This window comes from Pipra filicauda, unplaced genomic scaffold, assembly GCF_003945595.2.
Source record: "Pipra filicauda isolate LSUMZ 115617 unplaced genomic scaffold, ASM394559v2 scaffold394_size754893_pilon, whole genome shotgun sequence".
Taxonomy (NCBI): domain Eukaryota; kingdom Metazoa; phylum Chordata; class Aves; order Passeriformes; family Pipridae; genus Pipra; species Pipra filicauda.
In genome coordinates, this window is record NW_024104525.1 from 600,650 (window position 1) to 672,738 (window position 72,089).

The following is a 72,089-nucleotide window of genomic DNA, read 5'->3' on the forward strand; positions in this document are numbered from 1 at the left end:
GAAGAAGTGTGCAAATGGGTTGAAGAGTGAGTGACAGCTTACACATGCAAAATCTGTGAGGGGAATTAGCAATCTTAAAATTATGTGTGATTGATTACTGTGCATAAGTTTTTCATTATTAATGTGAAAGATGTGCATGAATTTAGTCTTTGTCATCTACACATCATAGTTTGAAATTCTAAATGCAATCAAAAAATTCCATAATTTATGCAGTAGTGTTGTTTTATGGGTGTTGGCTCCTGCACTTTCTTTTCACCTCCTGCACCTTTGAAAATGAGAACCTTGATTGGTTTTGGTAACCAGCCAGACTTATCTGCCAAATAATGGTTTCCAAATAGAGACTTCTGAATGCAGGTTATACTGTGTTAGAAAGGGTGTGGGAGGCATGAACTACCTCATTTAATAATAAGATAATAATTACTTCATTAATCTATAAAGATAACAGCACAGATTAATAACTGCTTTTATATGCATGGCTGAAAGCATACTGGTTTTGAAAACTAGTGTGATGGCAAAAGGGAGAAGCATTTATTCATGCTCAGAGGTACTTGGTATAACATAAAACACAATCTTAGAGTGGACTGCATCACTCCCCACTAGAAACAAACTTTGCGTTTCTAATTTGGCTGAATACAACAGAGGAAGAAAAATCTCAGTCTTTTTCAGCAGTGATAGAGAATTATATCAATTCTTTATGTCTCATACTGTCAGACTGTTTAAAATTTAATAATCAGAAATGTAGAAGAGCAGTTGAAGTCTATTATTCCTGGACAGTAATACTGAACAGCAAATAAAATATGCTCTGAAGTCACCAAGAGATTATTTTCTGTCTTCTTACTAAAGACATACTTGTTATTTCCCAGTCTGTACTGAAACCAGTTCAAATCATTAAATAATCATAATCAGAATAATCTCAAACTGGACTTTTCTCGCCAGGCAAATGTCAAGGCCAGAACCAAATTACTGAAGCCTTCTATTTTAAAATGTATGCACAGCGAGGGATGATCACATACAAAATGCAGAAACCATGTTTGAAAGTGTAAACATTATTCCACACTAGTTTTCTATATGCTTAAAGTAGATTATTCTAAAACTTCATCATCTCTTTTAGGCATGTATAACAGTACAGGTATCAGTGGACTTACTGTTGCCAAGATCTGGAATAATGCTTCAACCAGATAATTTTCTCTTTTGACAAATATATTAAATGTGCGTCGTGTTCATAAAAGCTCTTCGTAGGGCTCTTTTCATTGTAATTCTAATGTGGACTGAGGACATGGAATGTTACCTTGGCAGAAGCACAAGTTATACACCCACAACATCAACTAAAATAGGGTAGAAAAGCTATAGTTTACAACTCAACAAGAGCATGATAAATTAAGGTGTTTGCGTCTATACACAGAGAGTAAATAAGTTTAGTAGCTCATTCTCCTGCTAATATCCAACAAGTTATATGGTCATTTCCTCTATTTTATTAGGAACTGCAGCATACACTTAACCAAAAGAGAAATAGTTCCCAACATTCAATGTACAAAATTTTGTGCAAAATTTCTTCCTCTTTAAAAGCTCTCCAAGGGAAAAAAAGATACTTGTCATTTATTTTTATTGAAGCAAATCTCCCTTGGGAGTAAACATATGTGAGAAGGACAACTGAAGATAGAGAAGACCTCTGTGCCTCCAATTTTTGAATCCAAAGAAAACATCAATGATGAAAATTTTCATGCTGTGCCTCTCTAATTTGTACAGTTGCATACATTTAAGGCATACTTTCATAGAACCATAGAATACCCCCTGGACTGCCAAGTCAAACTGCAAACCTAACACTACCAAGTCCAGCACTAAACTCTGTCCCTAGGTGCCACATCTACATGTCTTTTAAATAGCTCCAAGGATGGTGATTCAACCACTTCCCTTTTCAAAGAGCTTTTTCTAAAGAGTAGAGATGCTGGACCTGTTTTGGACTGTGTCACATTATGCACACTGTGCTAGGACATCTATCATGAACACATCCTTCATGAAAAAAGCCATCTGAGGATGAAAGTGAGGAAATCTGGAGGAAAGGCAATGGTGATGTGTATGCAGATCATGTTGTCACACTCAGTGTTGATACAGCTCACTTATTTTTGCCCAAAAATTATTTCAATATGGCTTCAATATCCTCTTTCAGTGCTTACCATGCCCTGCTGAATCACTGAATCATAGACTTATAGAGTAGTTGGTTAGAAGGGACTTCAAAAATCATCTAGTTCCATCCCCCTTGCCATGGACAGGGGCACCTTCCACCTGGTTAATCAAAGGCCAATCCAACCTGGCCTTGAACATGTCCAGGGATGAGGTATCCACAACTTCTCTGGGTAACCTGTTCCAGTGTCTCACTGCCATATTGAAGAATTTCTCTTAGGTCTCCTTTAGATACTGGAAGGCTGATAGAAGGTCTCCCTGAAGCCTTCTCTTCTCTAGGCTGAACAACCCCAACTCTCTTAGCCTGTCTTCATAGGAGAGGTGCTCCAGCCCTCTAATTATCTTTATGACCTTTGTCTGGACCTGCTACAATGGATCCATGTCTTTCTTACGTTGGGTGCCCCAGAGTTGGACTCCAGGTGTGGTCTCATAAGGGCAGAGTACAAGGGAAAAATCACCTCCCTCAAGCTGCTGGTCACTCTTCCTTTGATGTAGCCCAGGATACAGCTGGCCTTCTTGACTGCAGACACACATTGATAGGTATAGCTTCTTGTCCACCAAAATACTCAAGTCCTTCTTCCTTGGGCTGGTCTCTGCCCAGCCTGCAATTGTGCTTCGGATTGCCCCAGTCCATGTGCAGGACCTTACACTTGGCCTTGTTCAACTTCATGAGGTTCACACGGGCCCACCTCTTAAGCCTGTCAAGGTCCCTCTAAGATGGCATCCCTTCCCTCCAGCATGTCAATGGTATCATTCAGCTTGGTGTCATTGGTAAACTTGCTGAGGGTGCACCACTGTCCATGTCACTGACAAAAATGTTAAGCAGCACTCGTCCCAGTACTGACCACTGAGGAATGCCACTGGTCGTTGGTCTCCACATGAATGCAAGTGTGCACAATAAAAAAATGTAAAGCAACCTTCATCTTTCTTACATTTTAACACCTGGTACAAAGAAAACATCTCTGCCACTGAAAGTAATGCCATTGTGAAATCCTTAAACTGCAACTAGAACAGAACTTGTATCTTTCTCACAGAAGGCCAAGAGCCTATTATTCCTGGCATCACTCCTCAGGCAAATATTTTTTTCCACGCTCCCGGTAAGATCCAGGATCCAAGATGCCTCACACCCTTCACTCCGATTCAGCACTAGGAAATATCAGATTTAACTTTACTTTGACAGTTACAGAGGGGGTTGACAGGTTTCACCAGCGATAACAATGCATGGCTGCCTTGCTAAAGGCCAGTAAGTTCAGTAGTTCACTTCAAACAACATCCACCACAGCTCCAACAGAACATTTTGAGATTTCAGGCCTGTTCTAGCTTTTTGGTTTCAAGTTTTGAATCCTTTCAGTACAGAGATTGCATAAAGACTCCTGTACCTCAAAAACTCTATTCCTGCAATTTAGTCTGATCCTGACACTTGAGCCCAGGAATGCTGCTGAGCCTTACATTGCTGTGCTGGTCTGGAAGGCCTCCCACTCAAGATCCCTGCTGTCACTTTCTCTCTAAAACCACTCTGTCATGACAAGGCCTGCCTATCGTGTTTCCCAAAATGTCACAAAGAAAATAAAAAAGTGAATCCCTCTGTTAATATAACTGCTATTAGTATAACTATCGTTGGAATAACTTTGGATACAACATGAAATTTTTCTACAGTGACTGAATTCACCTGCAAGAGAGCTAATATATGTGTTATGCATTTAATTTCTCTACACATACAGACTTTCTTCACTAAAATCACTCTGATATTAAGAAAAAAATGAGAAGGTAGGGCTGTACATGTAAAGCCCCAGACTCACTCAACAAGTGAGGGCTTAGGTTCTTTGCTACCCTGAGTCGGGAAATGTAGAGAGAAATGTGACAACATTTTCAGGAGGTTTAACAGGAAACTTCTACTGGGAAAATTGAGAAGATCAGGAACTCTGCAAATTTTAAAGCAACTACTCAATCAAAATAAAGCATTACACAGGGAACTGACTTAGCAAACTCTAACCTATCCAACCTTAAGTGACCTAGATTTTGAGAAGAGGAAATTAGGAGAAGAAGAAAAAGAGAGAGAGAAAGACAAAATAAGAAAGAAATAGCTACTGCCTTGGTTTGGTTCCAACATTGTCTCAGCTACTATAAAATCCAAGACACGCAACACATACATGCCTCATGCTATTGCTTTTATCTGCTCTGGTCTCTCGGGACCCTCCCCCAGGTGGGGTTTCTGGTGTACCAGTGGCTAACAGCCAATCTAGGGATGGCCTAGGGGCTCCAGGGGGTGTGGTGTAGAGCAATGCACTGTCCCACTTTTGCAGAACTTGCCCTGCTCCTTCTCCACCTTCCCCCCATACTTCAGTTGTTTTGAGTCAGTAATCATTTTCTCCAGTCTCTTGCAGTACAAATACCTGTTTTCACTCCTGGTCTTAAGGAAAAATAATAACTTTGATATTGTTTATTAGATATTTGACCAGGTTTATTTTAAGATGAAGATGTTCATTGTGCACACAAATAGCATTTTATTTTTATCAAGTAGAAGAGTTATATTTACACTCTTAGCCCAAAGTAAAATTCTACCCTTTGTTCAATCACTTAGAACATTAAGACTTCTTATTCAGACCTGATTTTTTTTTCTATCTCTAGGATCAGTGTAGCACTTAAAGTTTTGCTCTAATTTTACAAGTAGTATGTGTGCACCTGTAACATAAAGAGTTGTTTATTTTGAGTATTTTTGTTTCTCAGTGACAATAAGTTTATTTTCAATTTTCTCATATTCCTACTGACACTTGCACATTTTCTCAGCGACAACTATTCTCAGCTGCAACAGTACTCAGCTTCTATTTCACAACCTGTCAAATGACTACTCAGGCAGAAAAAATATCAACCCCTGTGTAGACTCTGTAGACTGAAAATTAGCCTACTCATAGTTATGTCTCCCCATAGAAATTACCAATTCACTGATTGCTGCAAAGGCTGCCAGCACTAGCAGGAATCATCAGTGATCACTAAAAAACCCCAAAAAGTAATGCCAGAAACCTCTACTTTATATGAACTCAGTAAATTTTGCCTACATTCATACTGCCCCACTGGCTGCACAGTCACTTATCTTCTTAATCTACTTATGAAACCAGTAAATGAGTGCATAAGCCCTGTAGTTTAAAGCCACAAGACAGGATCGCTTTCACCTAACTTTTGACATTTAGCCTTTCGACGTGATGTAGCCTTCTACATATGAAGTACCTAAGTTTTCTTTTTACTGGAGGCAGTTAATCATTTACTGATATGATTCATCTGATCTATGTTAGACATCGGTTTTAGGATAAATCTACAGCTGTTCAGAATAATCCTATCTAATGTGACTTTATTATAGAGCGGTAAGACTATTAGAGACTTAAAAATAAATGTAAATATTCGGGGGTTTTTTTCTGCAAGCATCCTTTGATGAAATACAAAAAATTAGAACTTTTAATGTCTTTTCTGACACAATATGCTAATATCAGAAAACTGCATAGATCAGACTCTCTGGGTTAATCAGGGTTCTCCATGCAGTGTGTGAGCCGGTGACTATTCAAGATTTTTAATTTCTGCTCAACTCACTCCTAATGATAGATATAAAAATATTATTCAGATGAATTTATTTCCTGGATTACTTTAAACGACAGATTCAATACAGATGAGTAGGAACATTCAGTTATATTTAATGTCTCTTATGAGTGGTTTGACTAGATGATCTGACCTCTTAATCAAGGATTTTATGATTCTGATGAGTTGATGCCTCTATTTCTTAAATATTAATGTTGACAATTTATAGAACTGTAGGATTTCTTTCACCAATGTCTTAAAATTCTGATGCTTCAATAAAATACCTATATTAATATGGCAGCAATATTTCCCTGCAGCTCTGCACTAAATCTAAGATTTCTTTTTAGTAAACATAATGATATCACATATCAACTCAATTTTAAAAAAAAATGGAAGCAAATCATTAAATTGGTATTTGGCTAGACAGGAATTCAGTTTGTGTAAGATTAGGTAACAACTGAAATTTGTTATGATACAACACGCGCAATTTATCCAACCCTTGTTTTCCAACAGTAGTTGACATAACTACTAAAATATTTTTTCTGTAAGTTTCCTGATTCAGTTTTATACACAGCAGGCAGAAATACCTGTTATATGTGAAAACTTATGAGCTGCTACAAATGGTGGAAAAAGCTACATGATGCTATATTTTTTTCCAGCACATGTGGTAAAGGAGAGATGAGCACAGGTGAGTGAATGCTATCACTTATTTAAGGCTCACATGCTGAGAGAGTTTTAAATGGATGTCCTGCCTACTGTAGTCAATCCATGTTAAAAGTCAGGCCATCTACTTTTTAACCCCAGGACATTAATGTCTAAAGAAAATAGTTTTCCCCAGTACTATTTGTCTAATGGTCTGTTCTGTGTCAGTTTTTATGCAGCTGGTCCTGGAAGGCTTTAGGGGGTCCCCACTTCAGCCTCTTCTTCAACCTTTCCTGTAACTGCTCTAGCACTTTCATTGTGCAATTATCTTGGAAATAATTGAAGACAAGATCTTGCCAATAAGTCTTAAAATAAAAAAAAGTCTACAGAAATTACTATTACTCATCTGTCTCTAGCTGGGACAGGGAGAGACAGTTGACCTACATGTAAAATTCCAAAGTAAATATCAAGGATGTGATTCTCTGGAAATTCATCTCCAACACAGTGTAAGATGACTGGGAGAAGTGGACCCTAAGGTATAATTTTTTCCAACATAATTGCTGTTGGGCTAATTTTTTGTGCTTATTACCCAGAATGATAGATTTTGCAGACCTCTTGTTGAATATTTAGCTAATATAACTACATAAGGAAGCCAGACATTCTGCTCAGGGTTCCAAGTCTTATTAGGTACCTATATGTATATAAATTATATGACACACATGTTGATTTTTTTTTCTATCTTTTGGTAGAAATTGTCTTGCTTAGCCTAACTCTTCGAGATTCTACTGACTTTCTTCAGCTTTCTGTTGAAAGTATATGATTCTGTTGGGGAAGAAAAACATACTTCATTATTATAATACTAATATTTGTATATATAAGAGTTAAGAGAGTTATGTTTGTGCAGGAAGTCTTAACAGCAGAACTTTTTTAACTTGTGTATTTGAATTTGTAAATTAAAGTTTATTAACAGGAAAACACTTCAAAATAAAGCATCAAAATAATTTACCATATGGGGTAGAAAAACCAGGGTTAAAAATAAAGCCCATATAAAGATGGAAAAGGATAACAAAAGGTTTTGAGATGCATTCAGCAGGGTATCTACTTCATCTTTTCTTCATTGCTTACCACCCAGCGTGTTCTTCTAAATCACAACTACGCACAGTTTATAAATTACTGTTAATTTAGTCAGCTATAAACTGCATAACTTCCCAAGCTCTGTAGGGTTTATGTAGATATTACCCATTCAGTATTTTGGCAGTGTGATTTCTGTAGGGGCTTTGTTATTGGTTGGGTAGTAGGGAGTCAAAGGTCTTTCCTGGAAAGCAGTTTATCCTGAAGGAGCTTTGTCTGAGGTACATGATTTTCTGTATGCAAGGAAGAAAACCCCAACCAAAAAATATGGAGAGGTCACAGAAACTTAGGTAAATCTAACATTTAGTTCTCATTCCATGGTAGAAAATAGAATGCAGCTTTACGAAAGCAATCTCTCACTGTTTCTTCCCTCACTGAAGACTATGGCTGTAAAGTTCTGTGATAAAAGGGTTAAAGGATTTTTTGAAATTTTTAAAATGTCAGCATGTTCCATATTTCTCCCTCCCACAGAAGAGAAAAGTGGTTCTGTAGACTGAGTCAAATTTTATTTGAACATTCAGCAAAGTAAATGATTACTTTGGATAACATTTTATAGTGATAAGATAACTAATAGACTTGATTGGAACTGAGTCAGCAAATAGTTTTGCTTTTTCCTTTACAACACTTGAGTAATAGAAATGACTATAAAATGCTGAGAATGGACAGCAAAAATGTGTCTATTTTTATCAATGTGTAAAATTCCAAGTCAGGAAGAAGTCCATCTTGCCTTATGGGTTGAGTTGTTATAATTGCTTATAATGAGATAAAAAGGTTGTTTAAAAAAACCCACTTCTGTCTCATAAATACCAAAAAATTCTAAATTTGTGTGGCTGCCTTCTTTCCCCCCAAAAGAAAAGGGTAAAATATTTCTGCATCTATATGTATTTGGGGTGATTGCATTTGTGTTTGTGAGATAATTGAAAGTCTGATATTTTTCCTGCTAATGAAATGCAGTTATTTGAATATCAGATTTAACCGAACTTCTGTATTTTTTATTTTTTCTCTGTAAACACATGAGAAATCATTACAACTGAAATAAAAATCCAAATACGCAGGAAGCATAACCACTTCAGGCAAGAGGAGCTTTCTTTTGTTTATTTATCATTGTTCTCCAAGATCCCAATCTAGACTAGACTCCTCAGTACTTGCAATAATGTGCTTTTTCCATTGTACTTATTTCCAAAGATATATCCACTATGCTTTCTAATGCATTGTTTCATATGTACTACTGTTTTTATGTATTATAATGTTTTATTGCACTTGTAATGCCTTTTCTTTCTTCCCACACAATTAGCTTTGCAGTGAAGCAAGAATTGAAAAGAAAAGGTGTCTTCTGACCACAGATGTTTTTGTCTCTACTGGACCGAATGAAATTAGTATTAAAATTTATTGTGAATAAGGGAAATATTCCATTCTAAGTTATGCCATATCCAGAATAAATAAACTCATTTTAGATTACCTAGAACAAGGACTCCACATGTAGTTTGATAGATTTTTTCACAGTAGGAAGCAAAAATTTCACAAGTGGAACATGTAGAAAGAAGGAAGTAGCAAGGAGTTAGATTGTTTGCAAATAATTTGTATTTTAGCTGAAACTACAGAATCTTTATACCATACTTCTAATAAAGGTACTTTTTAAAAGAACTAGAGGATCCCCCTACACATATAAAAATTTATGAAACCTCTTGGTTATGTGTATAGAATTTAGGGTCAAATCATCCTCTTTTAATGATTGTTTTGGTTTCTTCATTTGCATGCACTGGACATTTGACTCAATCGTCTGAAATCATTTCAACTTATTGTTAAAATGGAATTGTACATTCAACTCCATAGTGTAAAATTAGTTTGCTGTTTCACTCTTTTCATAAAAACAAGGGTTAAAATTATAAATGGAAAATCTTATCTCTCACAGTAGGCACTGATTTATAGGAAAAAAGTTATTTGGTCCCTTTTCAGTAATTTTAGCAGATGCCGAAAACATTTCAGGAAAGAAATTAAGTTTATGACATCCAAATACAGAGGTTAAAACCCTGGCCTCCTCCTCCTCAATAGATTTTTTCTTAGTTATATCTTATTTTCCTCTGGTTTATAAAGGTTTTGCAAGTTAGGAAAGAAAATTTCAAAGTAGAATAAATGAATAAATTAATAATTGGTTTGCATGATTCAAAACATAAACAGGTATAAGATAGAAATAAAATACTATTAATAAAAAAATTATTTTATCTAAGCAGTCTTAAGCTGTAAGTATTGCTAAGTCTGCTAGAAAGGCCAGATGTTGCATGGTGCTCAATTTGCTCTTAAGGCACACTCTTATAAACAAACAAATCAATTAACACAAACTCTTATTTGTTGTTGTTGTAATTCCTGCTCAATAGCTACTGGTGGTTTTAACTATCAGATCAAAAACTACCTCCCTGCTGTCACACAGAGAAAGGATGGTGTTTTCAAGCATAAAAGTGGGTATCTGTAAATGTTGCTATGTCATAAAGAGTTTCTTATATGGATTTTTCATACCTCACAAAAGGATCTGTTGCCATATTAGCTATTTTGGCAAAGCCCATCTAATGATAGCATGATCTATGTTAACAGAAAACAAACAAAAAAAGACCTGAAAATTAAGTCAGCAAGAATACGCTTTTTTTTTTTTTTATTGGCTACAGATATCCTAGTAAGCATGCTTGAGATTGCTCCTGGGTAGAGGCTAGTTGGCACAGAACAGTCCACACCTAAGGTAATAAATTTTGCTTCCACATTGTGATGACTGTATACAAAGCACCATTGGAGATGGTCCCTGTATGTTTTAAATACCAGCATGTTCCTGGGAATTTTCAGAGGAGTGCTAGTTGATATAGGATAACTACATCTTAGGAAAGGGTCAAAACATGATTAGTTATATTTCAGTGTTGGTCAGGATTTACTGCACCAATTACAACTTCTGTACCTCAACAAAGAATTTCTCCATCAAGGCAGTATTAATTGTGTTTATCAATGAACATGTAGGACTATTTTTTTTTCATACACCTAACTGGTGTATGTATGCTGACAGAAAATTTTAACTTAGACTGTGTTACATCTAATAGCAAAGATAGTACATGGAAAACCAACTCTGCAAAAACAAATCTAAAACACTTGCTCTGGAGAGATCATAAGTGGTAATGTGCCTTTTCTATGGATTTTTTTGGAAATGTTTACTTCTCTCATGTGCTATCGGAAGTTTTCAGACTAGCAGCCTGGGAGGAAGCAGTGTGTGGCAGTACCAGCGATTACAACAAAAGAAAATCAAGGCCAGAAACTAGCAGACAGTGTGAGAAATTTCCTGCCAAGCAGAGAATCTGGTAAAGCAAACTCACAGCTGGCTTCCTACTTATCTGGCACCGGAGGATATCAATGACCAAGACTGATGCAACTTTCACGTATAAGCATGAAAAACACAGTTAACATGGCAGTCAGTGCACTGGTAAAGTAAAAGGGATCCAAAGACAGGTGTTGTTTCACAGGAAAAAGCCTACAGTGGTGACTATCCACCAAAAGACATGACCGCCAGCCCTAGTTGGTGTTGACATATCAAGTCCTTTGATAGTAACTACTAACAAGGGTCTTCTGATGCTGGATGCCACCACCCAAGCCTCATACTGTAGGAAATGTCTGGTCCTCCTCCCTGATGCTGAAAAAAATGATGATGATGTCACCTGCAGGATATGTCCTCTGATACCCACGGTACTCATTCACCTGGCACTGCATTAGACAAGAAAGCGATCAACATTCATTGCACCTGAGATGACAAACAGGAGATGAACCTGAATTGCATAAATAACAGACTAAATTCCTGACAAGTGTGAGAAAGGGTATGGCTAACGCAAAGAACTCTCTGGAATATGGGTAATTATGATTTCTTCTGGCAGAAGAAAAGCTGTCTGCAGATTTGAACTGTTTGTTTGTCTAGGTTTACGTGATTAAAACCTCACCCTAGTAAACACAAGGAGCACAGAGGAATAATGACAGCTGAAGGAAACCAGTAAACTACATGGAGCCACCTGAACATTCTGGCCCAGGCCCTCCCAGGGCTAGCACAGGCATCAGCCCATTGTCCAGCTGTGAAAGACATTAATATGCATCAATGAAAGCTGGGGGCTCTTCTGCAGATCACTTTACAGATTGAGGGAGGTTACTACCTAAGGAGCGTGTACTTCTTATGGGATGCTGGGGAACATGCTGTGGAAGACAGTCTTGGGGTTTTTCCAAGACTTATTAAGGGTTGTTTAAGGAAAAGGACCAAAGGCAGGAAAAGAAAAGGAACAAAGTGGCTTGGAGAGGAGCCAGTATGGGAAAACAGAGGTAAAAGAAGGTAAAAGGGGCCAGTCACATGTGAAAAGCTTGCTGATCAGTAAGCTTGTCTGACTACCACAGTCTGTCCTTTGTTCGCACTAAACTCCATTTCTGGCTTCTTTCCTTGGTGAAAGGAAACCTAGAGACAAGATCAAGGCCCTTAGAATTGAATGGGAAGAATGAGTTCCACTTGGAAAAGTTTCTTGGATGCATAGCGCAGGTGTTTGGATGGGAAGTACCTAGGTGTTCCACCTAAATCTAAACACATATCAACCAATTAAACTCTATGTTTAATTGACCCCTGACAGAACAAGACAGGGGCCATCACTTTGACCAATGGACATTGAAATGACAACAATCAAGTGTTTTTGCTGGATCCACGGGTGGTGATATCTTTCTACTCTTATCCTTTCTTTCTCTTTCGTTCTTTCTCTTCTACATTTTCTTGAGTGTTATTTTTATGCTTTTATATTGTTATATTTCTAGAGATAATAACAGAAATGGCCTCATACATCCTTTCCATTGCCACCAAACTGTTCTAAAATAAACCCTATGTTTACAAACACAGTGTCGTTTTCACTCTAATTCACCCAAGGGGCACTATTAACAAGAACCTGAGTTACTCTTGCCTTCAGGGATAGGTCTTAACACCCTGTGATAAATTATTTCAAGAAGAACAATAAGAAGCTGGAGACACGCCACTGTGAGTCTCCCAAGATATCTAGTAATTTGCAGGTAAATGACCTATAAGAAAAGGTGAAAAAATTTAGTCTTGTTTGGTCTGGTGACGAGAAGGATAAAAAGAATTTTAACAGCTTGAAGAGAAGTTATAAGTATGGAACCAAATTCCATTTTTCAGTAACAGGTGGAAAAAAGCTCCAGTGGCCTCAAATCACTTGGGAGATTGATTCTGGACATTAGGACGAAATCCTTCCCCAGGCAAGTAGTGCGCTACTAAATCAGATTACCTAGAGAGGTGTTGGAATCTCTATCCTTGAAGGTTTTTCAGGCTTTAGCTGGACATGGCCTTCTCTAATCCAATCTAGCATTGGCATTACCCTGCTCCCAAAAGATATAATCTCCAATAAATGATTCCTAAAGAAGGAAAATCTAGTCTCTATTTGTAAGTTCTCTAACTCTTTCAGTCCTTCAACTATCCATTCCTTTTCAGAGAAAAGTGAACATCACATCAAACCTTGAAGATATGTTCTCATGTATATAAGGATGATTCCAGTGTTTCAGCTAAAATAACTTGTCAAGGAGATGCATTTGTAAAAACCTCAGTTTTCCAATACACATTCTCTGTGAAATAAAAGAGATTAAAATGCATTATTCTTTTGGAATGTCTTTAACAACCACAAGTTTTCTTCTAGTTCAACTCAATTCAAAAGACCACAACCACCTAATGTACATTTTCCATACTCCTCAGGTATCATCACAAAACTCTATTGAAGTAGTCTCTGATTTTAAAGAACTTCCATAAAACCCTTGAAATGTAAATATATCCTTCTGCTTTATGAAAATTTCTTACAGGTTGAAACCTGACAGAGAAGGCAAAATATTGTGGCTACCTAATGCTCTAAATGTTTTATAAAGCAATCCCCTTCTGAGAGTTAAGTATGTGACCTGGGAAAGGAAATGAACTTCTGTGTTTATGCTCACAGCTGATGCACACTAGAAAGGTCATTGGAGGTTGTAAAAAAATTAAACATACTATGTATAAAGAAGATCCATGTTAGTTCTGCAGCAGGACTAGAGTAGAGCAAAGACATCTTACATTTTCTTTCTTTTCTGAGATACAGGCCAAGGCCCAGAATAAGATTTTCATTAAAATGTGTGAATTTGTCTCTCCAAAGGTACATAAACTACTGTGTGAAACTTAGGAAATTAATGTTCTGCTAACCTTGTCTTCCTGTAAACAGAAACTTAGCACTTTTAAACTATTCATACTATTTCTGACTTAATCTTAAAAACAAAGGTTTAGGGGTTTTTTACAATGCTCACTGCTACAAATGTACAAACGTGCATTAATGTTAAGCAAAAAAGAGGAAATACCATTCTGCTTATTCAGGTAGGAAATAGACGGGGTCATCTTGAACTAGGGCCAGTGACTTCAGTTAATTATCCCTGCTGTTAATGCTAATGTTAGAGTGGTAATTATCATGTAACATCCATTGAAATTATTCCATGAAAACAATTTCATACCAGCTTGATTACCACCTGGGTTCTCCTGACTGAAATTTTTTAAGTGGTAAGCAAGGAAAAGTATTTAAAAACAAAACCAAAAACAAATAACAATTCAAACCCCAAAACTACAAAATAGACAGCATTCAATTAAGGACTCCTTGAGGGATCAGTCATTGAGTGACAAAAAACCAAAAATAAAGTTATACCTCATGTATGATTATGTCCCTCTGGTCATCGTTGTTTTATTCTGTGTTTTATTCAGAATATAGCAATAGTCTGAGGCAGATGAAGAGTGAAGACCTGATATGGTATGAGTCCTTTAGAGTCTGAGTCTTCATTATTTACACTGAGGAATAAATTATATTCTGATAATACCTTAGTTTTTAGAGGGTTGGTCAGTAGCCAAAATAAGGTTGTTTTTTTTTACAGATATGTAGAATATGCAGAAAACAAGAGTCAGCAGTAATAAATCTTACTTCAGAACTGAACATATTACCTTGCTAATCTATCAGGCTACCTGAACAAACAAATCCTGGTAGAAAACCTGCATGTCAAGGCTTTTAAACAAAGAACATAATCTTTCCACAATCATTAGGACAGAACTACTATTCTTATGTGAAGTTTAGCACCAACTGACAGGTCTTCTGTATTCAGGTGGTGTTAATTCAATTGCATGCAAGACCCAACCTAAGGGAACTTTTTAAGCTGTGGTTGAAGCCACAAAGGAGTGGAAAACAGCGGGTCTGTACGTATAAGTAAATGTTTCTGAACCCGTTCCTTCTTCACAGCTGTAGTTTAACCAAGGCTGCAAAAGATAATTTAGAAGGAATCAGTGAGTTCTCAGAGCCTTGTTTGATAGCTCAGGTAATTTAAATTCTGTAAAGACTCCAAAGTCCAGAGAATATGGCTTAGAATGAAAAAAGTCATACAAATCATAAAAAAGCATACATATAATAACAAAAAAACCCAAACTCCTTCTCCCTTATTCCAGGTCTAAATAAGATATAGAAAACCAGAATTTAAAATACATTTTGTGCACCCCCAAAATAAACATTTGTTCAACATATATTGGTAATCAAAAAGCAGATAGATGTAAAAGAAAACGGTAGAAAACATAACTAAGGATTATAAAACTAAATTTTATGCACTTACAATGACTAGTGTATTAATTTCTAGTTAGCATATTTCAGAAAGCTGTGAGACAACACATGGTTTGCAAAGTGGATGACAAAAGCTAAAGCAAATATTAGGTTACATTTATGATAAATGAAACTGAAAGGCTGATATTTAAACTAGTTTAAGGGAAAGATGAATAACAGAGGATATGACAATGCACAAAAAATAGTTAGACAAAGACAATTCTAGTATTCCAGTCTATATTTTTTACATTCTACAGGAAGAAAATATAAAATCTGGCTAACAGCAAACTGCCTTTACTAGCTGGATAAAAGACAGCAGCTTTCTTTACAATCTTCAGCTCAGCAAAACCCAGATTCTGCAACCCAAGACAAGTGCAGTTAAGGTACATGCACACGTAACTGTCCTATTTACCTAGCAACAGCCCCTGGGAAAATTCTACCTATACTCAAATTGTGCAAGAGCAGAGCAGGAGATTTGGTAAATATGTAAGTGGCTGAAGAGTGCTAATACTGCCCTGGGGCTCCAGTTCAGTCTGCCTATCCTGAGGTAAGTAGCTGAGGAAGTCAGGACTGTAAGTAAGTATCCTAAACTCCTCTGTAACCAATGATGAGACATAGGTACATGAAATATACTGCTAATAATTTTTGCTAAGATCTCTATTAGGTGTCTAAGGTAGCAAGTATTTGGGCACTTGTGTTTGTTCAGGTGCACAGGCCCTTGAGCACAACTTTAATTAAATGATTAAGAGAGAATTGTATACATACTTTTATTGTTAATATTGTGAAAAAATCCATATATTTACATGTATATTTGCCTAAAGTCATATAAAATTTTTGCTAATTAGAAATTACTAATAATATATGTATTTGAAAAAAGAGTAACACTGAAGACTTACGTGTGATTCTTATGCCAACTTCCGCTGTCTTGCACACTATGTTAGTGTATTATAGGAGATGTATTTGGAATTGTCTATGACTATAGAAGTCTACTGACTGATTATAGAAGCAGAGCTGAAAACAATGGTGTACGTCACCAAATATTAACAATTGTTTATTGGTTGTTGCAATACTTTGAAACACATATGTAAAGATCGGGGGCGTTTCTTACTCTGCTTTTTCTGTCTGATTACTGCTAAGGCATATACCTCAGAAATACTTCTGTTCTTTCTTCCTCAGTAAATTTTTTGGTTTAAAAATATTCTGAAGTCCTTAATTCTCTACTCACTAAGCTTTGATTTTCACTGAGCAAAAGGGTACTTTGAAGAAATCCTGATTACAACAATTTTATTATTTAGTTATTTAATTTTTAAAATTTACAGTATTTGATATATACACAAGATTTAGACTTGTGGGGGTTTTTTGCCTTATTTGCCAAATTACATGAAAACAAGAAACATTCTTTCTTCTGTCTAATCTTTTTTGGCAGATAAGCATTCAGCAGGTACCAGTCTAACAAACTAAATACTTCCTGTGGCACTTTCAATATGCCTTTCCAGAAAATAAAGTGGTTGCCATACTTAAAGACCATCAGAATGCTTACAAAGGAAGTTGATAAAACTGCCAATAGTTTTACATAGATTTTTGTGGGGGAGGGATAGGAGGAGGGGACTGTATTTTGAAGAGACCCCTTTTTTTTTTGTGTTTTCAGATAACACTATATGCCCTATTCAGAATTAATATTGAGAGAACACATGAAGGTGCCTAATTTGAAAGGTACCAAATAATACAGTCTTGGTTGGCATGAAGAGCAGCTCCTCAGTAGTGACTGAGAAAGTCTGAATCCTCTTTAGGGCTACTATACTGACTGCTAACCAATATAACATTTTGAACATCAATGATTGAAGCAGTAAATCTCTTGCAAATTCTGTCTTTGCATGCAGCCGGCAATTGAAAATGTTGCTGAGTCACTGGGCAGTGCTCTGCTTAGTCTTTTAACAGCTCATTTATCATAATCCTACAGAGACATAACCTGAAGTTTTCAAAAGCCTCAGACTGGATTTTGTTTCTGGCAATTTTGATGCTTGATCATTAACACCTGGAACATGGAGTCAAGGAGAATTGTGATAAACATCGAACATTAGTTGAATATCATAGGCATTCCCCCTTGTAAAATGCCAAAAATAAACCAAAAATAAAACTAAGCAACCAAACAAAACAAAAAAAACCCACTAGTCACCAAACCCCCCACCTTAAACCACTATTTTCTTATAAAGGACATCTTCCAAACTTCATCAGTCTCCTTCCTGAGCTTTAATGCAATATGAATTAATTTGTATAAACACTCTAGAGTTTTCAGTCCTTTCTGTAAGCTGGATGCTAAGTATTTTGAATTGAGCATCCAAAATCAATATTTACAAAATTAGTGCTTCTGAAGAAACTAATGTTCACACTGGTATTGGTCATGACCCACTGTTTTGAAGAATCCATATAACAGTGCCCTTGTAAAGATCACACAGAAACCAGCAACCAAGTATAGAAATAATAAAACCAAGTGTCTGAATTTCCATCTCTGTTGTCCTGCTGAAATCTGTATAAGTATTATTGATATCACTTGTAATTTCAGAAGTATAACAATAAATTAATTCATCTGTTTCTAGAGAATTTTCCCTTATGGAAAATCTTAGTAAAAACCTGGTGCAAACACAGCCGCTTGTATCGTACTTCTTTTTTGCTGTTTGCGGCAAAGACCAACATTTGAAAAAATACTCAGTTATGGATTTTTTTAAATATTTTTTCCTTTTTCTATGATAAAATATTACACTGTTTAATGTAGAAAAGCTTCAACTTCCTTTTAAATGTACTCAGACTCAATTACTTCCCCATGAGGTAGAGAAAACTGCTGGATACTTTGGTTTCCAAAGTAACAAAGCATGCATATTCCTAATAAGATCATAATTGTATTATTATTTTAGTGCTGTCATAACTGCTAGGAGTTTTCTTCATCATGTTTAAGATCATGGCAGTGTTGTCATGACAGTTACTGAACAACAGTTCAATACGAATCACAGAAAATATTGTAGCTCACCAAAAATTTTAAAATTAATTCTTATGTATTTTGTTGAAAAATCATTTTTTTTGCATTTTTGGATGTAAGTATTTGTTGTTCAAAGTTTTTTCTGATAGTCTCCATGTCTCTTCACCTGCCAGAAAGCACTATATGCCTTTGCTAACCTGTTGTCTATCTCTCCGTCAATCTTACCATCTGAGGAGATGAGGCTACCTAGGTAATTAAACTGCTGGACTGATTTGAGCTCTGATTCGCCAGTGTTGATATGGGGATGATGGAAGACTTCCTGAGGTGCCGGTTGATAGAGAACTTCTGTCTTCTTTAAGCTGACTTCCACCCCAAAGACCTCAGCAGCAACAAGGGCGGCGTCATCAGCATAAAGCAGCTCCCAGACAAGATGGTTTAAGGTCTTATCATGGGCCTTCAGTCGCCTTAGGTTAAAAAGGCTTCCATCAGTATGGTATCGAATGTAGATACCATACTGATCCTCGAGGTCTGCCATGGCCCTTTGGAACATCATGCTGAAAAAGATTGTGAATAGGGTTGGTGCGAGAACGCAGCCTTGTTTCACACCATTAGTTATTAGAAAGGGCTCAGAAAGTGCATTGCCATATTTGACTTGCCCGTGCTGATCCTCATGGAGTGAGATGATCATTTTAAGGAACTTGGGGGGACAACCTAAATGTTCCAAAATCTGCCATAGACATTTTCTGCTCACAGTATCGAAAGCCTTGGTGAGGTATCGATACCCTTGTTGCCCACACAGAAGCAGCTCTGCAGTGTTTAACATCCTGCTTCACAGACGCTGCCAGAATACTCAAAATACATTAATTCTGAAAGTTAGCTCAGTTGGTTAAAACTTGGTGCTAATAATGACAAGGTCATGGGTTCACTCTCCTGTATGGGCCATTCGCTTAAGAGTTGGACTCAATGATCCTTGTAGATCCCTTCCAACTCAGAATATTCTGTGATTCAAAAAGTTCTCATTATAGCCATTATAATTCATGATGTAAATTACTGATTTTTCAACCACATCTAGAAGTCACTAGGAATGTTTTATATCAGATATCAAGTAAATAAGAAAAACGGAAAACACTTGTAATGGAAAAAATCAATAAAAATGAGTAATATGAATAATGATCTCAAAATGAATTATCTCAGGAAAAAATATATAGAACTCATAATATCTCTAATTTTTGTTTCAAACTTGATTAATGGAAGATTTTATATGCTGAAATAAGTATTGAGTTCTATATTTGGAATGGCACAGTTATCATGAATATCTATATTTTCTGAGATAAATAATTGAATCATTTAGCTTGGAAAAGACCCCTAATATCATCAAGTCCAACCATCAATGCAGCACAGCCAAGTCCACCACTAAGTCATCCTCAAGCACCATACCTGCATGTCTTTTAAATACCTGAGGGGATGTTAACTCACCCACTTCTCTGCGAAGCCTGTTTCAGTGCTTGACAACCCTTCCGGTGAAGAAATTTTTCCTAATATCCAACCTCAACCTCCCTTCATGCAGCTTAAGGCTGTTTCCTCTTGTCCTATGGCTTGTTATCTGCAAGAAGAGACTGACACCCACTTCATTACAACCTCCTTTCAGATTGTTGTAGAGAGCAATAACGTCCCACCTAAGCCTCCTTTTCTCCAGGTTAAAAAGTCGCAACTCCCTCAGTTGTTCCTCATTAGACTTGTGCTCTAGACTTATGGTGAGTTGACCGTGTCTGATTGACAGATGTCCACCAAGCCACTCTATCACTGCCCTTCTCAACCAGGAGAAAATAAGATGGAAAAGTAACTTTTATGTCAAGACAAGGCAGCTTACTAAAGCAAAAGTGAAAAGTCGCACATAGAAGCAAAGACAAGAAACACCAAAGATTTCATTCTCTACTTCCTATCATCAAGTGATGCCCATCCATTTCCTGGAAAGCAGGGCTTCAGCATGCATAGCAGTTGCTCTGGAAGACAAAAATTGTAAATAGCAAATGCCCCGACTTCCTCTTCCTTTTTCTTGGTTTTTATATCTAGGCAGACGTCATATAGCATGGAATATCCTTTTGGTTGATTTGGTTATGCCCCCTCACAAAATCTTGCCCACTTCCAGCCACTGGTGGGGTGGCAAAATGTAGAGACAGTCCTGACACTGTGCCAACACTGCCAAAACACTGGTGTGTTATAAATACCTTTCTAGCTAGCAGTACACAGCACAGCACTGTGAGGACTGCTGTGGAGAAGTTGACTCTGTCTCAACTAGGCTCAGTACAAGAGCCTTCACCAACTTCATTGTCTTTCTCTGGACATGCTCCAGCACCTCAGTGTCTTTTTTGTAGGCAGGGGCCCAGAACTGAACACAGGATTCGAGACAATCACTGCCCTAATCCTGCTGGACACACTATCTTTGATACAAGCCAGGAAGCCATTAGTCTTCCTGGCCAATCATGAAGTAGATAATTGGAAACATTTTGTGCTCAGTCTCAGAACAGTTTTTGGTTCCAGACTTTTCAAAAGAAAAAGAAAACAGTTTGATTTATTTATGTATATGCTGAGGTTATGAAACATATTTATATATAACATCATTGTATTTATCTAAGTGGTGGTTACCTTAACACATCCAGTGGCATCTGTAGAATTTTGTAAATAGCTAACCTTTATGTGATATACTTTTAATTTGAAGGTGTGTGCTCCTGTGTGAGAAGCCACCCTGTCATGACCAGAATCAAACCACACAATAGCCTCTTTGCAGCTTCACTAATTAAGTCAATTCTAAACTGCCTTTGAGGTGAGTTCAATATTCATAAAATGAATAATTGTTGCAGGATTACAGTCTCAAGTGATACACTGTACCAGTATTAGTCAGAATTAGGTAAACTGCAAGAAACAATGAACAAGTATCCCCAGAGTCCTCTGTCAATTCACCTCAGTCTTGACCTGCAAACCCCCTGATATTTCGTTCCTGGCCTTCCCTTTAGCAAAGACTGACAACTGTGCCAAATTGTGACAGATTGTGTTGCTGATACATAATATGGACATTTTTCCCTAAGGGACTATATAATTATGAGCATAAAATATAAAAAAGACAACTTAATCTAAAACTAAAGCTTAAAAAAAAGGACAGAGGTTTTATCAGGGACCTGAGAGAAAGGAACACTTCAGAAATATAAAATATTTCATATATATGGTATATATACAGTATATCTGCATACATCAGGTAATATTACCTAATGTTTATTTGGAATCATATACAGTTTTGCTCTCTTAAAAATTCTATGTTGACAATGATTTCTCAGTATTTTAGCTGTTCATCTTGGTGCCCAATTTTTTATGCACTCTAGTATTTGCTCTTGCAGATTTTTCTCACTATTTTTGGTGTCCATCAATAAAGATGATCCATCTTTTCACGTGCCATTTGGTTGCTGCTTTTATTTTTGTTTCTTTTCTTCTCTCTGTATCTTTTTTCTTTTCTGTAGTTTTAAGCTTCTTTCTTTCCTAATGTCTTTGTCTTTAAATTTCTTCACTTTCTGTCCTGATGTGCTATTGGTCCGTGTCTATCTTTCTACGTGTACAGATATTTCTTTTTCCTCTTTATTTTTATGCTATCTTTTAATCAACTCTTTCCAACATCTTTTTCCTTTTCACTTCTTTTAATTATTGCTATTAATACACAGTCCTTCAGAACATGACATTCGTTTTCATTCTAGATTATATTTGGGTTTTTTTCCTGCATGGAAAACAGTTAACTGCACAGAAACATCTTGATGTTGAAGAGAAAAAAAATGTGGCTCATTGAAATATTTTCTGATCTATTTCAGCTTTGTCAGACCAGGAAGCAAAATTTTCATCCAGTGGGTGAGAAAGGGCATGAACTGCCATAATCCCATTAAGTCATTTATATTTTAGGGGCAGTGATACTTGAATGTTTATGTGATAATGAAATCAAATCTGTGGCTGAGTTATACTGGAGGACTGCCTATTCAAAAGTTCTATGCATATGGAGGAGCCTAACAACAGGACTAATGTTCATTCAGGCAAGCCAGACATACTTCTCACAGTCTTTCAGCAGAGTCTTCTGACTATGAAAGATAAAATCTACATATGTCACCTCCTTGAAGTGCACCACAGCATAGATGAAAGTTCTGATCCCTTGCATGAGGTGTCTTATTGAAGCATCTTCAGTCCCTGTAGCTCATCTGAGAAGAAGGATATCTGGATCTAGAAACTGGAAAGTATTTCTGACTCCCATCATATGTACTTCACTGATTCAAACTTTTACACCTTCACCACCTCCCCTGTTATTCAGGGACAGGTCACTGGAGAAAATTGAATATGGTCTAGATGTGGCACATAACTTGTAAAGATCTGTGTAAGAATGGGTGGAATGTTTCTGAAAGAGGATTGAAATAAATAAATAAATTTGAAAATTTGTCACAATGGAGAAATAATCCTAATTTGCCCCTGTGTGCAGTTAACTTTATGCATCACAGTATGTATTAACCAAAGGAATAGTATTTCAGACTGCCTTAGTATGTTAGGAAGAGAAACTAGAAGATCTATGTAGCTACCTTCATGCAAAAACAATTCTGACAGTGAGGTGAGATTTAAAATAATTCAACTTTTAACTGTGTGGATGAAATTAATGCAGAAAAGGTGAGCAGAATGTATACTTGTGGAAATGAAGGAATGGCTTGGCAGATTTGAATACCGATTTAAATAGCAAACCCACTCTATTATGTAAGCAGGAATTTTGGAGTGGTTCTTTCAACTAGGACAAAAGTAAAAAATATGCGAAATGATGAAAAGCTACAAATTGTGCTGAGGGGAGAAAAGGGAAGGAAATAAAGATGCCAGTATTAATCATCCTGATTCCTGGATGAGCTCTCTGAGACCATTTTAGTCTGATTTGCCCCTTTACAACTTACAGTGATACTGCCTTTACTTAGGGTTGCCTACAGGTAAATGTAAGAAGTAGAAGAAAAGAAGGGACAGAGAAGAAGAGTAAGCACAAACAGGGTATGGGGAGAGCAGAAACCATCAAGAACAAGTACTGTGTTTATCCTTGGACGCGAAGCAGCTTGTGGTGGCCACATACTCAAGAGCTTACTGTTTTTTAGCAATGCATTTTCTGAAAAGCAGCTTTTATGTCTTCTGCAATATTGTTCAAGATATTTTTTTTTCTTTTGAGATACAAGGAAATAATATCTAAGAAAAACCATTGCCCTTACGTAACTTACAAATATAACAAAAATTGTCCATGTATTGCTTTCATTGAAAGTGTTGACACTCACAGTGATTCATGACATTTATTGCTACATATATAGGCTAGTAAATGCAAACCTAGATTTCAGTAAATAAGCCTTCTCAAGTAGGAAGCAAGCTGAACATATTCCAAGGAACTAATATCAAATTATTTGATTTCAGCTGAGATAGAGCTGCTTCCTCAAACGCAGTAGGTATGTACCTTTTTCATCTTTATCCAGTTGCTTTAGAATTTCTAAAACAGGTTCTCTGTACGATTGCAATGGCCATTCCACAGAAGAATCTAAATCTTCTAATCCAAGTCTTTGTTTAGTCCTTACCAGTTTAACGTACATGTATAGAACACAAATTCAACTTCCTATTGAGGTCTTCCCATGCAGAAAAGTTACTGTGTTTTCATGAAAAGAAAAAAAAAAGGCAATAAAAAAAATCACCGAACTCTGTGATATAAAAACAGGATGTGAAAATTTCTCAGTCCAAAGAACTTCTTTCTTTCTCCCATATGACATTCTCTTACTTAATGATTCTATATTTCTGCAGAAAAGGCATCTGGTAAAAAAACATTCAGTAATAGGCAGCACAAAGGATTATATTAGCTTTTTCAAACAAATTTTGTGGAAACACAGCCTGCTTTATTCTTCGGGTTTTTTTTATTTCTTCTAGATATACTTCGATGTAGATGTCTAAACAGAGCAGATGAACAGAAAAAGATAAAATACATTTCCAGCCAAAAACTTTCACATCTTCAGTGAGAACCTTTAAATAAAATGAAATCAAAACAATTTCATGCAAACTAGACTCTTTTTTTTTTAGGATTAAGTAAAATCACCACAAGATGGCTCCCCAGCCTCTCCAAACATCTCTTTTTTTTTTCCTTTTTTTTTTTTTAATCAAGCTACTCTCCAGTGAAGGCATTGATTATCTTATAGAAGTCTGGAGTACAGCTGAACAGACTGTGGATTAGAGCCTTGTCTAAAAAAATAATAGCTATTTTTACATTAAAGCCCTGGAGATCTCTTTGAGAGGTAATTCTGTTACTTTAATTTCTGTACCCCATAAAAGGCTGTTATCTAGTTTGTGCCTCTGTTCATTTTTTTTCTAACGGACAAAGATTGGCTCAGAGAATTCAAACTGATTTGGAGTTTAAGCCTTCTGCTTTTAAAGGCTAAAGCAGCTTATGCTTCTAAGATTTCTGAGTTTCTAGAAGTCTTAAGAATTTTAATTCTACATATATATTTTTTATTATTATTTTTGACCATTATTTTTAAGAAGTAGAACTAAAATAAAAGATATGAAGTTATTAGTAGGGGTTGTTCCCCCCCAAAACTGAAATCACATTAGATTAAACACTAGTCTCAAAGGAAACACAGGATATGGGGTATTTTTGTAGTTTTTAAAATCAAAAGAAATTAAAGGTACACTATCTGATTCAGTCAGTCGTAACAGTACGCATATTTTTTAGAATAACACTTCTGGGATAAATAGGCTTTTGATTTTACTGAAATGATTGCACTGATACAGACTTCCTAATACAAAGTAGAGACATGAAAATAAAAAAAAGTACAGAAGAACCTTGGTGGGATAAGGAGGGGGAAATTTAACATCAGAAATGTAGCTGATAGCAGCAGCAATCTTTCCAGTTTGTGTATAACAGGAATAAAAATTTGTGTTTATGCAGAACAAGAATCTATTTTCTTTGTAAGAACCACACACTAAGTTTGGAGAGTCTCTCACAGAAGCAGCATGGTAGAGACAGAATTTACTGCAGTCTGAGTACTATAAACCTAAAAAAATTCACTTCTGCAAGGTCAGAAATGCAAGTTATGTCCATTCTCTCTTGTAAGCCTATTTGTGAATCCTTTCTTAAGGTCAAAGTCACTGATCAATCACACTGTCTCTAAACTTTCACTCAGTCATAGGGTGACATTTACTGGTAAAATTTAATCTTTATACTTAATGCAGAGAAAACACAAAATGAGAAGGGGTTCCTTGTCAGTTGTGGAGAGATTACAAGCAAGAACATACCTTTAGGAAAACAAAGCTGCTCTTCTCAAAAAAAATCTGGGGTATAACTAAGGCAGAGCATGAAGGGAATTAGAATTAGGCAAAAATTTCTAAAACTGAATGAGGCTTTCATAAAGGTTCAGAGAACAATTAGAAAATTGGGTGCTTCCTAGAAGTCTGATCTTGGGTATAACCATGTTATGAATGTATCCAATACTGATGGAACCTATAACTGCCCATGACACCCCTTTTCTTTTTTCTTTTACTTCTTTCTAGTCTCTCTTACACAATGACAAGAGTCCAAGAACAAACCTCACCTTATTAAGCTAAAAAGCAACCCCTGACAGCTGCATCTCCTGTCCACACAGTTTTTGTACTCAGTCTACCTATTCTACTTAGGTCTCACACAATCTTTTTTCCACTGATGATAAACCATTATATGCCAATTAACTGTATACATAAGCATTTATACAATTAGATGTATACATTATACATCGGTAAGTCAGACACATTCTACCTGCTTTCATCTGGGAGAATGATAGAAAGCTTTTCCAGTTATGATTCATGCTCAAGGACGTAAAATTGCAGCTTATTCAGTGGCTGCAGAAACTGGCATGCCCAGCATACCCAGACATTATGAACAAGCTGGAATGTGAAAGTCCTGGCAAAAATGGAAGTTTAAGTATGGGGAACCAGAATCTTATCAATTCACACTGAATTCTGCACTGTATTTTCAATGTGCTATTGCTCCATTTAGTGTGTTCAGATAACATGCTACCCTTCAACCTGTGAATATAATTTTTGAGCAAATTTTTACACTTCTATTTTCTCTTGTTCTAAATCAGAAAGTCTATTGGAAAAGTAGTCACTCTTATTCTAAAAATTATTTGATCTTTCTGGATCTCAGCTCCAAATTGCAAATGCAGAAGTAAATTGCAATCAGGGAAATCATTGACTTACTGAGATATTGAAACCAAACCTGTGCATTATTTCACCCTTATTGTGGTTCTGTCAGAAAGAAATATTTCTTCAGCTGTGTTGAGAGTGCCAGCATTTCCTTACAATGTGACAGAGTAAACTTCTGCCTCAAGAGAAAACAGTAATGTATTCTGGGTTTTATTTATTTATTCACTTACTTATTTTTGAAAGGGGATATTTTTAATTGGATGCTAACAAAGTCGTATTAACTTCCCATATCATTGATTTAATGGTCTCTATTCATAAAGTAGGTACAGTAAGACCAACGATATAACTACAAATAAGCTAATTAAAGAATGTCTGTGAAAGATTATAAGGGGCTACCTTTCACTTGCGTGTCATCCTGACAAAATGTCTTTCAGTCATTGCAGTAAGGTTAAGCCCAGAAGGAAAATTCTAGCTCAAATGAGTTGGTGCCATCCCATATCTTGTAAACACTGTCCTACTGGAGCAGATTTTACACATCTACTAACTTAGATAAAAAAAAAAAATAAATTTACAAACACTTTTAAAACACACCACATCACAAGAGACATTAGTAAATCTCTTGAATTATCTATTAATCTTATTTATATAATATATATTAGAATACCAGTCTATGGAGTAGGCTTAGCTTCTCAGAAAACAGATATGGAGCTGCTGTTTTGTTATGAATAGTAACAGACATTTCTGGAAAGGAACATTTCTTTACATTTCTTGAGTAAAGTATTATCCCAAGAGAAACCAAGGTAAGTTCTTTCAGTGATTTTATTAGGCACAATTTCACCTTTCATTTTTATTTATGTTTATACCATTGTATATAACATTCCCTTTACAGTGTTTCTGGATATTTACACAAATGAAAGCTATAAATTTAATTTACCTAACTCAGAAAAATGCTATTTTTTCCACAATTAAAATATTAGCCAATTACAGAGAAACAAGAAAAAAAATAAACCCTTATCTAATCTTTTCACAGGATTCAACACAGATGGACTCTCAATCACACATATCTGCTTTCAATTTCATTTGCAAATCAGTATGCATTGAACACTTTTTATATGTAACATAGCTACATACATTTCTGTTTACTATATATCACTACAGAGACAGCTGAAAAATAGAACAGACTTTTGTACAAAATAAAAGATTGAAAATGATAGATTTTTCTAATGACAATGTAATAAATTTTTTCTTTTAATATTTTAATGAGTTGTATTTTAAAGCCACTTTCTCTTCATGATTTTTTTTTTAAATAAGTGAACATGTTTATCTTGATGAACAGATTGCTGGTGGATGAGAGGCTGGATATGAGACAGCAATGTGCACTTGAAGCCCAGAAAGCCAATCATACCCTGAGCTGCATCAACAGCAGTGGTCAGCAGGTCGAGGGAGGTGATTCTGTCCCTCTACTGGGGCAGACCCCACCCAGAGCACTGCATCCAGCTCTGGGGTCCCCAGCACAGGAAGGACATGGATCAGTTGGATTGAGTTCAGAGGAGGGCCACCAAGATGAGTACAGGGTTGGAGCACCTCTCCTAGGACAAAAAGTTAAGAGAATTGGAATCTCTCAGCATGGAAAGAGAAGACTTTGGGGTAACTTAATTGTGGCTTTCCAGCACCTGAAGGGAACTTACAGGAAAGACGGAGAGAGACTTTTTACAAGGGCATGTAGTGACAGGAATGGCTTTAAACTGAAAGAGAGGAGGTTTAGATTACATACTGAGAAAAAGTTCTTTACTGCAAGGGTGATGAGGCACTGGAACAGGCTGCCCAGAGAGGTTGTGGATATCCCATGCCAGGAATTGTTCAAGGCCACGCTGGATAAGGCCTTGAGCAATCTAATCTGATGGGTGGCATCTCTGCCCCTGGCAGGGGGGCATGTGACTAGATGATCTTCAAGGTCTCTTGCAACCCAAGTCATTCTACGATTCTATGATATTGTTGCATTAAATCATACTAAAAGTGGGCAGTAATGAAGCATGTCAAATCCTTGTGGGTAGTTCTAGTTCAGCACTGGAGGGAGTTGAGCTTGTTAAAACTCATCAATGTGAGTTTTTCTACTGATCTCAGTGAATTTGAGATCAGAAAGGAGTAACATTGAATGTAATATTTAACTACAGAAAAACTGCAGCCATGTTTCGATTCATGCATCTGTAGCCCACTGAGTGTATTGTACTACAAATACACTAATAAAATTAAATAAACTCTTCAAACAAATAAATTTTTCTATTTGATCTAAAAAGATAAAAATCAACCTCTTTCTCTTACATGTATATTTATATATTTAACTGAAACCATATTTTTATTTTTCTTTTGAATGCTGAAATCAAAACCACTACTGCCTAATTTGAGGGATGTTGAGATTGTATGTAAGAATTTTTAGTGCACTGTGCTAGAAAAGGTGGATTTCAGTCACTACATCTTGTGTAACTAATTGATTTCCTGAAGAAAGAAAATTAGAAGTTTCTTTACAGGGTTAAGCCAGATGTTTTTTATGCCTTTTATTTTTAATTCTAAACAGAAACATGCCCCAGATTATTGTACTTTGTATAATAAACTCTCCAGAGCACCACAGTGAAAAAATTTCTTCATCCTCTTCAAATAATTTATGAGCAAAAACTTTTTAACCATTACATATAGAATTCAAATTGATTTTCTCTTTCTGCTCAAAGTAGAATTCTTTAGGTTTAGTCACCAAGTTGAACAAGAGTTCCTCGGACTCAACTATTACTTTTTTTCTGTTTCCATAGAAACACATGTCAGCAAGATGAATATGGAAAATGGTACTTTGAAATAATCTCCATTTTGAACATAAAAGAAAAACAGGGTGGTGTACAGTAGCAATTATGTTAAAGCATCTTATCCCATTTTTCAGTTAGTACAACAGCAGTTTCCATGAAAATGGGAATATGAGTAGCAACAAGGAGCAAGACAACCAAACTTCTGAAATTTAGTTATTCAAATTCATTGAGGGGAGATTTAGCTCCCCAGGCTTTCCTAAAAAAAAAAAAAAAAAACAACAACAAAAATTTCCTATGTTTTCAGACCTCTTGCTATTTTGTTCTATAGCACAGTTGCTGTAGTGAGGAGATTTGATGATCTTTTGAACATCCAGAAATCTACTGGAACACTGTCTCCTCTTTTTGATACATTCTGTATGTGACTAGAACAGAAAGTTAGTGCCTGTGAATCCATCTTTTATAGCGCATTCAAACATTTAGTTTTTAAAAATTATGGGAAAAATAATAATAATAAAATAATCACACCATTTGACATCTGCTTTGTTTTTTACATTGCAGAAACTACTTGAATCTATTTAATTATTACAGTGTGATCATTATCTCTGAGCAGATAATATGAATGGTGACAGTTGATGGCTAAGAAGACATTACACTACTGTAATAGTCCTAAGTAGAAACTATGCCTTTGTACTACACGAGTAGTCTAAATTTTAGATCTACATCTAATGGAGGATCTGTTCTTTCATGCTGTCTGCACATTGTTTTCTGCATACACTATTTGAATAACATAGTATGTATACCTTACATGGATTTTACCCATTAATAGCATGCTATCTAACATTCATTTTTATCCTCATGAGGCAAATACATTGAGTAGATTAACTTAGTCTACATATCTGGTTGCTAATTGCCATTATAATGTTGAAATCACCTGTTTGTTTATCTATACCAGGTTTGGTAGAGTCAAGCTTTGTATCTTTGCACTTAACTTTCTCCAGGAGCAGCGCTTTTGAAAGCAGTCTTTACAAGGGTTTGTGTTTTAAATTAATATATCACTCTGAGTTCTGTGACAGAAATAAAATCAAAATCAGATCATGTCTTTGTCTCATTTAAATTATGTCAGTTTTAGGCTATCTTTTATAAGAAAAAAAAATCAATGTACTCCAAATTTACTCTTACATTGCTGGAAACAATAGATATCTATATTTTTGTCATATTTATCTTTCTTTTTATGTCTAATTTTTATTTTATGTCTTTGAAATACTACATGAACATGTCATGTTCTGAGAAACCTATCAACTAATATTTAAGTTTGTTTAATTTTGATTATGAGCTTGGAAAGATGCTATTCTGTCTACTTGGCGAATGGGAGACCATAAATGACATTTCTATGCAATTAAAGGCTGAGGTGTTTGACAACCAGGAAAGGACATGTATTGAAATATAATACATTTCTAATATTTTTCCTCCCACATGATTCTACAAGTTCTCAGAAATATTTTAAGAAATAGATTAGCACAGATTTTTCTTTAATGGTTTGAAATTTCACTGTTATTTTATCGTCAGACTGTTCATCAGGATCACCTTTTAGGTATGGTAAGAATAGTCTCCTGACAAACAAAAAAATCACTCTTAGACTGTCACTGAGTTGGTGGACTTAAAAAAGCAGCAATTCCTAGCAGGAATGATTATTTTAAATGGCAACAGTGTGGACATACTGTCCTAATGTCTAATACAGTCAGTTTCAGTGACATGGTGAGACAATCAACTGGCATTAAGTTAAGTGTAGGAAAATGAATCTTTGGGGTTTCTTTAGTTTAGAGATTGCATTATATCCCAAATAATATCTTGCAAATTCTTTAATAAATGGAACAAATCATATCACATTTAGTATTGATAGAAGTTTGATTTTCATTATTTTAAATAAAAGGAGCCTGCATATAAGGCACATTCAGTTCTAGTTTACTTAGAGAAAAGTCAGGGAAGCAGAGAGTGTGAGTAGGTAACATGAGTGACTATTCATCAGTGACAGAAAAAATAAAATAAATAGTCTATCAGACACAGATACACAAAAAATCTGCAAATTTTTTCACTAGCCTCTTGGATTTACACAGTCCTATCTAAATAAAAGAAAGATATGACAGTTCATGCTGTTCATGTTATAAGCTCAAAAAATATAGCCTTACTTATTAGAGAAACTCTTAAACTATCAGCACCCTTGCTGAGAAAAAGATTTATGGCTAACCTTTGCTAGGTCAGTGACAATAAGACTGGAAAGTGGTTTTTAGAGAAAAAGCAGTCAGGTAGTTCAACATGAAATTAGATATGTTGCCAGACTCAGCAGGTACCTGATAATATGATTGAAATTCAGGATCCCTATAAATAGAAAATAGTGCCTAGCATGCAGTCTGGGTCATGGGGAAGATGCTTTATCCTGTGATGTTTTCACTGTCCTGCATTTTTTTTTTTTAATGTCATACTACACATGTTGTTTTTTACCCACTAAAGCACGGAGACTGTTTCACTGTCCAGCATTTCTAGTCACAGTTTTTCTAGCGTGCTTTGTTGGAATAATTTGTCTTGTTCCCTGTATCAGTGTTGAATAGTGTTAGTACACTCACTCTATTTCTATTAAAAGAAAGATCTGATGATGATGTGCAACCTGATTTAATGGAAAGTGTCCCTGCCCATGGCAGGGAGGTTGGAACTAGATGATCTTTAAGGTCCCTTTCAACCCAAATTGTTCTCTGATTATATGATTCTGAAGAAGGAATCTAAAAATCAACACTACAATATCCCCAAAGTAAAGGAAAGCTTTACTGGATTAAAGTTAGGGTTGTGGAAACTTCCTAACTATCCTCACAAATATGCAAGAAATTTGAATGAAAGCTTTGAGAATGCAGTAATTGCTAAAATGCCAGAAGGAGAAAGGAAAAGTATACAAATGTAAACTGTTGCTACATTTTATACTTTCTTCTTAAGTGACCATTACTAGATGCAAATGGATACTGATCTAAACAAAGATTTAAATGGAACTCTGGAATACCATTTTTATATTCTTAATTGTGGCCATAGAATACGTGGCCCAAAATATCGTGCCCGCTAGCACTGATCGTGGATATACAAAATGAAAATATTTAGACGGACACCAATATGGAGAGTAAGATATGATTTCTGTCTGTATAACTCGTTCAGAATTGTTGCTTGTAGCTAGTGTGGAGATCACAGCCACATGGACTACATCCTTTAAGTTAAACATGCTCATACCTACTCTCCAACACCAGAGTCGTACAGAATGGCACACACACGCTGTTAAATTCTTCTTTTACTCTCCGGAAATCTTAGTTCATATTAAATTGCTTAGTAGAAATGATCTTTGACTTGTACTTACAAGCCACCTGTACTAAGAAAATGCTGGCTGGCCAAGGTTCAAACTAAGACAGGAACTATTCTGAGAGTTTACAATTTATCAGGACTGCAGAGAACAGACTTCCTGACAGAAGCATCTGGGAAATGAGTTCATCTGATCAAACACAGGCATCTGTGGTGCAGATCTCCCCATCTGATTTAGATGTTTAGACAGTCTTTATAATCAGTGGAGAGAAACAGGCTCATCTAGGGGAATGATTCACTCCATCATAAAGCAGACACTTAACATTTTCAGATTAATTGTTCCATGCAAGTGCCTATTTTTCTCTCTTCACTTTAAAGAGAATCCAGGAAGACAAATATACATGTCTCTATTGTAAATATTTAAAGATAAGACAAATGAATCCCAGACAAAATGCATGAAGATGTGCTGACTGAATCTGTGTCTTAATGCCTCCACAGGCATCTACCCATGATTTAAATTCAGATGTTGTAAAGCTCAGACTAATAGAGGACAAGAATTGATTTCCATACATCTGAGGGAAAAGTTCTTTCACAGATCTCTCTTGGTTTAATATCCCCGGTAAGTCTATAAACTTCTGATTCTACATTGGAAAACCAGAATTTGACTATACGTCTATCTACTTTAAAGAACCTGTTTATTGCCATTTTACTGGCTTATTTTCAGCCATTGATTTTATTTTTTCATAAATAATTAGGAATGGAAAATAGAAGCAGAAAGAATAGTTTTCTATTCATGGAGAAAGCAGAAATGAATCAAACATTTTACAATCCCTGTAACTTTACAAACAAAGTACAAAGGCTAGAAGATAGTTTTTATGCAAGGAGATAGTGTCTTTTCAAACTGTCCAAGGTTATGTTTGTTACAAACATAAACCAGCCAAAAATACACATGCTAAAGCCAAAGTCCCCCATAAGTCAAGATTTATTTAAGTGAATAGTGGTTGCAGGAATGAACTGTGAATGAGTCAGACACCACAATGAGTCCATCATGCTCTAAACCACTGAAAATTAATCAATAACACATCTCTTAATGAAAAGGAAAAAAAATCAAAAACCAACCAAACCAAACCAAAACAAAACAACAACAAAAACCAAAACAAACAAGCAAACCCCCGCAAAAAAAGAAAACACAACAGCCCTTTGATAACTTGTGGTTAAAGCACTAAATGAAATCATTGATTCCTGATTCTTCCACAAGCTTCTAGTGTAATACTTGATTGGTGGCTTTCAAGCATAGTTGATGAGTTGTCACTCTGTCCAACATGAATAATACTTATTCATAATTTTAGTTTTATTTATCAATGGAAATACCTTCTCAAATAACAAAAATAAAAATATCAGGGAAAATTAAACTATTCCAAATCATGTAATTAGTTCCACTTTCTACAGGACTTTCTTATCTCTTAACTTCTGTCAAAATGAAAAATTAGATAAGGATGAGAAAGAGTTCAGGTTGAAGCCATAGCTAAGACAGCTGAAGACAACATCTAGATTTAGATATTTAGTTTGTAATTTTTCAGATCTGCCAAATACATAGGTACCTATTTAAATACAAAGAGCTATGGAAATCTAGTATTCTTCAACTAAAGATTATATAAATTCTCTTTCCTGATCAGGATGCTTTCCTGAGTCATGATGACACTGTAGGTTAAAGACTCCATTTTATTTTATGCACTAAGAAGGCAGTGCTTTTGGCTCAATGGCTTCTAAAGGACATTTTTTTCAGATCTTTGTTATTATGTTTCCCATAGCTTCAACTTCTTCTAATTTCCTGCTTCAGGGAATATGAATGACTCATCTACTGAAAACTCCTGTAAAGAGAGCTGAGATTTTATGCATGTTAGTTCATTGAAGTTTGGCAGGATGAACTGAACTTCTAATAAATGCATGATATATAATTGACTACCATACAAATTGTCCAGGAACTTCTGTCAGTTTTCCTCCAATTTTCACTGACTTTGGACTGACTTGTGTGCTAAACAATTATCACTTCACTCACATTCTCTTGGATAAGGGTTTTAGACTAAAATTCTAGGACTCAGGTTTTAAAATATTTATTTGCATATTACCAAAGATGTTTTCACAAAGGTGGGACATTCTACGTTATTACGAAAGTCAACTTCTTTCACTGTTCTCTGAGTTACCTAAAAGTTTTCAGGTCTCAATGAGGAAAGTTATATGCCAAAGAACTACTACTTCTTTTCCTTTCACAGTTCACTAATGGTTGTAGAGTTTATTACAACAATTCGAGTATTTCACATATACCAAGTGTAGGTTCCTCCTAATTCCTTCTCACACGTGTGTTGAAAAAGATTAAGAAAATGAAACATTTTCTCTCCTAACAGAAGTTAAAGTACATTAAATGACCTTAGCTAAATCTCATGACAAAGCAATTATTTTATTTACTGTGTATAAAAATATATTCGGGTTTTTTAGTCACCCATGCAGTGGGATTCCTAATGTGAAATATTTCACTTTACCAACACAGAAGTAGTACTTTATAAGTTTATAAGTATATGTTAATATTTTATAAGGATATAAATAAACCTCTTCCCACATGACCTGCTATTTCAACAATTGTCATTCAGCCAATCAGAATTGTGTGAGTAGAGACTGAGCAGAGTTTGGATAGTTCTCTAGACATTTTTCAACAAGTAGCTAATGTCTTATTTTTGCAAAATTATGCATTATGAGCATAATGCCAAAAATAATGATGTGCCATCTCAGACCTTAATTGTCCTTATTTCACTAGTAATGCAAGACCTTTGCATATTGCAGTAGGCATACAAGATTCAGGTAAGGATGGAGGAGGTATGCAAACACTGGGGAATTTCTAGGTTATATCAGATGCATTTCAAAGTTTTTCTCTCAAAGTCACAGAGAATTACCACAAACATATTTTCTATATCTTCCTGAACTTTCTTTTAGAAGCAGCTCATCAGATAATTCAGCATTTTGACTTCTTATTTTTTCTGTTTGTCTTCCAGGTGTGCAGTATTTATCTCTCTCGATAAAGCACTGTCTAAACTGGTAAAAGGAAAATGACATATTGAAAAAGTGTTATGTGAAAAGTATGAAATCATGCTTTAATAATATAATATTAACAGGGGTATCTATTTCAGTACTTCATTTACTCCCATCATTCCAGGACCTGAAGTTAGAATTCTCGTGTATCTTCATCACAATCTACTTCTAACAGATATAAATTCTTTTTATTAATATTACTACTTTTCCAAAAGAAGTTATGTTTTTGGAGTGCACAGTCATGCTTCTGAAAAACTTCATAGTATTGTCTAATATCACATTTCTAATCATATTCAAACCTTTAAGAGTTTACTTGCAGTTTTGAAGTCTTGCAGAGGTAAATTTAGATGCAGATGTTTGCTTGCATTTTGAATTTTTTGATTGTGGGTTGGCTAGAAGGTTTTCAAATACAGTGTTCATCCAACATGTTTTATCATATCTTAAGTGGGGAATGGTTATGTTCAGTTATTATTATAAACCACTGAAGGTGAAAGTGAATCCACAGAGAAAGATACGACAACAAAACACAGATTGGATTATTTAATTATGCTTTGTTTTTATAAAATATAAATGGAAGTCTGCAGTGAAGCTGCACTAAGTTAAACTAGTAGAGAAGTGTGACTTTGATAGCAAATAGTTAAGTGAAAATTCAGTTACATAAATAAAACACAACAGAATTAGACACTTAATGTAACTGATTTATAATTTTAAAAGGAGCTTTCATACATTAATTCTGTATTTGTTAACTTTGGAAAAAGACCTTCTTTTTCTTAAAAGTAAACATTATGTATTAGTAATATTTCGATGTAGCCTATACTGTAATAATGAGTTCCTTATGTCCATTTTTGCCATCCCTCTCAGTCTTCTTTTCATTCCCTGGTTTTACTGGGTAACATTTTATTTTTAGTGAATGAGTTTTTACATGTTCTAGTCCTCTGAGAACAGAAAGGACAAGTAACTGAGAGAAGATGCTCAGGGTATGTCTAAGCTATTAAGTAAAAAAGGGACAGAAATTAAAACAACCCAGTCTGCAGCTGAGCTAGATATTAGGGTAAGTCTTTGCTAGAACCTAGACTGTCTTGGAAAGAGATAGCTAGAGTGGTCCAAAAGAAAGCCAGGAGCTGGGTAAGGAGTAATCTACAGTGTAAAAACTCATCCCTTCATCTTCTTTTATTTAGTAACATAAATAAAAGTCTCAGATTTGTGATGATACTTATCAATATATGGATAGAAATTAATACAACTAATTGCAACTTTATCATTATTCCTTTGAAAACCTAAAATTTACTGAAATACATTGTAGAATAAAATTGCATATGTATTACTATCACAGTACAAAGAATGTAACAAACTAATTTTAACAGAATTACAACAAATTCCTTATTTTAGACTGTCTTTAGAAATTTTACTTAGTAAACTGTACTTCTCTCATTTGACACATAATATATGAATGTAACCCTGTTGCCTGTTCTCCATAACCAAATATTATGAATTCAGTTAAGAAACAATATTAGCAGTAAAACAACAAATAAGAGAATACGGCATATCTTGCACACTACTATTAAAGTAGTGTATACTTTTGTCTAATTAGAAGACATGAAATTGAATCTTGTTTAAACGATGATCTGTTTAAACAATATCATTTTCCAGCCAGAGGTGCGTTCTTAAGAGCAGTCTCCAAGATGGTCATAAATACTGTCATCAAAAAAACCACCAAATAATGTTAACAGGAAAGCTGCTTGATAATTTATTTCAGAGATAAGATATTTCAGTATTATTTCTGACAGATTAGAAAATAAGCGCTCTAACCATGTATCATTCTAACGAAACATCTACATAAAACATCAGAAGTCTCCATGGAAGGGGGAAGTAATTTTAATTCTCATGTATATTTTCCACTCAGAAGAGAAAGTTAAAAAGAGCTGTTTTCTAGTAGGCTGGACTTTCTGATGTAGAAGCCATAATGTGACTAAACAAAGTAGATTTCAGTTTCACTGCAGTCTTTGATCTCCAAACTTTATAAAGCACTTTAATAGCTAAAGAGAAAATTCCCCCACTCCCCCACCAAGCCGAAAATTTTGATTATGTAGACCAAACCAAGCAATATTTGTTCTTAAAAAAAAGAAATAAAGAATAACCAAAAACTTACAAAAAGTAAAAATAAAAATATTTTTACAGTAGCATAATCAAATAAAACAGAGAAAGGAGGCAGAGGAAAAAAACAAAAACACTTAAACACTTCTCCCCCTGTTCTAGTTTTTCACTAAGCTTTTCTAGACTCTCAAGAAAGGCCATGGCAAAATGAAACTAAGCTGCAGGAACCATAAACCAAAGAGTTATCCCTCTTCAAAAAACAGTGAAATCAAAACACCCACATTCCCACATTAAGCATTATTCTTCACACTGTTCAGTCTTTGCAAGCATATTGTTACAAAACTTGGTCATTTTCCTTAAAAAGTATACCAAAGTTACGACTAAGAAATATGTCAAAAAATATACAGAAAGTACATCAGTTAAGTTAAAAGAAAGTAGGACAATTATACTTAATTTATACTTCTCACTAATATGCTTATAAACATATAGGTTGAGCCTAGGCTCAACCTGTAAGTACAGATATTTAAGTCACAAGTCTCAGATAATGAGATGATGTAATCTAGTGACAATGCTGATACGTGTGTCAACCCTCTGAAGTTACTCAGTGGGAGTCAGAAGTTTCCAGGAGTTTGAACAATAGCTTTCTGGGATGACTGTTCTTGCAGCTGTTAGATTCCAAGTAAAATCGATTCTGTCACTTAATAAAGAGCATATAACTGATAGCAGAACACGAGGGTTTTCTTAGATAACGTGACTGATTATTGCCTGAACTGGCCTTCAGATAGGTGTTACTGTTGTAGCTATTCTTATCTCTTACAGAATGAAGGAAAATCAAATAGAAGATAGGACAGTAGCTGGCTGTGTGTTTCTTCTTAAGACAATAGAAGAAAAGTTAATTATCAGTGTCTGAAGGAAAAGCCTCCTGGAACACTTTTCATCTTGACCTGGGCACCTCTTCTGAGTGCCCAGTAGCTTGAGATCAGGTGTACACTCTACCTCCATCCCCTTCATGGATGACAGTGCATAAAGGAAAGAAGAGAGTGCTCACCTGCTCTCAGGATGAGAGCATGCACCAGCCCGATGCCAAAACATCAGCTGCTCTGAGTGCTATCGATGGATATACTATGTGTGCCAGAGAATGTGTCTGTCTACAACTTAGATGTCACCTTTTCCTACTAAAACAAAGTAACAAGAAAACTTGTATGAAGAATGGAAGTAGAAAAGAAACAGCTCTTCATTTAACCTAATGATTTAATAAAAAAATAGGAAAAAAAATCCTTAGTATTATTCCTCACCTTAACACCTCACTTGATGAAGAAAGAAGTGCTTTTGATAGAAATCCATAATGGTTCAAAACAATACAAAAGTAATACAATTCAGTGTCTTTATAATCAGGAAATATAAGAGAACAAATTTTATATGGGAGAGTTAGAAAATTAATAGAACAGAGTAGACCAATAAATAGAGAAGCTTCTGAAACTGTGTAAAAATTAATTCTTCCTAAACAATAATATTTTAAAAGGGCAAGTTTATAATCCATCAAAGCTTGCTAAAAGATGCCAAAACTTATTTACGAATATGTCAGTGTTTTGAGGAGTATTTTTAATGAGGAAATTAAAATGGACTCATATTATTTGGAGAACAAATATAACAAAGAAGAATAAGACAATGTGAGGTAAGGTAATTTAAAACTATCTTAGAGGAGAAAATACAACTGTTGCAGAGAATTATACAAATTAGATAATGAGAGAATAAATAGCTTGTCATTAATTCTTTCATGAGACTTCAGTATCAAGTGGTTTCTTTCATGATAGTCAGTTTCAACAGATTTTCCAATTCAAATACATTTTGAAATAACCTAATCTTCTTGATAATTTCAAAATGAAAAGTTGTTAGTTCTCTGTTCAAAAAAATACTGATGATGGAATTCAGCTCCACGTTTTAGGCGTTTAGTGTGGGATTTTAATTTTTTTTCCTAAACATAAAGGTCTACCCACAGACTTCTAATGCTTCTGCATAGTGTATATAACAGGCGCCAGAGAACATCTTTGCCCTCTTGAAAAAGCAGCTGGAAGCCAGGTGAAATCTACTAAGAAATCTCAAGTGCCACAGAACACCATCTGCACTCAACATAATTGAGGCCCTGAATTGAATGTACATACATAAAAATAGCTAAATTCATCTAAATTATTATGCTGGTTAGTGGAGATCCAAGAACTAATTTGTCTAAACATAATTGGTAATGGGATTTGACATGTCAGACACTGTTGAAGACATCTGTGTAGAGTTGTTATACTTGACACAGAAGCACTACTAATATCCTTCTGTAACAGCAACTGAAACTACTCAAGATAGTCTAGCGCATCTCAATGCCATTAGACATCCCTGTGTCAGTAAATGAATCATGCCATAAGTCAGTAAAATCAGTGGAAACTGAAGAGATAGACAACTAACCAGGTGTAAGTGTCTGCACGAGGATAAACTGATCCCTATCACCATGATGTAGACTAGAGCTAGCACCATTTGCAAAGCACCTGAGGGAGACGAGGGGTTTTTTTCTGCCAGGATTAGCAGCTAGAGCATTATGAATGTAGCTAGTCTCTTTTGATTTGGAAACTGAACAAGCATCACATGAGACATCAGGAGAAATCAATTTGGGCTACAGTGAGTAATAGAAGATAACATTGATGAACAGTTTTATGAGTTGTTACACTGGAAATATTTAATAATAATATATGGAACTTTAGAGGTAGTTTACAGTGAAGTGGGAACTCTAAAAATAAAAATAAGGGAATTTAGATGTCATCTCAGGTACTCAATACTTCCTACATATGAGTGAGATGGTTTTAATACTATCTTACTTGTGCCAATTGTTACCTCATAATATTAAGTACTGTTTGTGGAAGGTGTAGGTATGTAGCTGATTTTGAATCATAATATATAGTAATTTTTCATTCAGCAATGGACTAATTCACTGGACATTTTAGGTATGTTGTGCATTATCCTTAGTTTCTTCAATATACGGAAGATGAAGGGGATGAAGACTATATTGCAGGACAGAGATGTTAATTGAGTAATTGAGAAAGTTAAGAATAATGAGAAAAATATGAGTTATTCCCCATTGCACCTGAAGATATTTTTGAAACTTTCCTCTAAACTAACACAGAAACTATTATTATATAGATCAAAAGAATAAATTAATTCATAAACACAGTATTCAAAATATACTGTAGAAAAAAATGAAGAATAAATGAGTGGGAAATCCATTGCTACTAGGTGATCAGCAAGATGGTAAGTACTTGTCACAATGGGAAAGGAAGAAAAGATGGCACACTGCACTCTAACATGGGACCTTTGACCTCTGTAAGTATGTGGGAGGACACTAATTTTACAGACTTACAAACTGGGTAGCTTTTATGTTTGTGGGGGGTTGTTTGTTTGTTTGTTTGTGGGTTTTTAAAATTTTTTTTCCCAAGTAAAAGAATCAGGAGCTTTTTTGGAGGCAAAAAAGCCAGAATAGCATTTTCAAAAATTAAATGCTACTTCTGGACAAGATAGACAATCATCTTTACGGATTAAATCATATGTCTGAATGCTCCAGGGAAGTATTCTGTAAGAAATGTACTTCTATATCTGTGAAGAAAGATAAAGAATAAAGATGGAATAAAACAATCCAACTGGCAAAATCTAAGTCATATTTGTAAGGTAAAAATCTTTTCTAAATTCTCATAATAGCACCTATCACGAAAATATATGACTGAATTGCAAGAGATAATATCTAGTTACAGAAGGTATAGCAGAAGTAGTATATTCAGTTACCTTTAAATGTTTATATAGGCTTCACTGCCATAAATACTGTAAGAAGAAACCAAAATCAATGTCTGAACCCCACTGAATTTAGAAGGCAAATAAAAGTCCTCTAGCGTTGAGGGCTTAGGACAGCAGAGATGAAGCAATTTAATTTGAGTTTTCTCTAGTGCCCACGAGAAGCTAAATCAGGAAGAACTTATTTGCATTCTCCTCTGTGGTGAGCTGCAAACATTTGTGATAAGTGATACAAATAATTCTCATCACAACCTCACACTCTGATTTCATTTTTCACCCTGAACTGTCTTCTCATATGCCAGTTGCATTGGATCAAGGAACACTGACATTGTAATTTTAGATAGTTCCTTTGAGTGTTTGCAGTAAGGAAATTGTCAACCTTTGCCACCCCAACCTTCTTGGCACTCTGCAAGACCCATAAATATTTGCATCTAAAGGCAATTTCAGGAGAACACAAAAAAAATCATCTAATGGAAGTCATAGTTTAGTCTCTTACAGACTAAAATCTTTACTAATAACCAAAAGCTTTTGAAAACGCAGATTTCTGAATTAAATGAACAGTCATTTTATAGAAAAGAAACTATAATGAGAAACCAGTGATCTGTTCTAGACTTAAACTTCATTAAATTACCACAGTTTAATCTCTTTGTAAATATCAATGAGAAGAATTACATAAGACTACATGAATATGGTGGTAAACCTGGTGACAGTGAAAAGTTATGAGTGAAACGTGGGCAAAGATATATTCAAAGGCAAATGATGGAAATGGACCAACTCTAAACTTTATTTAAAAACACAGAGTCATCTTTCTGATCCTTGCTGTATACCTTCTGCTACGTTTGTCCAAGCCTTCACTTTACTAAATTCTGCCTACAGTCCTATTTCTATCTCTTTCCATTTTTCTTCACTTTTTTCTTACCATTTTGCATTCATCTGCTAGGTTCTTCTTTCCTCAGAAATAACTACATATGTTGCTAAACAGAAGGGATAAAGTGGGATTCTCCCAATGAGGCTAGGAAGAAGTAGATAGAAATCTTACAATTCTTGTGAGAACAAGAACCTTGTTGACCTGCTTGCACAAGATAAAGATTAAGATGGGGAGGAGTATGCTTATGGAAATAGGCGTAATCCAGTGAATTAATCCTTTAATACAGTTTTCCTTTAAAATGCTTGACAGCTCCATTTTATTTGATTTTTGGAATATTTTATTCCATACTTTCATATAAATTTTAGAGATTTTCTACATCTTTTGCAGAGAAAGAGAAGCTGAGACTGCATCTTTGTTGCTGGTAAACAGCTCGAACATCCTGAACTATTGAGAAATAACTGTACAGTGATTATGCAAATCAGATAAGCTCAACCAACCAGTATGCAGAGAAAAGCATAGCTAAGGAAAAACCTATGCAGGTAGGCATCAATAGCTGTTCAGTGACTCTGTATTCTGATTGGCTTGAGCATGTCTATTTCTGTGTGTTATTCTTGTATTGGTGAAAAGCTGAGACATACAAGACTGATTCTCAAAATATTTGGAGAATTATCTTGATTACCTAAAGAATTTGGCTCTTTAAATGCATAAGAGATAAATTTAGCCACCAAATTTAAACTTTTCCATGGACTAGAGTGATGCCTTTTCATTTATTACTGCTTACAGCTGCAGTTCAATTGAAGAGGTGCACAATTAATAGCACAAAATGTATTTGGAAAAAATTACACCAATTCAAGAGGAAGTTATTGTTCCTGACTACGCTACAAGGTTTACAAATTTGTTATTTAAATTATTTGAATATACTTTAAGATTAAATTTTCACCTAAGGACTTCTGTAGGATATAAGTTTTACTTCATTTTAACGTCTTAGATTATTTATTTTATACACTAACTGTTTGAAGCAAGACTGAAATTATCCAAAGAACTCATATACCAAACACTGTGAAATACAGTATCTTCAAAAAGAATCTTTGTAATATTTCTAAAATATCAGAAGTTCCCAAATCCCAAAGCAATGCATTGAAACTAAATTCTTGTTAGAAGTAGCAATAAACTTGTAGTTCCACACCAGCACTCCCATGCCATTTTACCCTCAATCACATATTTTCAGGCATAGGCCTTTCAGTTTTGAATTCCAGGCCTTCAGAGAGTAAAGTGACCTGCAGTGAATTTGCCAGCCATGAACTTTGTGCTGATTTGTTAAAATATGAAATATTTCAGATTTTTAATCATACAATAATTATATGCTTTGGCTAGGTCAGCTGCTTTCTGGCAAGAAGAGAGCTCCACCACTAATATCATTAGCCTTAGGAATATATTAACACCTCATTATTTCCCATTATTATTCATTATTTTAATACTGTCAAATACTTAGGGTGGGACTAAGGATCCTTTTCCTGTGGCCTTATGCACAGGGGTTGTAAAAGAGTAGTACTAAGGAAAGGCTATTGTAGGAAAGTTAAAATTAGCAGTAAAAGTATAACCCAAAAAAACAACAGGGAGTCCTTAAAAAAGCATATTAGGATTCTGAAAAGTTCTGAGTTCCTTGCTAGATGCTATTAATAAATTTGTACATAATTACATTAGTTAGGTTGAAATTATCTTTTATTTTTAGAGTTTTTGTTTTGGTTTGGTTTGGTTTTTTTGGCCAACAGCCACAATTGGAAGTAGGGGAAGTAGGTAGGGGAAGTGCCCTCAGCTTCCAGAGTGCTGTCCTATGACAACTGAAGAAGGTGAGCAAGCTGAGGTTTTGTTGGCAGTCTTATGATCATCAAATACATCAAGTCAGATCGGAGGTGAAGCCAGAAGTCCAGTCAGTTCATTGGTGCTCTTGTGGCCTTGACACAAAGAACTAATTGAAACAGAGTGTTAGCCCCTTCTGTCTTTCTTGGTCTTGCTCTTCAGAGTAACATATTGATTAAAGCAAAGTTCTCTTTTGTGTCTATGGTGACTGGACACTACTTTATAGATTTCTATTTTTCCCTCCAAGAAAAGGATATATTTTCTTGCTGAATTGCAGAAATTTAACAGTGTGACGCACAAAATATCACAGCAAAATACAAAATATGCATACCTGGTGGTGTTAATTTCTGTGAGTTTTGTATGTGGCTCTGGAGGGGTGCATTATCAGAATGTAAAAAGTTGCAATCACAGCTGCTTTTCCATGGATTAATAACATAGATTAACATGTTCTAGAGGATGGAAAATCAGTAGACAGACCATTTAATTTCAATTGATTATGAATTGGAAATGATTCCACATACACCTTTGGATCTGCTACTAAGATTGTTTAAAATGTCTGGATGTTGTGTTATTTAGTGTAACCACTTTACTATCTTCCATTGACCTATAATAAATTTCCATGGCCAGCTTGTAACACCTGGCTTTTAACTTTTCACATTGAAGTAGATTATCACAGGCTTACTACTGTACTTTAGCTTTGCTTGTTCTCTTGTACTAAAATTTGGCAAAGAAAAAGAAGCATAATCTCAAGAAACTTTATAAATTTTTTTATTTAATTCTAAATCACTTCCATTGCAGTGATACAGTCAGTATTTCTCTTGTGCTAGACATATACTACCAAAAATAATTGCATGTTATAATTTTATGTAAACAAGATTAATTGCTTAGGTGTCTACAAAGGATTTTACTGATTTCCAACCTTATTTGAATGCATAATCTTGTGATGGTGACATTGTAGATAATTTCTCTCAAAATTATTTGGGTGACCTAAAAGAAAGAAAATCTAAAGCAAGGGAAGCTGTCTGGTTTATAGCAATCACAATACTGTTTCCTATTAGTACCTGTTCTGGAAAGATGGTAAAAATGCATGGATCACTTCCAGGTGGCAGATGTCTTTCTTCTGAGGAAAGTAAACCAGAAATTGAAGGATAGTGCATATTAATTGATCATAAAACAGAACTGAGAGTGGCATGAAGCACTAGAATGGCTTCTAGTTTTGCAGAATGCACACTCCCTCTAATGTCTTTTGATTTTAAAATCTTCACTAGTGCTCTCCAGTGCATGGAGAAAGTCACTGATGAAAAGACTCCATGGAAATGAGCAGGTTAATGAAGAAAAATCAATCTATAAATTAATGGATGTGTGAATTTCTGTATTAAATGGAGATTTAGCCAATATAGTCACAACTCTTGCAAGCTATTCCTTATCTCTTCAAGTAAATATTTACACAACTGGATAGCAATCTAGATTTTACTGAAAGTTAAAGGCAAGTCAGGTTCTGAATATAGTTATCACTGCCATTTGATAAAGCCTAGACAGGGCCTCCCCTGGTCATGGGTGTCTCCCAGCCCTACCTTAGAGGGTTAGGCCTCAGAGAGTCTACTAGCAAGAATAGTCACAAGGACTGCACTGTGTTCCAGAGATATTCATTCTCTTCCGGTATGTCAGCTCAAATAAAGACAACTATGTTTGGCCAGAAATATTCCACTCATTACATGTACAGTACCTGTCACATAGAAAAGAAGGAGAGGGTCAGATGGTGTTCTGGTATACGAAAGATTGATTTGAACTCCTACTTTTTTTACCTGACTAATTATCAGCTATTACATGTCCCATATGCTCTCTTGGTTGAAAGATATTAAGAATTAGGTCTTTCTCAAACTGTCTTATTCAACTTCTTCCAAGTTTTGTACAATATTTAAATTCACACAAGCAAGAGAAGAGAAAGACTCCATAACCTCGTGAAAACCTGCTGGAATAGACTCAGAGTGCATCTAAACCAGGAAATTAATCAGACTTATAACCTTCTACCAGTAAAATTATGAACAGTTACAGAACAGTCTAAATCTATGATTTTAAATTTTCTTCTTTTCTGTTACTAGGTAGCCACATCCAAACTATGCATTAGGTTGTTCTTCCGTAACTGCCAATGAGTCAGGACATTATTTGAGATTGCTGACTGGCTTAGAACAAAACCAGACCTGAACTCTTATAATTTAATAGGTATGGGTGGACAGGTTTGTGTATCTAGGAAGCTACTTACATTTTCTGACAGATGTTTAATTTACTAATAATGAAACAGTCTCATGTTACATTCCATATTTTAGTGAAGAATAAAGTATGTTGTATTAAGTTTATCTTGTACAAACTAGAAAATGCCTAATTTTTATGTACCTACATTCACTTCTATCCTTCTTTCAAGGAAATTATCTAATATGGTAGGTTGGGCTTTGAATTTTTGAACTTCAGAAAGAGACTGGTGCAAAAAAGAAAAAGTAATACCGCACAGGGAAAGAGGCCTTCCCAGGAAAGAACATGCTTTGGGATTGTGCACAAACAAAACCAGCAAAACCTAATTTTTGAATGGCTGAACACATTCAGGAAGGTCTTGATCTGGATGCCACATAGCATCATGCTTCTCAAAGCAAAAAGGGGCAGCAGTGTGACAGTGGGGGTTTAGAGAGTGGCAGTCCCTGTAGAGCAGCCTTGGGGCATAAAAGCCTGTCACAGTCACCTAGAAGCTCCTGGGAGCTGCAGTTGAAGCTAGGTCTGAACAACCGCTAGACAAGCAGTGCCAGTGTTGTGCTTTTTGGTCAAGACTCCTTGTGTTTTCAGCTCAAGTGCAGTTTATAACCAGCTTGCACTATGAAGCTGCATGTTACCAACACAATCCTCACTCAAACATTTCTCCCAGAGAGGTTTTTAGCACAGTAGCTTCTGCGCTTCACTCACAAGTATTTTTTGCTGTTCACAGTAAAAAATGCAGTACTGTCTTTCCTTATAACACTTTTTCTATGTAGTTATGGAACACTAAACAGTTTCATTAAGTGACAAAAGGGAATAATAAACCATTGATGTAGATGTGTGGAGTGTTAGCATCTCAAAGTTATTCCACTGAGAATCTGACAAAGACTTTCATGTGAAGACTCATTAGATAAGATAATCACTGGTTTAAGAATGAAAGAAAAGGGCAAGATAAAACACATCCAGTCTGATTCTTTGCAGAGGGCAGACAGAACATATGGCACAAATGAAGAATCATCAGAAATACTTTTTTCTTCATGCACTGAATTAATTTGAAATTTTTGCTAATGGAATGGTGAACCTACCTTACTGAAACTCTGGTTTTCATTCAAGGCAACTCATCTTCAACAACCTGCAGAATCTTTCTTATTAGTAGAAACTTTTAAAGAGAGTCATTTTTGCATTGCTTCATGCTTGATAACACAACATTTTGTATATTTTATCACATATTTATAACAGCGGTAGTTTTTCCTGTTGTCCTTATAACACTGGACTTGAATCACATAGCATGGACTCCAATAGTGAACTAAATATACAGTGATGCTGCCAACCAGTTAACCACATCTGGATGAAGTTCAGGGAGTTGGATTAATGAGGACATACTGTGCAGACGTGGGTCACAATTTTGCAGAGTTCTTATCCTCTAAATGGCTGAAACACTCTAATTTCTGGATACATTTACTCATGCTCATAATATTATTCCTACCAATAATTATTTTTATGTGTTGTTGTAGAAAATTGTTCAGAAAATGTTTCAGTTTTGAAAAAAAAGTGAGCAAATAAACAGCTGAGGGATATACAATGAAAATCCCCGTAAGATCTAAGAAGATTTGAGTGAATAATTTGCAAGATGAAAACTAGATGAATGTATAAAATGTGCATCCAAAAGCGTTAATATTGCAACAAGGAGAACAATGTATTCTTATTGGAATAAAATACACAACTAGTATTTTTAGGTATATATATGTATATATAATTGTTATAAGGAAATATATCGATGATAACTAGACACACACCTATTGATGTAGGAATAAATTCATATACTTTACATTAGTTAAGAATTGTTGTATAATGTCTCTGCAGCATCAGCAAACATAAAAGCAACCCATACAACCTACAGTAGAATTATAGCTTCAACTGCTTGACAGTTCTCATCTTAAGTTCCTTGCTTTTGCCATTATTTTAATTTCAAATGGGTCGATCAGGAGAAAATATGGTCTAACCAGATGGTTGTCAGAAATGCGCTTACCACTGTAATGCAACTGAGAGTTAGACAGCAAGCATTTGTGGCTCTGTACAACGTAAAATATTCCCACATTAACATGCCAAAAGAAATCAGAGTTGGAGAATATTCTATAGTTGTAATTCACCCTTTACTTTTTACATTTTCGAAATATCAAGAGCAGGAAAAAAACCTGCTAAGGACTATTGCCAGAACCTGGAACTGACAAAGACACTGAGATGAAACAGACATGGAAGCTTCAGATCATACCTGAACTTTCCAATTAGCTTTCTAAACAACCTGAAACAATGGATTCTGCTGAATCAAAAGCAGTAAGATTAATTAGATTAAAAATAAGTGAATATTAAGACAAACACCTGGCAAATTGATGATTTATTTGTAAATGCTTTCTGCCAACAAACTGCAATCTTTTCTTGTGACATTTACAGTGTTATTGTTATTGAGTGATTCAATTATCAAACAAACAAATCTGAATTTATATGGATTAGCATATTTTGAACTCAGATGAAGTAGTCATGCACACTTGTATAAATTCAGGGAGGAGAAAAAAAAACACAAAAAAAAGAACAAGAAACTATCATTATTATTTCAAAAGGATATAAGTCCAAATCTATTCAAACAGGACTAACGAGCATACTCTAAAGTCCTCATAGTAAGTCCCCAATAGATCAGAAGATGCTTGCTTCTATTGTCTTGTCTTAGAAGTGCAAAGGGTGGCTAAGGGAATGGTGAATGTATAATAAACAGGTATTTGTGCATGCTACACAGTAAACACTTTTTCACTTGTTACCTTTCTAAATTTTTCTTGTTTGGTGGACCTAGCCACAAGTATTGCTCATATATAGAAAACCTTTTCTACCCATTATAATGCTTACAGAGTTACTCAGTGCTTTTCAGTATTTCTGACTAGGCTGGATTTTACAGAAGAGACCGATGAGTGGGAATGATCATGATGGAAAGGTGAGGATCAGACTTTGAGTAGAAAAAAAGCTTTTGAAAGATAAATGACATTTCAAGATTCTTCTAATAGGGTTTTAACATATAGTTTTGGATATGTATGGAAATGAAGGATGTCAGTGATTATGAGTTTCTTTTCCAAATGTCCTTGCAGAGATTTCTTTCTCTTTTCATCCTTCTCTCTACTCTCCTTTGTAGATTTTTTTCAATGCCAGAAACAACCCTGACGTATTGTTGTGAGTACCATGGCAGAGAGATTCGTGCTGCTTCTAATTCTACTTCACAGAAAGGAAACAGAAACCAGGAGAGAGGGTCTAAGAGGTTTCAGGATTTTCTGCTTTGCTCTCTACGGTGTTGAAGGTGACATTGGTAAGGAGAAATGGAGAACACATACAAACACAAAATCCTTTCCTTCTCCCTCAGCAGAAAGAGCAATGGCCTGAGTACATAGGAGGTGAAGAAGGAAGAGGGTTCAATCTAAGCAGAGTCAATCTTGTGAGCCAAAGATGAAATAGGTAGCTGCTTGCCTTAAAAAATGGGATACTTTGGTCCTGGTTTGAGTCAGATATACTTATTTCTCATATATCATGACCCCCTTCTCAGTATCCCTCCTCCCTCACCTTACTATTTATTTCCAAAGCAAGTAAGTCAATGTTACTTACTTATTTCTAAAAGTAGTCTCTTCCCAGAAAATAGCTGTTATGCAAGCCTCAGCTAATGTATTTATTAATTATTCTTGTTATCACCATCTAAGGAGTCTTTCTGCTGTGCCTTCTGCAACTGGACATGCCTGTCTCGTATTGGCCTTTTCAGCCACCAACGTGCTTGCAACAAACGTGGGTAGAGCCCTTCCCAAATCTTCGTTCGCGAAGCCCAGCCACGATGATGATGTTATCACTTGGTTGTTTCTTCTGGTGACAGATTCCTAGAACAATATTCAGTTGTTAGCTTTAGGATACCACTAGTACTTTTTCAGCCTAAATTTCAATCAGTAACATTGGCAGAAGGAAGGTTCTTCGGTTTGGCTTTATTACTCTGTGTGGAAAGAAATAGTGTACTCAAGGACTTCTTGTGCCTGAAAGTCTTGAAAATATAGAATGATTGTGATTTGAGGTTGGAGTTTTTTGGGGGGTTAATTTTTTTTTTCTCACTATTCTAGAGATTCCAGACACAGAGAAACTGGTTACAGAAACTAAGATTTTAGAGGAAGAAACCCTCTAGAGCAGAATTGTTAAAGCTAGAATTAGGACTGGTGACCAACTGTGTAGAAGCTTAGGATAAAAGTATGGATTCAGTCTGGTAATAAAGAGCTATATGAAAATTTTTTGAGCATTCCTGCTGTTGGCATGATGAAGAGTGTTTTGCAATTAATGAGGGAACAGTAATATAGAATTTTCACATACTATGAGACCTCGCATACTATCACTCTCCTGGAGATGAGTACAAAGTACTTCTCACTTCTAAGAAAGATGAATGTCATTACCATGACTTGTCTATGGTTTAGTTTGGCTTTTTATCCTACTTGTGTTTTTCAGCTACAAAATTTATGATTGCCATTTCTATTTCAGTGTACTAAAACCTTTGTACTTGAGCATAATCCCATTGTCCTACATGCTTTGATGAGAAAAAGGTGATGCTTTATTTTTAGGTTTTTGCTGACTAAAGGCCAGATTGCCTCTATGAATGAGCCTAGTAATAAGCAAATTCAAAGTCAATAGTAATGGAAAAATTTGGATCAGAAAGGCATAAAGAGTGGATGGTTACCTAGGTAATGGTTGTAGCATGGAATTTGTTTACCTGTATTGTCAGACTGATTGTCAGAGTTTTGAGCTGGGTTATAAGTATTGGATGTGCTCTTGATGATATTAACAATATCAAAGAAGCTATAGTGGAAAGAACTTTTATTCATTTAATTTTTAAATATTTTCTTGGGAATCAGTTGCATGGCTTATCTTGAGTAAGTGGGAAAATATTTTCAATAAAATAATACTGCATCATGAAAGAATACCTTGTGGTTCATCTAAGTCTGTTGAACATTTGTACCCTGTAGTTTCTTCCTCTTGCAGATACTTATCTAAAGGGTCTATGTGTGTGCTGGTAGTTGAAAGTTCCATGTCAGTACCTGCAGTCCATTCTGCCCATTAATTAACTTATAAATAGATAATCTGTCCCACTTCCTCATTTATGGTCTTTTATTTTCCAGAGATATTACAAAATTCAACTTTTTAACATATTGCCCTCTACAGTGCTTCTATAACCCCTTTCTTATTTTGTAGCCTGTAAGTCTCATGGAACAGAATCTTTCTGGCTTACCTTTTCTATAGATATCTTTCCAGGTTTGTTGTCATTAACAATTATTAAACATATTTTGAATATCAAAAGTCAATTTCTTACCAGTTTTTCACTTTTTGGTAATCATTCATACCTGTATAGTGTGAGTATAAGCCACCAGCATAAACTGGAATCATTTTATAACCACTTAACACAGGAATAATTGGCAGTAAATAGTGCAAGGTCGTGGAAATTTAGGTGATAGACATGCAATTATATTAAAAAAATCAATAAAAGCTCTTCCAAATAACAACCATGGCATAAACAAAATAGAACAAAATCAATAAACTTAAAAATACCCTTCATTGTCCTTTCAAGCGCTAAGAAAAAGTCTACATCATCACTTTAATGCCAGAAAATCTGAGCTATATTACACAGAATCACAGAATATGCTGAGTTGGAAGGGACACACAAGAATCATCGAGTCCAACCCTTAGCCCTGCACGGGACCATCCTCAACAGTCACACCATGTGCCCAAACACTTCTTGAACTCTGTCAGGCTTGGTGCTGTGACCACTTCCCTGGGGTGCCTGTTCCAGCACCCAACCATCCTCTGGGCGAGGAACCTTTTTCTAATAGCCAACCTAAACCTCCCCTGACACCACTTCAGGCCATTCCCTTGGGTTCTGTCATTGTTTATCAAAGAGTCTGCCCCTCAAAGGTCTCCCCTCAGTCTCCTCTTCTCCAGGCTGAACAGGCCAAGTGACCAACTGAGATGATAGTGATTTCCAGAACTATTTATTAAAAAAAACCCAACTCCTAGTTACTTTGGACATTAAAACCTAAGCAAAATAACCACAAAATAGAGGTTTATTTCCCAAAACTAAAACTAAGATAGATCATTTCATAAAAAGGGAAAAAAGGGGGGGATTTCTATTCTTGTCTGACAGAAAATCAACTGTTTCTATTAGTTTTCTAATTCTCCTATTCAACATATTCAGTAATTATGTAAATATATGTTGTTAAATAACTAGTTTTTTCAGGATTTTTTTCACTAAGAACATAATAGAAACAGAAAACTGAAAATATGAGACTGAACGTAAAAAGAATAAATAAAAAATAGGAGAGAGACATGCAGGTTGCCGTACTAATTCCTGTTCATTCAGTGAGAAACTCTGTTTTGAAGTAGTGTTGAAACTATCAGAGCAAATTTGATATGTGCAGTGAAGTGCTGCAGAATCTCAAGCATCTGACTTAGAATTTAACTCCAGCCTGTCACATAATGCACCCAAGCAGAGACTGTGGAGAATTTCAACATTAGTTTACTGCAGTTCGGACAGATGTTCTGGCTTTATCTGTGTCCTAGTGTTCATTGATGAAATTACCCAATTACTCTTTTTTTCCCATAAGCAGGTGAGTGAATCAATGTACATAAGATGAAATTTCTGAGATGTGAATATGTGAGGCATTCAATGTCAGGACAGGATACGGAGATGCCAACAGGACACAGTAGTAGAACTCAAGGCATTGTTTATTTTTGCAGAATAAAATATCTAAAATCTTTGCCAAAAACTATTCTGAGGAAATGCTTAATGTGTTTTACCCGTCTCTGAAAGAAAACTCAGGCACCTGTTGTGTAAGCAAAAAAAAAACTGCCTGTTTTTCATGTTAGGACAAAAAAAAAAAAAAAGAAAAAGAAACAGCAAACACCTGAAACAAATAAAAAACCCTCAACAAATGCCACTTTGTGTCGACATGGGAAATCTGTATATGTGTGAGTGTTCAAGGTATGTCTATGTTCAAGAAGAAGCAGAGGAGTTGAGTGTCTGTGGACTAGAGAATAGGAAGTTTGAATAGTCATATCAGTTTATGCAAACACTGAAATAAACAGATAGGATGTTTCAAGGAGCTGTGAACGGAAGTGGAAGGATCAATAGAGAAGTGAAAGAATAACTGAAAGGGAGTGTTGAGATTAAAGAAGCACACCAAATAACACTAAATTATTATAGTAAAGAAATTGTTGAACAAAATGCTAAATGCAAAAATAAAAAAAAGAAAAAAAACTTTAAAAGAACACACACTAGTTTAATTGGTTGGAAAAAAAATCAGAAATAGAGTCAAAATATGTAATTAAATGAGACAGTTAGAAATGTGGGACACTGAAGATTGCCTAAGGCAGCAGGGTGTCCAGAGCCAACTTTGACTACAACATTTGAAAATCATTGCAATCTGATGTTTGCAAGTGATTTGAGTACAGTAACTTTGAAGGATTTGTTGCTTCCAATTTCTGTGACAGCAGGCTAGTCCTTTGCTGATTTATCAGGAGGTACATTTTTTCAGTAGTGTACACAATTTCTGACTACAAAACTTATACAATGTCATTTTCTACTTCCAGAAGTTATAAAATGTTTCAGAATACTTAAGACTTTAGATGTCTGTATTGAGTGACATACAATTTGTTCCAAATTGATCTGATTACAGAAAGTGAAAGAAGTGGAAACTTGAGCTACCCTTTTTTTCATGCAAAACAACAACAAAATTGGTGAATATTGTGCCTTGAAATGCACATCTCAAAGTTGAATTATATTTAGCTAATGACAGATCTAAATTGTAGAAGTCTACATCTGAGTTAGTCTCATCTCTTTGTAGAGAAATAGACTGCTCTAGGACACAATTAATATAATCAAAAAGTAGCTGGCTAAAACAGATCTGTTGTATTTTATTTATTTTACAAATGCTATTTTATTTTCACAGGGCCTGAGGTGAAGAGTTCAAGTGATGGTTCGAAGTAAATCCCATACAGACTGTCTGATACAGAACTTCCCTACTAGATGCCTGATAAAACAGTAGGAACAACAAATGCCTCTTTCCTCCTCACATAAAGGGAAAATACTGATAAGATTTCTTTTTCTCATACTGTCTCTTGACAAGTGGTATTTGCAAGACATAGCTGCTCACTGTAAGCCAAAACATCTTTTTCTCATGACGGAAAATGATGAGACCAGGTGAAAATGAAAACATGCCACAACTGACCAGTTTCTTAGGATTTTGCCTTTCTACCTGACACATCTATGACTTCTATTAATTGATGTGCTGCTTTAAAAGTAAACCTGCAGAAGAAGTGAACCCAACTCAAGAGAGACTACAAGTCAAAGTTACAATTTACTAAAAAACATTACAATAAATGTAATGATACAGGGAAAACTGGTTTCCACCCCCAAAACCAGATGTATAACCCAGTACCCTGGGACAAGAACAGAATGGGCATCTTGTGGCTCCTTGGCTGCAAAATAAAAGGAAAAGGAAAACCTGTTGGTGTGGTTGATGGTGGCAGTTCTGTCAAAGTAATGATCACAATCTTGTTGAGAGTGGCAGTCACAGTCCTGTTGAAGTTCTGGTCCTCCTCTGAATCCAACTAGTGGTACCAGAAGTCCCAAAACCCCAAGATTATATATGCTTAGGTTCAGATGGGAATGCCCAGTAGCTCCTCTAGGGCAGGGAGTTTTACAACGAGTGATTTAATTCTGTGAATCATGGGATATTTTTGGAATCTTTCATGGTTTAGGTCTTTGTAGCTGCCTATTATGCCAGTCCATTGTGGCTTACTAGCAGAGATGACCCCTCAGGCTGGGTGTGAAGGTGTTAATGTCTCCCTGGAGGGGCATTATCACCACTGAGTCATTCCTGTGAAGACAAAGAAACACTCCCCTGCCCAGCTTGTAACCTGAGGTGTCAGGTGTGCCCCGGGCAGCTGCTGCAAATGATCCATTTATTAACAGTCCATCAGAAATTACATAGAGGGTGTAGAATACACAGTTTTGGTTATACCCACGTAGTGATAAACTGGTCCTGACCCCTGTAACTAGGACAATTGATTAATTATTTTATCAGCTCCAATGATAGCATCACATGCATGGATTGTATAATTGCCACGTACCTTGGAAGGCTGTATCTAGTTGATTCCCAGTACACCTGTCTGCATGATATGTTAACAACTCCTCAGAGTCTGTTTCAGTCTCTCAAGCTTATCTTTTGCTCTGTACTACCTAATGTCTCAGTTTAATGATATTGAAAGTGTTTTGCTAAGGAGGGTGAGTTATGAGATAGACCAAACTCCTCTCTCTCGGCAATTGGAAATCCAAAATTAAGAGGCTCCAATCAAGGAAGTATGGAAAAAAATAAAAAGAAAATAACCCTTTATTAAAGGATATATGTGTATTGGCAAAAACAGCAAAAGAACACAGAAACAACCAAACAATAATCCCGCACCCAAAAAGTCCCCTTCAAAAAGGGAACAATTTGATACTTCTCTGTCCTCTAGTGCGATTCTAATCCCGGTTGGCAGGAGCGCTGTTGGATCACTGGAGGAGCAGAGCCTGCAGGGCTCAGGGTTGGTCAGCAGGGGGCGCTGTTGGGCTCTGGTGGTTGTCACGTGAGGCCCCGGATTGCAGGAGAAGCCAAAAAATGGAGATTTCCCCCCTCACTGAGGAGGGGAAGGAGAAAAGGGGAAAGAAGGGTGGTTTCTTTCCCACTAAACTCACGTTGTCTGTGGCTGGCTGTGGCCAGGACTCCCCCTTTCATCAATGAGCACAAACTCTCCAATGAAATCTGAGCAGATTTGAGCTGGAGACAGAGCAGCGCACAGGCAAGCCGAGGCCAGAGAGCAGCCAGATGACCAGGTCGACAGCAAAACGGCCTCAGAACTTTTTCAACACACACACCCCCCCTTGCCTCTGTTAAGGCAAAAAGAGAAGTGCCCCTTTCCAAGCAGAGGAGGGGAGAAAAACTCCTCATCCCCACCCCTGCACACACACACTCCAGCCTTAGAGAGGGCTATCAGCCTGGAATGTAGTTCTGCCAGCCAGCTCCTTTGTGTAGATCAATCACCCAAGGCAAAAAAGCTGTCCTCCCCACTCAACATCCCTCTCCACATTGCAGCAGGGGAAAGAAAATTCCCATTTGGTTTTTTTTTAGAACAAGTGAACCCATGACACCTCTTAACACCATGTACAACTTGATTCCTGTTCCAGCTAGTGTGTCATCTCAGAGCCAATTGCAAATTCCGTCACCAGACTCACATAATGGGTAAGGTTGGAACGGACAATAGTGGTTATCTGGTCCAACCTCCCTGCTCAAGCAGTCATCCTAAAGTACATTGCACAGGATTGAATCCAGACAATTCTTGAATATCTCCAGTGAGGAAAATTTCACAATCTCTCTAGGAAATCTGTTCCAGTGTGTGGTTACCCACACAGTAAAGACATCCTTCCTTATATTCAGATGGAACTTTCTGTGCCTTGGTTTCTGCCCATTGCCTCTCGTCCTATTGCTTGGCACCACCATGAAGGGCCTGGATCCATCCTCTTGGCACCCTGCCTTCAGACACTTACATACATTGACAAGGTCCCCTTTTAGTCGTCTCTTCTGAAGGCTGAACTGGCCCGGCTTTCTCAGCCTTTCATCATAAGAGAGATGCTCCCATCCACCAGTCATCATCACTGCCTTCTGCCGGACCTGATCCAGGAGCTCCATCTCTCTCTTATACTGAGAAGCCCAGAATTGGACACAGCATTCCAGATGTGGCCTCACTAGGGCTGAGTAGAATTGTAGGATCACCTCCCTTGACCTGCGGGCAATGTTCTTCCTAATGCACCCCAGGATAACAGTGGCCTTCTTGGCCACCAGGGCACACAGCTGGCTCATGAACAGATTGTTGTCCCTCAGGACCCCAGGTCCTTCTCCTCAGAGCTGCTTTCCAGCAGGTTGGCCTCAGCCTGTACTGGTGCAGCGGGTTATTCTTACTCAGGTGCAGGACCCTGCATTTGCCTTTGTTAAATTTCAGACAGTTCTTTTCTGCTCCAGGTTGTTGACTGCTCCTTCCAGCTTTGTGACGTCAGTGAACTTGCTGAGGTGGCATTTGCCGCTTCATCCAAGTCATTGATGAATAAGTTAAACAATACTTGGCCCAGTATTGAACCTTGGGGGACACCACTAGTGACAACGTTTCAAATAGACCCTTTGCCAGTAATTACAACCTCTAGGATCTGCCATTCAGACAGTTCTTAATCAACTTCACTATCCACTCATCCACTCCACACTTCCTGAGTTTGCCTATGAGGATGTTGTGATAGACAGTGATGAAAGCCCTGATGAAGTCAAAGTAAACAACATCCACTGTTCTCCCCTCATCCATCCAGATAGTTGTTTCATTCTAGAAGGCAATCAAATTGGTCACAGTTGATATAAATAAGCACCCCTTTACAATACAGTCTTGCTTTCTGTGGTTTTGCTTTATATTTCTTCTATGTTGCAGCCAAAAGTCATATTTTCAGTAAAATAAAACATGTCTGAAAATGTGATGTACAGTGTAATATTTTTTTTCAGTGCTGTAGGACAGTTTAAAGTCAAGTAAATCCTCAAAAACAGCTGTGGTAATATGAATACTTTCCCTGACTCTCAGAGTCAGAGGGTTTTTTCGTTTCTTCTGCCATTTTTGGAGATATTTTGCATTTCATGTGTTAACCACAGGGATAAACTCAGATGACATGATACTTAGAGTTTACCTTTGAATTCACCATAGAGATAATTTTTTCTACTGTGACAAACCATATTCCATATGTGGTTCTCATTCTTCAAGTAAATTACCATCTATGGTATTTTGGTGCTCTATGACTGTATTTGATTTACAAAGGTGGTCTACATAATAGGAATTTTTCAGGCCATTCTATGGTTGTGGCTTTGTTCTGAATTTTTGTTTACTGCTGTTTCATATTCATTATTCTACACATTATTTGCTACCTCATTTATTTCAAAAAGTGCTTTCGTACTGAACTACAGTTTGTTGCAATTCATAGCTGTCTTCTCTTTATGCATATGCTTTTCAGTTGGTCTATGACTTAGTACAGTAGGACAAAGAGTTAATGAACTTTTATCAATGCGATGTTGTTATGATACCCTTTTGAATTTTTATACTGCTGCAATCATACTCTTGGTGGAGCTTTTGTTTTATTTATCAGGTTTTGCTATGTATATGCACAGTTTTTATTATCCGTATTTTAAACACATGTAAAGCATTGTCAGCAAAGGAAAATGATCTAATAAATCTTATTGTTTTTCAAAGAGCAGAAATGTGTCATACACGATGTCATAAATATGAAACCATTTCTTTCCACAGCCAATAATGCATTTTTACAGTTATGTCAGTGTTGGGTTATGACTATCACTTTCACTTTTGATAACTGAGAAGCAAAGGTTGTTTAGAAAAATAAAAATTAGACTGGTAAATATGTATCCGAAAATGCAGAAAATACCAGATACACAAAACCAAATTCTGGTTTTAATTGTCTACCTATCTACTGGAAGTCATGATATAGGAAGAAAATACTGAATTTGCTTGAGGAAAATTATCTAAACCTTTGAAATACAAAATTATTAATCATATGCATAAAATGCTACCTAATGTTGTTAATGTGTGTACTAAGGAGCATCTTTTTTCTTCCTTCTCACAGGTTTTCTTCTTTTTTCTGTGCTGGAAGGATCCACTTTCTTCTCATTAAGAAAGGAGATTCCTAGCTAGGGTGTAAATAGTCAATGAATCATAAAGCCACCCTACTTTTTAGTATTTGAAAATATGTCCTAGCTATAGGTTATTCAGTAATGCAAGGTAGAGAAACACAGAATTTTCTACAGAAATTGTTCAATTTTTGTTGAATTAAATAATAAAGTTCTTACTAAGCCACTAGGAACATAATTGGATAGCCAAAGGATTTAGCTACTCAACTATAAATTAGTAAACCTGGCATTTACTGCCTCTGCATTGAGTCTTCTTGGTGTTTTACATTTGAAGTATTTACCGAAGCATGTAGGTGAGTACCCTAACCACCAGGCTGAGCAAAGAGGATTCATTTCTTTCTTGCCTCAGCGAATGTTCAATATGTTATGGAATTGCAACATCTTCAACAGAAGGGAATGACATCACCCAACAGCCAAGACCAGTGCCAAATGCTTTCACTACCCTCATCTTCTTAGCATCCACCTGGTAAAGAAAGGAACTAGCTTCAAGTCTTCTGAATCAAGTGAAAGAAGACCTGGGTTAAGGACAGATCAATTATATGTTTCTTTGCATTAAGCAATAAGCTTATTGCAAAGCTTTCTTTGCAAACAGCAATAAGCAGGTGTGCTAGACAACCCCAAAGTATGAATAATTGAATTGATCTTAGAACAAGACACTTCATGTTTTTAAAAAAGAAGGAAATGTCAGAAAAGAATCACCTTTACTCATTTGCCCTTAAATTTTCTATTGAAAGCTTTGAATACCTTTTAACTTTTTTTTTAATTAAAAAGAACAAACAAATGATAAATTTTACCAGGACTTAAAAGCTGTTTACATGAGATTATGCAGAATCTCTTTGGGACCAGTTTTGACATTCATAAACTGCTTGAGAACAATGGAAACTGATACAAATTATTGAAATAAGAGTGCACCGAAGCGTGAGCAAAAACGAACATACATAAATATTCATTTAATTCTCAACTTCATGAGCTACTACAAAAAGTAGTTAAATCTAAATAGGTTAAAGGGGAGTTTTATATGCCAACCTTTAAAAATGCTGCACTGTTTTATCACAGAAACTTGTACATACATGATATTATTTTAAAAAATTATTGTCAGTGGAAACTTTGTGTAGGATTATGACTCAAAATAAATTTTAAAAAAACAATTATGAAGTAAAGAAGGAGGAATAGAATAATCCCATAAAAGCATCTGACACATTTCAGTCAAAAACTGTGATTTCCTGATATAAATAAATCATCTACTCTGAAGTACATAAAAACTCACAAAGCCAAATATAAAAAAAAACAAAACAAAACAAAACCAAAACAACAAAACAAAAAAGAATCTTAAAAAAGGTAACCCACCTAGCTGACAAAAGGAAGCCAGTTGAGGGATTTTTTTTTTATTTTGGTGAGGCTTTTGATACTGTCTCTCACAGTATCCTTCAGGACAAATCTTAAAGCATACAGCTGGAATAAACACATCATCCAGCTCATGGTTTGGACGCAAAGGGTTTTAACGAATGGGGGTTATATCAGCTGGTGACTGGTCACTAGCGGGGCTCTGCATGGCTCCATCTCAGGACCCATGCTCCTTGACATCTTCATAAATAACTTGGATGCAGCACTTGAAGGTATACCAAGTAAGTTTGCCAATGGTACTAAACTGGGAGAAGCTGTAGATTCACTCAAAGGCAGAGAGGCCCTGCAGAGAGACCTTGAAAAATTAGAGGGCTGGGCAGTCACTAACTGTATGAAGTTTAGCAAAGACAAGTTCCAGGATCTGTACCACAGGCAGGACAATCCTGGATGTACATACAGACTGGAGAACAAGAAGCTGGAGAGCAGCCCCACAGAAAGGGACGTGGGGGTCCTGATCAATGGCAAGTTGAATACAAGTCAGTAGTGCCCTGGCAGCCAGGAGGGCCAACCCTATCCTGGGAGGCATCAGGCAAAGCATCCCCAGCTGGTCAAGGGAGGGGATTCTGCTCTGCTGTGCACTGGTGCAGCCTCTCCTTGAATATTGTGTGCAGTTTTGGGTGCCACAATATAAGAAATATATTAAGCTTTTGGAGAGCGTCCAAGGGAAGGTAATGAAGATGGTGAAGGGCCTTGAGAGGAAGTCATATGAGGAGTGTCTGAGGTCACTTGGTCTGTTCAGCCTGGAGAGGAGGAGACTGAGGGGAGACCTCAACACAATCTACAACTTCCTCACAAAGGGAAGCAGTGGTGCAGGCACTGATCTCTTTGTGGTGACCAGTGACAGGACCCGAGGGAATGGCATGATGCTGTGTCAAGGGAGGTTTAAGTTGTAAACTGGGAAAAAGTTTTTCACCTAGAGGGTGGCTGGGCACTGAAACAGACTCTCCAGGGAAGTGGTCAAAGTACCAAGGCTGACAGAGTTCAAGAAGTGTTTGGGCATGATCTCAGGCACATGGTGTGACTCTTGGAGCTGTCCTGTGCAAGGCCAGGAATTGGACTTCGATGATCCTTGTGTGTCCCTTTCAACTCAGGATATTCTATGATTCTATGATTTTAAGACAGATGCATGAGATTGTCCCTGTTTCTACTCATTTGCATGCTAGTGGAAAATTTCAATCTAGAGAGTAAAAGTAGTTCTTTATACTCACCCCACATTTAGATATTTGTTAAATATTCTTTTCTTTTTCCTTTTCAAGATATGAGAGGGTTGTTTTGCAGCCAAAAGTCAACAATGGCTTAGGACATTGGAGGTATCCAGGATATAATGCTGGGTCATCAGCTTAAAAAACCATAGGCAAGCAAAAAGTTCTGGAGAAATATCATGGGAATCCATTAACTGACTTAGAAATGTGAATATGAACACAGCTCTGATAGACTTAATTCACAGCATCTCCTCTTCCTGATGTAACTCTGCAATGCTTACTTTCTTCTTTAAAGCACTGAAATATAGCAGATATGTAATCTTAAAGAAAAAAAAAAGCTGACCACCAAAGATTAGGTTGGGAGTGCTCTATGTTTTTATTTATTTCTACAAGCACAGAAACACACAGACTGCTACAAAGAAAAGTAAATCCATTCCACACAGACCAAATACATAAATTCTGCTCTTATACCACAAAAGTTCAAAGACAGTGAGTAAGCAGATATTGTAACAACCCAATGCTCCTCACTTCTATCGTAAGTAATGTAATCAGGCTAAGAAAAAGGAAACCTTGAATTGTGCAGCATTCAGCGTCCCATGCAAATCAAACTTCAGAACTTTTCACTCTAAGTGAAAAAAAAAATATTTAATATTCCAGATATATTATTAAATAAGATATTCTGGAATTTAACCGCCACCCTAAACACATGATAACAAAGGTATTCCTGGTAGACCCTGTAGCAAAATCCTCATATATAATTACCAAATTGTTTTAAAATAATCAAGTGCAAAGTTGAAATTTGACATCTTCTTCACATAATATCATTTTATTGGTGTTGTTAGAATTGTACAACAGCAAGAACAAAAAGTACCCAGAAGGAACACAACCCCCCCAAAAATGCCAAAATCCAAAAAGAACTTCTGAAAAAAACCCAGAGCTGGTAAAAGAAAAACCAAAACAAAACAAAATTATGCAAACCTTCATTTGTTATATCATTTTATATATCTGAGTAGCAAACATTTCAAGATCTTTTGGTTGTCTTACAACTAAAAAAATAGACTTACGAGTATTTTTAGCATTATTGTTCACTGGCTTAGGAATACTTAAGTGTAAAACTATTATTTCGTGTTATGTCAATTTTTTTATTTTTTTTTTTTACGAACAGAGCAGATTTTAGAAGCTCAAAAAATATCAGCTTGAGATAGGTTTTAATTAGCAAGGATTTTATTTTTATTAAAGGTGTTTTTTCATCTTTTATGTCAAAATTGTTATTCTAAGAGGAAATATTCTCAGGGTCAAATATTTGCATGAGCAAAGACTCAAGAAACAGGACTTAGAATTGTGATAATAACCAGCGGAGATGTCATGGAAACTTTGCCTTAGTCTTAGTCTTTATAATAAATGCCATGGATTTTTCTAAGCTTAAGATTTGCAGCAATCAATTTGGATAGTATTGGTTTTTTGGAAGCCTTGGAATGACAGGGGTGGTAGATTTAAGTCGGAGGTGAAACACTAGCCTACCATACTAAATCAACTGTAGTAGATTCTTAAAGCATTGAAGCTAGGGACAACAGATAAAATTTTTTGCCTCACTATCTCTATATCTAGTGTTGAAAAGTAATTCTTTGTTACAAGTTTTAAAATAGTTTCTGCCCTCCTAAGAAACCTTCTTCAGCATGTTTCACTTATAAATGCCCTTAGGATTGATCTGCGTATTGTGATATCCTACCAAAACCACTATGTAATCTACTATGTGGTGAGGGATTTCATTGGCCTATATTTAGGTATCTCTGTGTGACCTAGACACTAATGCAACCACTCTCATCACTGGAGAACTGGTCAATACATTCACTGGAGTCTGGAAAACTGTTCAGTGTAACCTAAAGTAGCCATCACCATGTGATGGCTAGACTCTATATAGCTAGACTTCATCAACCATATTGACTAGACCTCCAGTAGACATAGTAGGTGCTTATAGATTTAGCTGACATGTAGACATTTCCATTGTAAAACATTTGAAGTTAGAGATACCTGAACACCATCTAAATTAAGGTTGTTAGTAATTCTCTAGTCTCTTTTGTTCTTGACTTGAAAACGTAGCATGTTATGAGTTTTAGGCATGTAATTTTGAATGTAAGGAGCTAAGCAGTGGGTGTTACAATCTGCTTAAATATTGCAGAAAGAACTTTCAGATTCGAATATTCCCTTGAGCAAAATTAAAATTCATACAAGTTATCTGTTGATACCAAAACTGTTTTTACTAATTGCTAAGAGATGCAAAGGGAAAGAGGAAAAAATAAGAAAAGGTTGGAAAATGCTACGGTTACTTTTAGAAGCAGAGAAAAGATACCACCAAAAACTACCTTTCCGTGGAGTTGGTCTGTGGGGTGGGGGGGGAGAGAGAGAGAGAAGCAGTTTTCTGCCTTTCTCTTCCTGTCTCTGCCACTTTCGATGTTATCTCTTTAGCTGCAGGGGGTCTCTTACAGCTTTAGTTCTCTGGAATGCAGCCAGGCTGTGGGCTTCACTGCTCACACCGGGCCGTGTCCCAGGCCGTGCGGAGGTCTCGGTCCAGCCGCATCTCTCGGCCCTCAGAAATATGGTCAGGGCGGAGAACTCACGCAGGTGGCATGGTGGGTCTCAGTCCACCTCAAGACGGCAGAGGTCCGGTCTCTGGAGATGGGCAGGCAGCTTACAGTGGCAGAAAAAAAAGGTGAGGGCGAGGCGGGGGAGAGACTCTCACCTGCTATAGCCAATTCTCTTTCCCACTCCTCTTTCCCTACTTTTTCCAAATTTCTCCTCAACTTTTATAGTGTTCAAAGGAGGTTGTGTGTGGTTTCTTGGCACATAGCCCTATTCAGATGTTTGAAGAGATATGATAACCATGAACAATAACAGGATCCTTTGGTAGGAAAACTCCAGTGGGAAAATTCTGATGAGAACTTCTGGTGGATAACTGACACAGAATTTTTGGTAGGAAGTTTTTTGACAGGCAGAAACAATGGCAAAACACAATTTTTGGCATTTGTATGTTATCTGTTACATACAGATAACCTGGGGAAACCAGGTAGAACTGAATTGCTGCTGGAAATCTGATCACTGGAATAAAGTGTTAGCTCTAGTGCTGTGGCACAGAACAAGACCCCTGGAACAAGAACAAAACATTTTGTATATATTTAGACTGAATAAATTAAACCTAGGAATACTTGTTAGTTTCTGAGAATCAATATATATTCTGCTATCTAAAATGTTCTGCAAGAAAGCTTTATAAATAAATGCTGAGTATCTAAGATTAAGCTAGGACTCTTGGTACAGAACTGGTAGGACTTTTTTCTCATCAGCCTGTCCTGTTCTTTTTACGTTCAATGTCTCTGTTACCTTATCTAGGCACCCAATCATTTGTAATTTTTCCAGTTCTGCTCTTACCCTTCCCTTCTTCCTTTCAATTTTGGTCCTACTGTTGCATCATCTCTCCTGTGTTCTGCTCATTTATGGAACTCGACTCTTTTCTTGAACATGTTTTTTGTCCACTTTCTTCAATTTTGAACTTTTTCTGGTCAAGTAATTAATCTTACTGTTTATCCACTATATCGATGCAGTAAAAAAGGACTCTTTGGTTAAATATTTAGTAACATATATTTTTCTATCAGGACATAGTTTGCAGAAAGGAAAGTATACAGGATGAAAGAAAGAAGCACTAATGATGCACTAACCTGGCTGTCACTCATTATTCTCAGACACACGACACATTGCATATTAGCAATGAAGAATTAAGAGCTCAAAAGAGGTGTTTGGAATTCCCATTTTGATTTTTCAGTGTTCAGTTTCCAGCCACTGCAAATTATAAGGCTCTTGAGTCACTTTCCAACAGAATCTTCAGAAAATTTCAGAAAAAGCATTAAAGGATCTGCTGATCATATATTCATGCTAAGCAATTACCGAGATAGGTAAGGAATTCATAGAATTGGTAGAAGGTGTATGTCTTCATACTAATAAAACTGGTTAACTTTCCCTGACTGTGAAGAAAGGTAAGTGATGTAACGAGAGACCTGCTTTACCATGCTGGGTACACATGTTCCCTGTTTTCAGCAACTCAGCTGCTCAGTCCACATTATCATGGAACTTCACGTGGCTGATTAACTGGATCTGGTGCATACAATGGACCCCTCAATAGGTAAGAGATTCTGCCATGAAGCCTTGCTCTTCATGGATGGAATTGGCATTGCAAGTATGACATTGGAGTGGACAGCTCTCTGATTATGTCTGCATTCACCATTAGAGAGCCAGACTATGAAGATAGACTGTAGATGTTTCTGGACTGAGGATGTGTTCCTGCACATTCATCTGTTTATATCATCTGTTGCTATATAACCCTGATGATACTAAGGTTGAGAATAAAACTTTGACCATGTCATTTATATAGGCAGAACATTGGCAGTTTCAAAGAAATATAATAAATCCTGGCTTTATCACTGATATGCACAGAGCCTTTTTATTAAGGACAATGGGACCTAGCATTGGAGAAGAGGCCAGAGCTTTGTCTGTTACAAACATTGCCATGTAAGCCAGAAATGGTTATGTCAAAGATGGGGACAGAGGCTGTGTCAAATGGTTGCTGTGGAACACGGACTCTATCAGAGAAGAGTCTAGAGCTCTGGTTGTGTCAGAAACGAGGATGGCACTCTGAGTATATCAGTGTTTGCCTCTGACATTTGACCGTATTAAAGACAGCCAGGAATGGACACCCGGCTTTTTCAAAGCTGGGCATGCAGCCCTGGCTATGTCAATATTTGCAATAGAGTTATTATTTCAGCAGGATGAATTCAGGTAGCAGGATGAAATTTCCAATATATCTGTGATTTGCTATGCATATCAGATTAAAGAATAGATTTTTTTTTAATACATTTTAGATAGAGATTGATCTCTGACCTATCAGCAAATGAAATTCACCTGTCTGGGATCAACACTGATATGCCCTTCTCATGTCAGAAAGATACAAGAACCCCTATTAGGAGCCCCTCAGCTCTTACTCTGACTAATGTGTCTCTAATGTGTTCATGGATATAAGATACAAATAGGATTGAAGTACATATTTTCTTTTGCGTGTGGTTAAAATGGTGTGCTGATCACAGCAAATATAATGAGTCTATATAAATATAAAGATTTATCCATTTTACTTGTCTAAGTCATATACATGTACTAAGCTATATTAGGTAACACAAAAATCTGATTGTATTAAAAAACAAGAATCTAGCACTTGTTTTTGTAAAAGATCATAATTGCTATATATAGAAAAATAGGGACATATTCTTATTTTTGTCAGATGTGCATTTCAAAACATTTTCACTGCTGGATTACTTGCTCTCAGAGGGCAGTAGGATATTTTTAAAGTACATTGATTTTGTTCTGACACTGCACTAAAAATACATTTATTGAAAAGTCTTAATAGTACTTCAGATTTTGTTCTGAAAATCTCTCTCTACCTATATATGTAGTGGAGATCTGTGCATGTCAAAAAATCAAAACAGTCTTATCAAAATTATCCAAGGTTCTGATTTGGTCAAGATGGTAAAGCTGTTCTAGGTATTTTGCATGTAAAATAACATCTGTGCCAAAGTCATGTTGGGGAAGACCTTCATAAGCTTACGAAATCTTATGCTTCAGAGAATACAGAATTTTACTTCATAAGTCTATGGCAGTTTGTAAATAAGTGAAGAAGAAAGATAGCAAAATATTTTTTTTTAAATGATAAATATAATTTTATGTGGAAGGTGAGTATTCCTCCCTGTACAAAAAAATAGTGCAGGTTAGTTCTGCTACTTTTTGTTGCAGTTCTTGTCCTAGAATATGATCAAACAACTCTAAATATTCAAGTTATACTCAAGTGGCCTTTCCAAAAGTTAAGGAGATTGTTTTTTCTGTTGCAAATTGTCATGGTCATAGTTAAGAATTACAGCACAAGATGCTGTGTCTAATCAGTTGAGCCTAGTCAGTAATTTTTCCTGAGAACCTGCATGAGAGATAATTATGAGCCCCTTCTCTGTAAGATCTTGTTCTGCCTATCTCACTACTTGTGTCAGTCAGAGTGGGACTGGCCAGACCCAGAGGCAGAAATTCCTGGGAAGCAAATAATCTCTCTTGATGAAACTGGAGAAAAGGTAATTTTCCCTGATGGAGGGGAGAAAGGTCAAATTAAACCTTTTCTGTTATTGAGCACTATCTGTTTCTCTTTTTAATTGTTATTTAAAAAATTGACATTGTATACGTAATTAACTGAATCTTAAGAAGTTGTGGTCAGATCTATGTCAGATGACATTGCATTGCATTACATAGACTCAACCAGAAAACATTTTAAATTATAGAGAAAGCTGGATCTGATGTACGCGATGTGACCTTTTAAAAGACATGTTTTGTACTTTATTAATTAATACTCTCAGGTTGTTTATATTTCACCAGCTCCATCTGGGCCAGCAGCAAGATACCTCACGAAGGGACAGATAATGAGCTGTTATACTTTCAGACAAATGCCTTGTGTTTTGTTATCAAAGTCTGTTTGTAAGTCTGTTCAGACTTTCAGATGCAGATAAAGCATGATACAGAAGAGCAAATATGGAAACAAATGAAATTTTTCCTTCCTTTGATAATAAACCAGTGTTGTGAAGCTGGAGGGGAAAGAATTCTTCAATTCATCACCTGAAAGTCTGTGCAGAATTTCTTCCTCAGCAGTTCTGCATTTCTCCGTTGGATAAAGACTTAACATTCTGCAGCACGTGGTTTAAAGGCTTGTTAAAGGACCTTGTTAGTTACAGCCTTTTCCACCTCTTCTTAGTCTTGAGGTCTGCGCTCTGTTTTTCTGTCTGCTAAGGAAACTATGGACAGAGTCTTTACAAACTTGTGGGAAAAAAAATTTCCAAAGTTTTTTGATGATCCTTAAAAATCTGACTGCACTTTGTCTTTAACATGGTTTTGCAACTAAACAGTATGATTTGGGCTAGTTTTCCAGGATACATAGATTATATTCCTTGAGCTCAATAACCCAAAACAACTGAGCATAAAGACTCCTTTCTGAACGATGGAATGTTTAAAATATGTAAATGAAAACTGTTTACACTGAGCAATGATGTTTACCTTACTGTACTTATCAAAAATAAAATTGCATATTATGTTCACCTGTATCTTCCATTAAGACAATACTCAAGTGTTTATGATGACAATTCCCATTTATCAAACAGCCTTTGTTTTGTTTATAGGACTGCAATGACAATTTGGAAGGGAATAAAAAAAGAACTTTTGGAGAGGAAGTTATAGTTCTGATACTAGTTGATAGGAGGTTTTTTTTTGTAAGCACACACACACACAAAAGAAAGTATGGCTTGCCTGTCGAGGAGACAGTTCAACTGGCAAGAGAAGAGAAAACCAATTGTCAGATAGAATTCTTTTATCAATTAAAATAAATTATTTGCTGCTGTGACCTCACTAAGTAAACTTGATCAAACGAAGACAAGAATAATTCCTAGCAGGAGAAAATTAGCACAGATAATATAATAAGACAGATTGATTTTTTCACTAGATATATGCAGGTTAAGCCTCTGAGCTCACGTTATCATTCAAAAACAACTCTGTCCTTATGTCTTCATAAAGAATTTTGTTTTGAAGGATATTTTGTTTCCAAGGTGATTTCCTCCCTCCCCTTCCTGTGCCTGTATATGTATATGTATGTATGTATAAACACAAACCCACTTACTTTTTAAATTTTTTTTCAAATATCATTTTACAGTTGGAAGAAGTAAACATATTGCTCTGACATTATACACTTCAGTGTACTCAATATCACAAAGGAAGAGAAATTTCTGATGGAAATTTTACTCAGTTCTATACTGGGTGGGTTTTTTTCAGAATTAACTAATTAGAAGAGGAGGGAATTTTGTAAAACTTTACCAAAAAAGTGCCTTTCAAAGTAGTTTATTAGAAATTAAACATTGTCTGAAGGTTTTATTTAAGAATCTCTATCAGTCTATCTTCTGACATTTCTCTCTGCTCACTGCACGATGTTGCACAAGGCTTTGGTTTCTGAAGCCACTCCGCAAGGCACTGACATCTTCATCTGCCTTTCTCTGACTGCCTTTGTTCAGTCATATGGAACTCCACAGATTTTTTCCTTCAAACCATGGGACCTTATGCCACAGATTTCCATCCCAGAGCCTTATCTTCTGGTGCTGCATATATCCATTCTCATTGAGGATTCAATAGATTGCCTTTTCTGGTGGCACTGATAGCTTATCCTGGCTCTGTATGGTTCTTGAATAGTAGTGTGAACATTGTCACTCCACCCAGATTAATTTCCCTGATTTTTAATTGTTCAAAGTCTTATGATCCAGTTATTAAAATTATTAGGAATGCCTCTGCCTGAATACAGGTGCAAACGAGACCAGAGGCCAAAGTCAGTAGTATGGATTTTATTTAACAGTAAATGTGAGGCAGAGAAAGAGAGATAGAAAAAAATAGGAAAAAGAAACAGGAGAAGAAAGCAAGTGACAGAGCAAGATTAAAATAGAAAATGTATCACCACTCCATTGGAACCTGCAATGTCCTGTGGGTCTTGTTCCCACAAAACATAGAGTCTAGTGATTAATGTACGTTCAGGAGATGCCCAAGCATCTCCTGTGGGGGGTGAGGGGATAGCTTTGCAGGCTCTTGCAACAGGCTCTGGATTTGTTTACTCACTTGGATCATGTGCAGTCCTCTGATGGTGTGAGGCTTCAGGAATGAACTGGGGGGTGCTTTGGAGGTCTTTGATAACTTATGACCCATTTTCAGCTGCCTCTCATGAATATTCCATGTGTATGTGGTCTTCCCAGAGAGAGGTTCATTCCTTCTGTTTGGTGTGGAGAGATTTTGCCATTACACACCCAAAACCCTTCTCCCCCACCACTCACTGAGCTCAGCTAGGGCTGATTCTTAACACAGATACATTAAGCATAAAAATGACAGAGACAAACTGCATTCAGGGATGGGGACAGCCTTTGGCTTGGGCAGTAGAAAGCTGACGCTTTCTGCAACATAACCTAAAAAAATAACTGTCCTTTCAGAGCTGGCATGCATAACTGGAAGACTACCATTCCCTTTAATCAAATCCAATACTACTGAAAATTCCCAACTTCCACTTTAAAGGAGTTTTAGAGATTGTTTCACATTGAGGTAAGTGAATTTTTTGGGACAGATACTTGAAATGCAGTTGTGGAGCTTTGCCTGAGACATTATGTTATACACAATTTTACTAGTACTATTTTATTCCTTTATGCCTTTGTGTTCTGTTAATTATATTAGCAAGTTCAATTGATATGGTAATTATCCCGGGATTAAAGTTTAAAAGAAAAAAAGAAAGCTTTAGAAACTGTACCCAAAAACATAGGGGAAACATGACATCTAATAATGCAAAAAACCCAAACCATACCAAAATAAAAAATTTAAAATATATATAGAATAAAATAATACATTATAAGAATGGTAGTATTTAACAATGAAAAAAGAGAGCTGAAGAGTTTAGCTCCTTTAGATGATGAAAACCAGAAGTGAAAGTTCTAAGGCATATATGTTGTGGTTTTTTTTTCATTTTGTCACTTAAAACAGAAGTCTCAGATAGCCTAATATACTATAATTAGTGTTTTCATTTCAAGCTAAACGACATGTGTGAAATATTCTGCTACATGTAATCATGATTATGGTTCTCCTCGAAACTTAATATACACTTAAGAAAGAACACTTATGATTCGATATTGGGAAACCCACCTCTGACCCATGCAGGCTATATTTGAGGTTTATTTCCACTGATTTGTTCTTATTTCTTTTTTAAAATACCTCTGCCTCAATGAGAAATTAAACATTATTAGATCCTAGTAGGAATTTGAAAATTATTCACATTCACCTTGACTTTTTAGAACCATCCAGCATATTTTGAGAGAAAATACAATATCACTTTTCAAAGTTTTCTTTCATAGAATCATAGAATCATAGAATGGTTTGGGTTGGAAGGGACCATAAAGATCATCTAGTTCCAACTCCCCTGCTGTGGGGAGGGACACCTTCTAGTAGACCAGGTTGCTCAAAGCCACATCCATCCTGGCCTTGAATGCTTCCAGGCATGCACAATTTCTGTGGGAAACCAGTTCCAGCGTTTCACCACTGTCATAGTGAAGAATGCATT